The sequence below is a fragment of the Vidua macroura genome, chromosome 2 (assembly GCF_024509145.1).
Source record: "Vidua macroura isolate BioBank_ID:100142 chromosome 2, ASM2450914v1, whole genome shotgun sequence".
NCBI lineage: Eukaryota > Metazoa > Chordata > Aves > Passeriformes > Viduidae > Vidua > Vidua macroura.
In genome coordinates, this window is record NC_071572.1 from 106,932,919 (window position 1) to 107,005,007 (window position 72,089).

At 40.0% G+C, this 72,089-nt stretch overlaps 1 protein-coding gene across 2 annotated transcripts; it reads left to right on the forward strand.

The window, feature by feature from the left end:
• The first annotated feature begins 2,256 nt into the window (after nt 1-2,256).
• On the forward strand, nt 2,257-53,227 carry SAMSN1 (SAM domain, SH3 domain and nuclear localization signals 1). Of its 2 annotated transcripts, none has more exons than XM_053970283.1 (8): nt 2,257-2,311; nt 35,124-35,195; nt 35,787-35,942; nt 37,941-38,061; nt 39,453-39,604; nt 41,627-41,833; nt 43,346-43,496; nt 51,995-53,227. In XM_053970283.1, the coding sequence occupies exons 1-8, from the start codon at nt 2,291-2,293 to the stop codon at nt 52,198-52,200; spliced, it is 1,086 nt and encodes a 361-aa protein (XP_053826258.1). In that variant the 5' UTR covers nt 2,257-2,290; the 3' UTR covers nt 52,201-53,227. The 2 variants fall into 2 exon arrangements, with proteins under 2 accessions (XP_053826258.1, XP_053826257.1); XM_053970282.1 differs by lacking the exon at nt 2,257-2,311 and adding an exon at nt 18,912-19,006.
• Nucleotides 53,228-72,089: the final 18,862 nt, after the last annotated feature.

Below are 72,089 nucleotides of genomic sequence, written 5' to 3' on the forward strand. Positions count from 1 at the left end.
CTGAAAGGTGTATCTAGACACATAATAAAAATAACAACAACATCAATAATAATAACAACAATAATAATATAATAACACAACCAATAATAACATTAATAAATAATAACAATAATAATATTTTACATAACTAAGAGTATATTATCAGAACAGTGCCTGAAAGAATAAAGCAGTTTCAGATTTTTGGGGTGTGGGTATATGTTTATTTCACTAGGTCCTGCTTGTATTCAGTAATGCTCAGGTACTCAAGAAAAGTAATATGCAAACAGCAATATGAACACTGGACTAAGCTTGATGTTTCTTGTGACTTGCCTTTTCCCCTTTTTTTACCTATTAGTCCAAAGCAAGGAAAAGCCTAACTTTCAAAACATTGTATCAATGATCAGTTCTTTGAATCCAACACTTTGTTATTCTGAAGACAAATATCATGTTGCCCTTAGATTTTATTTTTAGGGTTTGAATGATTTTAATGTCTTTCCTGTTTTGTTTTGTTTTTTTGGGTTTTTTTTTTTTTTTTTTTTTTTTTTGGCAGGGTACAGAACCAGACAATAAAGCTGAATCCAGGGGAACATTAAAAAGATTGCAGAAATTGGTCCGAACAAAGAAAACAAGTACACAAAGCTTGGAAGATGTCAAGCACGTTCTGGTTCCCCTCAGTAAGTACAGCATCACATCAGCATTCTTTCCAACATTTGGCAAATGACACTGGATTGAACATAACTGTAAACAATCCTGTCCTGGTCTGTCATTCACCACCCACGATTTTCAACCCCCAACTGAGATGTTACTGTGATACCACTCCAGCGCTGACTTCCTCATAGTGTGAAAACCTGTTTCCTGTCACACTAGCTGGAGTTTTGTAACAGTATATCTCGCAAGTGGGGATTCTAGATAAATAAAATTGTATAACAGCAGGGCCTCCGTGCTGGGGACACTTTGGGTTTCCTAGTTTTGTATCACATTGTCAGAAAGGCAAAATTCACAAATGGGAAGATAATTTCCAGTGCTGATCCGTGGGTCAGTAGCATCTGCGAGTGCAGCAAGGTTTGAGGTATGATAAGCAAGTTGGTCTCTCATGGTAGCTGAGTGCCCAGGGCTGTAAGACACAGGAATTCTGAACTGATTCTGGCCTCAGCTGATTTTCTGGACTCTCCTATAGATCTCTGATCTGACTGTGCAACAGCTCTTCCTCTGAACTTGTTTTGCCAACATTGTTTTAACAGCGTATGCATTGGTTGTACAATGCCCTTGTTTGTACGATTATTTATAATCCATATTAACAAAATGAGTTTAAACTGTCTGTTGAACTACTGCTCCATCTGAATTACTGCTTGGGCAGAAACACATGAAAAAATAGGGATTTTAGCAACTACTTTGTAACTGCAACATACATACAAGGGATGGGAGAGCAATTGTCCAGAAAGCTTCCTGAACTTTTCCAGCTCAACTCATGCTGTCTGAAACTATCAGCAATATGACATTCAGTTTGCAAATTTTCATGGGCAGAACTAATAAAATTTTCCACACCTTTGAGGGAACAAGAGGAATATACCAAATGGAGGATAAATCTCACTTTTGGCTCAGATGCCTGACCCAGTAAAAATTCCTTTCCATCTCCCTAATTATCATAATTATTTGGTTTGGTTTTGTTGGGGTTTTTTTTTGCTTGTTTGTTTGTTTTTGTTTTTGTTTTTGGTTTTGGTTTTGGTTTTTTTGTGTGTGTGTGTGTGTGCATGTGTGGGTTTTGTTTATTATTTGGTTTTTTTGGTTTGGTTTGGTTTGGTTTTTTATGTGAGCTTTTTTGTTTATAATTTTTTTAAATGAAGTCTTTGGCTTTTTCATTTTATAAAGTGAAAGACAGCTATTAAATTTTTAAAAAAAGTGCTACTTTCTCTATGAATTGCAACATACTATAACAAGTGTTTGCATTTTTAAAGATACCTTAGAGGATGCTTATCTCTCTGAAGAGGATGAAGAAGTGCTAACTTCTTGCATGAAGCTGACAAAGCCTCAGGAAAAGAAGACATGGAAAGATAACACAAGAAGAAAAGAAGAGACTGAGACCAGGACAGATTTTATTTCTGCGTCTCTGGGCCGCTCATACACTTCCAGACTTAATAACTTAGGAACTATTTCAATTCATTCTGAAACAGAATTTCACTTGTGGAGTGACTGGAAGCCGTTTCCTGACAACCAGCTCTGTCCTTGTGACTTTTTAATTTCAAAAATAGAAGAATGGGAAAATTGTACTTGCTCTTCTCATCAGCCACATCTTACGTATTCCCTAACAGATATGGATCTACAGTACTCCTGGGTAAGTGGAAGTGGTTTCTTTTGTGCTGATATGCATAAAAATTGGAAACTTTTTTGCTCTGATTCAGCATTAAAGAGATACTGTCATTTTCCGTGTGGTTATGAAATGCTATAAACCAAATTTAGATTTCAGGTAAATGGATGTGAATCCATTGCTCAGGCTAACACCAGGGCTTCGTATAGCCCTAGGTAGTTCATTTTTAACCATGCAGACATCAGCAGCTTAGAGATGGAAGGCTCTAGGCTATTCTGTTTCTCATCAGCACACTCATGTTTTTTGGCTTTTTTCATCTGTACTATGCTCATTCTCTCAGGCTTAGAAAACTTTCTGGAAGTCTGGGCTAAGTCAGTAAGGGACAATGAAGCCAATGGACTTGGAGCAGGCTCCTAGAGATCACTGCAATACTAGTAAAGGACACTTATAAATAATAAATAGAGTTATTTAGGCAAATGTCAGAGGTTGAAGAAGTATCTGTGTTTCTGTCTTGGTCAGCTTAGCTGGGGGAGCCTATTTTTGCAATTACCCATGTGGCAGAAAGAAGATTCTAGGGACAGAAACAAAGAAGCAGAGTTTAATCTTGTTCTGACATTATCTTCCTGGATAGATCTCTGGAGGAGGTTTTCGTGTGTTAATTGCAGGGTTTTTTTTAAAAAGGGATATTCAAAACTAGAATAACAAAACCAAGAGAAACTCTTTTTGGTGAGATATACAAAATATAGGCACTGCAACATGGCAGAGCAGGTCTTCTGGCACTCCACATAGGGGTGAGCACATGGAGGGTGACTGGTAGAGTGAAGTACATCAGGGAAGCAGTAAAAAGTAGCCATTTTTCCCTTTCTGCCTGTTCCCTCTACAGTGCTCCAGGGACAGAGCTGTCTCTCACTGTGGAATAAGACCAGCTCCCAGGAAAGTACACCTAAAGCACACGAGACACCTGCTGAAACCTGAGCCAGCTGAGTGGTCAAATGTAGGCCTGAGCAACCACAGCCTTAGATCAGTGTCCTGCTGAGAGCAGCATGATCTCAGAGTGCCCATATAGCATTAGAAAGGTAATAGATGGGGGTCTGTACAGCAGCCATATTTCTGAATTCATGGAGGAGGTAATTCGGTTCCTTTTCAGACACAGTAGCTGACATACCAGGCAGGACCTGAAATGTGGGATTTATCTAGCTGTAGATTTTCCTGGGGTTTGACATAAAAAACAGAGTCTGAAACTTTGACTGATGGATAATTAGAAAAAGAAAGAAAGGAAACTACCCCTAAAAAAAGCTGAGGGAGGTGCAGCATTGAAACCTTGGACAGCCTCAGCCCTGCACACTACCAGGGAGAGCACCTGCAGACAGATCTGCAGGACAGAGAGTTGGCAGAAATGGGCTGGGAGCCCAAAGGCTGTGGTCTGTCAGGGGAGTCCCCCTGCATGCCAGGAAATAGAAGTCTCTGCAGGAAGTGAATTGTGTCAGGGATGCTGGCCTCCATCATGTGCCTGGCTCCTTTATGCAAGCAGCTGTCAGCATCCAAAGTGAAAGCTGAAGTCCCAGGTAAAAACAGTAATAGAGGTGTTGGTCAGATTTATGACAATATAAGTGTCAATTCAAATAATTTTATTTAATTTTGTCACAAACAGGCTGTTAATGTTCCCTTCCCTGATGAGATTTGTCCTACCCATGTTACTATTTAGTGCCAGCAGGGGGTTTAGTGCTTTTTTTTCCTGAATGGTTTATTTTGCCATCTGCCTCCCTGATGGGCTCTCTGACTTTAATGTATCTCTGTGGGCTTAGTGTCTTTAGATTTAGATTACAGCCAATGGCAAGACATCTCATTCTTTGCATCTGCATTCTACCAACTGGCTCAATTGAAGATTACAAAGTCTGGATTTTCAGTTTTGCTGTTTAAGGATCAAAAAGCGGACACTGGTTGTTTTGCTATGAGAGGATCAGACAGAGGGGTGGTGCAGATGTTCTTTCTGATGTTGATTTACTTATTAGAGTAAAACAAATATATTCCATAATACTCTTCCCTATTCTGTGAGAAAGAAGGTATGGTTTCATTTTCTTGACTTGGTAACTCCTCCATTGCCTGTGCTGCAGCAAGTTGTGGAGGAGATAGCTGAACTATCAAAATGCTTGTTGGTATGTCCCAAATTGAGACTAAAGCGGTAGATGCAAGACAAAAATCCAAGACTCTGCTATTCCAGCAGCAAACTGCTGCTGATCTGGCTTGGGGGACAGACAAATATCTAGATCAGACAAATATTATCCAGACGTATCTCAGCAACGCATGCAAAGCTGATCAGGCCTGGCCTTTATTAAAGCTTCAATGGCAGATAGTGAATTAAGCAGCGCTCTCCTGTAATCACAAGGAAAGACATGGATCTCTCCATGATGGATTGCTGTTTAGAGAGACAAAATATGAGTAATCCTAATTCCCTTCCTCCAATTTCTTCTGTAGACACCTTTCTTCTCTTTACTCCTTCTTCCTTTCTTCTGCCTCAGTACTTTACACAGCCTCCCTTATGGTGCTTCATATTGCCAGTTTTTGTCACCTAAACCAGTAAAAAGGCTGACAGAGGTCATCTAGGCAAGGACTGTGGGAACAGACTCCAAAAACCATATCCATCTTCAGCTCCAACAGGCTCCTCCAACAGCCACTCTTCCTTCAGGCCCCTGCAGTTAAGCCCTCAGTAACCACCTGCATTAGCTGGACAGCCTCTGGCACAGGGATTTTGCAGACCACCCACATTTCACCCATGCTGCCATGGTGCCACCATTAGATTCTTTGTGCAGAGTTAACTTTACTACAGGTGTTATATATATATATATATATATATATATATATATATATGTTTTATCATTCAGCTTTTTAAAATATAATTAGTGGTTGGCCAAAATTTTGCTAGGGGCAACATAAAGCATTGCTTTTTTTGGTGTGTCAAGCTTACCTTGTGGAATTATTGTTACTGGTATTCTTTCCAGAGACATGTAATTTATAAATATTTCTTCCTTAGAAAGTAGAAGAGTATATTTAAAAAAAAAATACAGAGTACTTGGGGGGAGGGGGGGAAGAAAAATATTCTTGCATGCTTGGATAAAGTAACTACTATGCTGCATATTTTTCTATGATCACAAAGTATATTGAGGATATCTGGGCTGATGTTTGTGATGTTATGAATCAGCTGAAAAGCAGACAGAGGATAGAAGAAAAGATTGTCCAGACACCACTTTAACAACCACTTGACCCCAATGGAAAGGTCATTGGGTTTTTATACTTCTTTTTATTCCTCGGGCTTAGCCCTGCAGAAAACAGTTAAGCTGTCTGTGTCAGACTATTTTTTTCTCTTTTTTTTTTTTTTTTTTTTTGTGTTTACTAAATGCTGCCCTTCTGTCATTTGTATGTTAAGATACTCACTACCCTAGCAAAGTAGTATACTTAGAAGTGCCACATCCATATGACTGACAGAAGCTCTTTCAGCCTTCTGTTGCTTTTTATCAATCTCTGCAATTGCATAAGACTTTTGCAACCTCATAAGGCAGGAAAAATCTACAGTCAGAAGGTTGTAAACTACAGGAGCTTGCTAGGCTTGAATGGACCTGAAAGGCACAGTGGAGCACAGTGAGGTCACAGCTGAGGTCCTCTTCACAAAAGGGTTCCCAGACTATCCTGGACAGTCTGAGACAAAGAGAAGACAAGCAGATGAGTCCTTTTCTCTTCTCCCTCAATGCTTTAACATGCTGCATCACTGACTGACCCATCCACTCTCCCAATATCTGTGAAATATGGAAGATGCATTTGTAGAATCACACAGGCCTTCTTTACAGGAAAAGTAGAGGAGACAACATCCTCTGTTGGAGACAAACCAGCAGAGAGTTACTGGAAGTGGGTTTCTCTTCTTCACACATTTTAGTAGCATGGTTAAGTTTTACAGAAGAAGGATTTAGTCATTGATACCATGAGAATATTTATCTGGTGCAACCTGTGTTTGGCATTCAGTGACAATGAAGTAAGAGGGACATTTCCCAAGACTAAAAAGACCTGGGATTTTGATGAGGAGAAAGAAAAAAATCTAAAGGTACTGCAGAGGAAGATACATTTTCTGTCCCATTTTCAGATTAAGAGGAGATTAGAAAGCTTCAAAAGATTGGTTTCTATCTGATATAATGTATTGCATTGTGGTGAATGAACAATAAGTTTGGGGAAACTGCAAAAGACTTTATGCCAGTTCCTGTGTTCATTCTCTCCATATACCTCTCAAGAAAGTGTTGTGGTCTTATCACAATTATGTTTGCCCTGCTGTTACTTGCCATGGTTCTCTGCCATTTCAGTGACCTTGTGGCTTTTTCCTTTCCTCCTGGTCTGGCTGCTTCCTAATCAGACAAGCCATTTCTCAGCATCTCCCTTTGACCCCTGGGAGACATGGCTAGTTTGGCACTCATTTTTTTGCCGAAGAATCACTCTAATTGTCAACCCTGGTTTTGTACATTTCCTTACTCCAACTTTTCCTGACACATTATGCATAATAGGTTTTGACTACTGCTTGCTCTGTCACAGCCTTGCTTCCTCATTGTGGTTGCTCTTACCCTGCTCTCTGCACCTCCTTGCTGCCCCTTTTTGGTTCTCAAAAACCTGCTGGAGGTTTTTTATTGCCTGGAGGTTTATGCAGGTGTGGGGTGTTTGTGATGCGAGGGACAGACCACTGCTCCCTGGACTAGCGGAGTGGGGAGGAAAGGTAAGGACAGCCGGTAATGAACAAACAGGGCAGAGCGTTCTTCTCTAGCAAAATGTGCTCCAAAGCTGAAAGTTGTGTTTGCACTGCCCAGAGAATTGCTGTGGGAAGATTTCTGCTCCATTTCAGCCAGCAGTTTCTGCTACACACCAGAATGCTGTGGGTTTTAATGGACTTTCTGACTGCTCAATTTTCTTAAGCAATTTGACTGTTTTCTGCAGTTTTTCCTTTCTTCAGCTAATGTCTTTTTGTTGAGAGACACCTGAACATGCCTTAGAAGAGCTTTCTCAATTGCATTTTGAATCCTCATTTGGCACAAATATAGCACTAAAAAGAATGCCTGGAAATCCCCAGATTGCTTTTCTAAGACACCAATTTTCAGCTGCTCCGGTCACTCTGGTTGCTTCACTGTCAGTAATAAGTGATCCTTTTAAAAGCTATGGCTCCTGTTCCTATTTCAGTGACAAGGTAGGAAGCCAGATCCTCACCAAGTATAAATCTATTTTATATGGGTGTTAGAGAGTCCTGCTTAGCTGTAGCCAAGCTGAAGCCCGAAGTCTTTGCCCGGGGAAGAGATAAAGAGTAGCTGAAAGGCAGTAAACAAAATCAACCAAAACCATGATATGCATGTTCAGGTGACAAGCTGTGGCTAAGACACGAAAACAGGATTTGTTTCCTAAGATATGAAACTGTCCCCAGCTGCTTCTCTTTCATCTTGTCATATCTTCATTTACAAGGCCCTCAGCAGGTTTCCTTTTGCTTTTTTTAACATTCTAGGTAATTTTTGTGCTCAGCCCATCTCCCTCTGCATTCAGCACCCCTCTTGAAAGGTAAAGAGACAGCTAGAAACACCCTCATGCTCCCCAGACATGAGATATACAAGAACTGATAGACAAAAAGGAACAGTGGTACAAAGGCACTCATCTTACCCCCGTTCAAACCCCGTTCCAGAACCTTGTGAAAACTTATTTGAATTTTAAGATTTGTGCATGGGTAGGGATTGAGATTTATGCAAATCTATTGTAGTAAAGTGCTGGTGACATTTGAATGGCTTTATTTTTTAAACTGATGAAAAGCCAAGAGCCACAACTAAATTTTCAGTGTTTACTTTTCCTGGAAATATGAAGAAAAATACAGACTCAGAAATAAAAGACACAAATACTAGTGAACTTAAGAACACTCATTTTCTTGAGGCTTCCGAGTCTGTAGAGTTTTACTTTTTCTACTGTCACAGGGACCTTTATTCAAGAAACAGTTACAGCAACAAGTTGGTAAACATTATAGGGCCTGCTTCAGTTAAATACAAAAAGTGAAAGAAAATCACCCCTTAAAGTGCAAGGCTTCTCACAGGTTTTGTGCTGGGAAGACAGGAAACAGGGAGGTGTCCAGCCTCTCTAAAGATGCACCATTGCACTGTGCTGATAGCAAATATCTGCCACTACTATTCCACTTCCTACAGTGATTTTTGCTATTTCTTGCATAGTAATGTGAAAAGTTTGGTGTCCTCATCTGTGATGACTTTGACCATGCAGTCTTAAAGCAAGTTTTAAAAAACTGTGAAAAATCTGATGCGGTTATTCTTCACCATGGTAACACTTGTCCTATTTTTTTGTTTTTAATACCTGACTAGAATTTTCATACCTCTATAGGGAATGATATAATACTTTCCATTAATCTTAAAGGCATGTATAACTAACTCTACCAAAAAGCTTCCCAGACTTTTTCTGCCACAAACTTCTGGGCTGTTTTGTGAAGTTGGATTGCTAGTATTTGCTAGTATATCTGAGGCTGAATGATAATGAAGTGAATTTATTTGCACTAAAAGATATTTTAGAATACCACAACATTTTTAATATCATTACAGATAACTGCAGAAGAACATTGCAATTCACCTCAGCAGATTTCATGGGTTTGCTTCTGACATAGCTGCTAGGTCCTGCAGAGCTACAGCTAGAGAGAGAAATTAAAGATTTTGCATGAGTGTCGTGAATGTAGTATGATCATTGAAATTTCAGGGAAAACTCTGCATTTCCTAGACTTATTCTTTGTAAATGGCATGTGACTTCTCAATAGAAAAATAAGAGTGCCACCTCCTTCATGAAACATGATTAAGAGTCAAAATATAATTAAGCTAAGTGAAGTTGTTGGTAACAAACTGTCTAGTGAAAGGATGACTTCCTGCTTGCCTACTTTAGAATTGCCAAAATGATGCACTTTTGCATACTGCAGGAAATAGATTGCATTGCCTGTCTGCTGCTTTATTAACCTACTCTGTGACATACCATCCTTATGTGGATCTGCTATCAGTCCAGTATAAAACACATTCTTCTTGTTGTTTTTTATTTAACAAAAAATGTATTTAAGGCTATAATTTCTTCCCATACACCATACAAAGAAAAAAAAAAAAAAAAAAAAAAAAGCTGAATGAACCAGCTAATACAGGCTGTGTTTTCATGCTGTGTTGTGCTAATGCATTAGCACCTGGCAGGGATATCTTGACCAATGAAACCATCAGGCAACTTTTAAAAATTTTCAGTGCAGTTTATCTCCTCACACAAAGTAATGCAGTTTTACCTCTGTGTAGATTCACTTTTGGAACATAAATATTTTCTAGATCTCGTGCTTGTTGATTGGGTGACAAGCTTCCCATTTGTAGCCAAAATGTTTAATTTTCACTGTGCTTGCAGTAGCTCAGCGCACTCTGTGTGTGTGCTCACCTTCATGCAGGAGAACGAGCAAACAGCTTCAGGTTCCCTCAGAATCCTTGATGAAACTAAGATTAAAGTGCTAATTAGTTAAGGATTTTGAGGCTTTGGTAAGGAAGCCACAGCTGAAGATGACTCAAGGATCCTCACTGACCTTAAGTTACAAGAATAGCTAAGTTGTGGCTAGCAGTGAACACCACAATGCCTGATACTCCCTGTCTTCTCCTCTAGCTGATTCAATGGCTCTTCTTTTGGGGACATCAATTTTCTGGAAGTTCTGAGATGGCTCAGAACCTGGTTATGTTAGCTTGCTTCTTTTGTGAGTGTAGATTAAGCTTGTTATTCTCTTCGGTAAGTCACTTTTGTATACTTTAAAGTGCTCCCTAAAGCCTATTTGTGAAATAAGCCTTTCATAAATCAGAAGAAATTAGTTCTGTTTACATCTCCCTCACACAGAAGTGAAGGGAAAGTCACATGATATCAGTGCTCAGCAATGGCACAAATGGAAGAGTGAGGATTTTCAGTGCCAGAAAGGTACGAAGGTTTCCAGGGCTGCAGCATTATTATAATGAATGTGTTTCAAAGCCCTTTAAAAGAAGCATTTCTGTTGTGACATTCTCCAAAAGCAAGGTATGTCTTACATAATTCCAAACTTGTTTTTGGAAACTGAAAATTTAATGTGAAAACTGTGTGTTCATGCAACTTGGAAAAAATACTTGCAGATGAAATTAACAAGAACAGGGCCTGAAAAATTAGACTGGAAATGAAACAATGAACACAGAATGGACACATCTGTAATTCTGCTATTTAAATACTCTCAGATAAATGGACAGATCATTGGAAGACAAAGACCAAGGCTTTCCAGAAAAAAATGGATGGTGATTTGTATCTGAGTATTTGCTTTTATTTTGAAAGGAATTCACCTATGATAATGAAATTTCTGGACCGTTTTTCTATAGACATTTAATTGATTGAAGAAGTTCGCCTTCCCTAATACATAAGGAAAGCAAATTGGAAACTTGAACTTAACATAATTCTTGCTGGAAGTGCTTACACTCCAATCCATTTGAAAAAATCTGGCTGAATAATTTTTGCAGAAGAACCAAATTAATTAGGTTAAATGACGTGAAACTTCTTGTTCGCTTCTACCTACAACTTACCTTTGGTAGCATAGCACAAGAAATGATGACAAACAGTGTGTGGGAAGTAGGAAAATCAAGAGTTCAGATAGTTTAAGATCATGAGACAGAAACTTTTGCAGATATCTTGAGGGTTTCTATATTTAGTTCTAGATTGTGTAAGTGTTTTAATACCTAGATTTCCTTCTTCACATTTATGCTTCAACATAATTCCCCTAAGAATTATGGCAGTATAGTATTCAGATTTTCCAATCTGAAAGACTGAAATCAAACTCCCCCAACTTTGCTTGCAGCTATATTTGCTCAAATTTTCTGCACACCTAACCACAGGGTCACACCCTGAGAATTACATGCAGTCAATGATCAATTGCAAAGTAAATAACTTTTAACACAATTTCTTAGTGCTCCCCTGAACTAGAAGGCCAAAATAAATCCTTACTCCACTTCCTTATAGCAGCATAGGTTATTTAAACCAATGAATCATGATCCAGTGATTAAGGCTGTAGATAATGCAGATTCAACTCCCTGCACTACTACAGACCTCTTGTGTGAAATTAGACAAATCTCTTCACTTGTCTGCCTCGGGCTTCATTTGCAAAGCGGGGATGGTTGCTGCACGAGCAAGGATACACATTCCAGCCTGTGCCCCAGAAGGGCAGCAGTTCAAACACTTTATTTGCAGGTTCTGACACTGTCATTCAGATTCATAGTTTGCACTAAATTAGACAGACACTCAATAGAGAAAGTGTGGTAAATGTTAAAACTGTCTTATTAAAACTGCCCCATGAAACACACATGTAGGGGTGAGAATCAGGTATCACAGATAGCAATAATTCTGCCCTTCCTTGGCTTCAAAAGTTTGTTTTCTTCCTCTAATGAGTTTGGGTGTGTATTGTACATAAGGGTGCTGATTTTTTAGAGGTTTAGGTATTATTCTTTCCACCTGTAGGGGTGTTTGAACCCAAAGATATTTCAAAGGTTCTTGCGAACTTTCCCCTCACAAACCAGAGGAGCATAATATCAATGTTTCTCTCCACCAGTTTCTACATATATTAAAAAAAACCCAAAAAACTTGTAAACTAGAAGGCCTAAATCTAGCTTTCAGAGTTTCCTCATAGAATAAGGATCCTCTCCAGTTCACTGTCTGTAGCTCAGATCATGGAGCTGTTTGCAGGAAAGGCTTTGTTGCCTTTTCATCAACTTCTGCTTTCTGTAGCAGCAGTAAGGCAAGGAAACAGAAACCACACAAAATACTATATGTGATAGAAGAAAAAAGTATCACATAAATGAGAATAGATGGTAAAAAATGTTCTCCAGAGAAGAGGTATGCAAGGTGTGAGTCAAAACCTCATACACTGTGGGAAATGAGAGGGGAAGGAGTTGGATAGTAGAATGGAAAAAGGTAAAGATTGGTGGAAGGAATATGGAAGGAAAGGGGAATGTTTGTGAAGAGGCAAGGCATTACTGTCCTTCTACAAAGCACAGCTTTGGAGACAGCTTTCCATTTCCATTCCCCTGTCTCCCCAAAGACAAGTTACTGACACATAAGTAATTGCCTTGAACATACTGAGCCCTGTGACTGTCCCTGTGACTGTCTTTAGCCTACAGCCCAAGATAAAGCATGTTATCTAAAAGCCTTAATGAAATAAATTTATGTGACTGTGCTTCACTTCATCTTGTTGATGGGCTAAGAGCAAGTCCCCACCTGTTAGTGATGCTCAGCTAACCTGGGGCAGCTTAGTCAGTTGTGACCATTCAGCCACAGCCTGAGGCATCCCATGAAATCCTGAGTGAGGTAAGAGGTGCACGGCCACGACCAGCACAGGGTGCAGCAACCACCTTGCCAGTCCTTGGTGCCAAAATCCAGCAGGAAAAGCATCTCCTGTCTTTGTCAGGGAGCTCAGCATGGCTATAGCTTGCCCACCCTCCCTCACTCCTGCCCTGGAGCAAGCAGCTGAGGGATCCAGGTGACTTCCTACACCTGCCAGACCAGCACAGAGCATGAGCCAGGCTGCCCTACACTGAGGTTCAGACCTGGAAGAAAGAGAAAAACCAGCCTCTCAAGTCTCATTCCCAGTGTGTGTGATTTGGCAGGTCTGATGATGGAGCTATTTGGACCCACATCCTGACAGATTTTGAAGGAATTGCCATTAATGTTAGCACCTGAATTAAGTTTTGCTACAGTAAGACTGCAGCTCTCGTACAGAGAGTGGAGAGGAGAGGAGGGAAGGGAAGATGAAGGTTGCAAATTATTACCTTTTCTCAATGATGAAGACTCTGTGTTTCTGCTGCCTATCAATCAGGTATCACATCATTTAAATAGGTAGAAATAGATTTTCAAAACCAATTACAAATAAAACTGTCCTGTTCCTCTCTGTTACTTCCAAATTACAATTTTCACCCACTTTAAACCATGTTAAAGGAGAAAGAACAACGTTTTCCTCTAGAATCAGTATGAAATCCAAGCCCTGTAAGTGAATGGATGTGCAGTGTGCTGTGCTATTCCTTTTCCTGTTAGCCTTTGCATAGCAGTCCTAACACCGTGATGGCACAGCAATGTGACACTCTGACACCAGTGAAGAAATTCAGCAGGAGATGTTTACTGGGAAAAGATGGTTCCAACTGCAGAGTGTTCTGACAGCAGGCTGGCATTAGAGTTAATCAGAATTTACTTCTGTTGATCTTGATTCTAATCAGAGACAGGCTGGCAGACATCATGTACATACCTTGAAAAAATCCCCTGCTGCACTGTCAGTGCTCCTGTGTTAAGCTGGACTTCTAAATACCAAATGAAGCATGTCATGTTTTGTGTATGAGATTAAAACAGAGAGCCTAAATTTATTTTTATATCAGTTTCCTTTATTGAAAATCTCATATCTGAGCTTTTTAAATAGATGTACAAGGCAACTGTCACTATTTATGTGTAAATGCATTTCTGGGAGGCTGAGCTTCAGCTGGATGACTATAAAACAAGTCATCCAAACCTGCAAATTCCACAGGCTAAAATGTCCTTGTAGCTGATTAGTAATCACAGCATTCACTAACGGAATCCACTGAGATGTTCTAGGTATGAGCACTGCAGTGTATTTTAACATTGATTTTAACATTCACTATGAGAAACAGTGTGGCTGCTCCCCTGCATGTCTGAACTCACAGCAGCAGCATCCTGCCAGTTGCTTTCTGCTGCTCATCACAAACTGGAAAGTGCACTCTGCTTGCAGAGTACAGGAATTGTACAGGAAAACCACCAGTGATGCACATTTCTGTAGCAAATTTTACACAGACGCTGGATAAGTCTGTGGCTTCTGCTTTACGAGACATCAACCTTGCTGACTTTGAGTTTTCTCAATAGGAACACCTAGAAGATTTAGACACAACTTTGGCTCTTAGTCTTTGAGCTAATAAGAAAGGGATTTGTTCAATAGGTGAAAGCCAATCTCCTTGAGAATCCTTATGTCACAGTAGTATAGATTTTTATTAGTGTTAGGGCTAACCTGACATAGTGTAGGCATGACTGATCTGTTCATCTGCTGCTAATGCAAGAGAATGTGTTGGGATCAAAGCTTGAGATAAGTTCCTGGTACTTCAATTTCCCTTTAGGCCAGGTGGTGTTGGGAACATGCCAAGGACACAGTCTGAGGGCCTGGCAATGAGCCACTTTTTCTTACTCACAGAGCATCAACCACTCTTTTGGACCAGACACCTCTTTCAATTCTGGTAGTGGTGTTCTATAGCCTGTCCCTGCCATAATTCTTCATGACTCCATTGACCTTAAAGGCAAAGGGTTAGCATAAAAGAAGGAAGAATCACAGTATCATTTTTTTCAGGAAGAGAACGAAGCACAATAGTCTGAGAGGCCAAAATCCCATTTCCTGGGACCCAGCATGATGAGGGTATTCCTGCTGCTCTGCACCCTTATAGTTGCTTAAACAAGCTTTGACTCCCACTCTTTGTGGTGTCTTATGCCTTTACACTTTATGTATGTCATTAAAGATCCACCCAATGTAAATGATTGAACAACAATTAAGTTTTTGAAGCACAATTTAGGTGTTAGTTATTCCCTTGGCTGCATAGCCAGGTTTCATAACTATTATACTTTGTATGGGATAGGAGTCTTCTTGATATAGGGTCAACACAGCCACAAATCTAAACTGTAAGCTTAAAATATTCTTTAATCATGTCCTGTCTCTCTAAGACTCTGTGGTTCTTTAGCTTCTCCATTTTCTATTCCTGGTGAGAAAAGCACATGGGAGCCTATTCAATAGGAAATCATGCACCTTGTTGTGTGAAGTCCCAAAATATTTTGGACCAATTTTCAATACTAAGTTCTGGATGAGGAGTTTTCAGAGTGTGTGGGAGTCTTAAAGATGAACTTTAAGCATCCAGTTCCATTCCCCAGCATCCCAGTGGAAAATCACAGCCTTGATCTTTGCCATTAAAATTAAAGTGAATATGTTGTTTAAATAATTACAGCCCAGCCCTCAACCTCTGTCTTCTTTCATGGGTTGTCAGTAGAGAGAGGGCTTGATTTCAATTTTCCACACTTTTTCCTTTTAGTTTCTGAAGAGTCTTTGCTGTGGTAGTTTATGGAGAGAGCTCTGCTGAGGATTAGCAGTGGCTGTAGCTGTGGCTGGCTCAAATCAGACCAGGAGAGGGAAGTATCTAGCTAAATTCTGGCCCATAATTAATACATTTGAGGAAATTGTGTTCTGCTCACAAACATTCCTTGAGGAAATAAAGATTAAATTTGTTGAGTAAATTATTCACTGCAAATTATTCACTCAGCTTCACTTGCTATTCTGAGATTTCTGCAATATCTAAGTGAGTTAGATGGCACAGGGAGACACATGGCCACAAAATCGCAGGCTGAAGGCAGGATTCCTTTCTTGTTCAAGATATGTCTTCTTTTAATTAAAATAAACAGACTAAGACACTCTGGGCTTGTTTAGTATTAGGGAAAGCAATGTAGAGCCCCAAGGTATCTTTGAGTCTCCAGTTAAACTTGGACCAGTTTTGTCTGACAGACAATGAAAAACGAGTTGCTAATACAGAGAAAGTCTCATTTCATTTGCTTTTTGACAGGTGGCCAGTGTGCTAAACACTTCAATCTACTTCACGCCCTACTTTCTAGTTTTATCAGAATAATCAGGTATTGAAAGGATAAGTTTACTCTTGCAGTTTAGTCTGGAAGTGATCTCTCCTCTCAGGGAAGGTAACTGGATGAAGCCCCTGAGGGAATATGATACCATGTGGGAGGGAGGCACATAAAGCACTTGAACATCCAGGACCATTCATCACGGTCCATTCATTAAAAGTGAGTAATGATAATAATAAGCTGTAAGGGATGTTGCCTTTTATAAATATAATGACAGTGAGAATCATTCTCATGGGGTCATCTTAATTATTTTTAAGTGGATAGCCTTTTTGCCTGTAAGACTTTCCAGATAAAAGAGTGACATTGCCTGGTTGTTTCAGGACAGAGGAGTCAGTCCAAGCCCCATAAAAATTACCTGAAAAACTTCTATTGATTTCACTGGGATTTGGATCAGATTCAAAGTCCAGCAAGGAAATGGAATAACTTACATGCAGTCCTGTCTAACAGAATACTAAGTATAAGAATTTTTCTTTAAATTTTACACAGGTACTCATTCCCCTTTGAAAAATTAGCTTCAAATACAGAGGATATAAGCACAAAGCTTATTATTAATTTTTAATTCAAAAGGGCTCCTTTTGAAACTTAATGGTTAACTAATTTAAATGAACTTAATGTTATATATGTTTGATTTTCTTCACTTTGTTACTTTTTAAAACTGGTGGGTCAACCTTCCAAGGGCAAGAACATAATCAGGTCAGCCTTCAAGCTGCTATAATTTTTCTGATATGTGGATGAGGAAAGGAAATAGATATGGGTGGGTACTATATCTCTTGAAATAGCCTCTTTCTTCCTGTTTAACAATAAATATTCTACAGAAAGGAAGCTCATATATTACTCTTCAGCTGAGTTCCCATTTTATTAATCATGAAGATTTTAACAGTGGCCTGAGACAGGAAATCACAGTCTAATGATCAGCAGAGTCTGATTTAATCCTCACATTTGGATCAGATTAAAAAGAAAACCAATATACTGCAATGTAAATCTATGGAGATAATAATCAAGTTTAATTACTATTAAACATACATGCAGCTTTTGTAACAACTTATGGCCCTACTGAATTGCTAAGGCTGATTAAATATCCATGGTAAAACCTCCTTCTGCTTAGAAACTTAAACTGATGTTTCAGGTGGTCTTTTCAAATACAGAGAAAAAATATCCCTGAGTTAACCACTATTATTAATTAATTAATTATTAACAATCTCAATAATTAGGAACACTAATAGATATGTTATTTCAATAATAAAACCCTCACATTCAACTTTGGTTTAAATTAGTGTTGTTCTGATTAAAATGTGAAGTGAAGCTTCATGGGCTGAAGTTCAAAACATAGTCCACTAACCCAGAGAGTTTTGGGCCTGCATTTGACAGAATTTTGGTACCTTAACCCCAGTTCCTCCTCCCCTTCTTACCAACCCCCATCTTTGAAGGCCTGGAAAGGAAAACCTCATAATACAATTAATGCATAACATTTATTCCTTCATCAGTCAGTCACAGTCTATCCAGCTGCCCATCCATTAGAACCCAAAAAACCCTCCAAAATTTATTTTAAACATTAAAAGAGAAGTCCAAATAGCAAGCCAAAATGGGAATTTGTCTGATGAGCTTGTCTTATCCCTCCTTGGGATATTCATATGGTAGAAGAGAAATAAGAGTATTTTAAAAAGAGCTTTTATTTATGCCAAAATTATGAGTTAAGGCTGCTTAGAAAAAAAATAATTTAAAAAATAACAAAATTTTGAAAAAAAAATTACCATTTTTTTTTCTTGACAGTTGATCCTGAACCTTTTTCTTGCAACTTATTAAGATATTTCTTTTACATATGTAGTAATCTTAAATTAAGATTTCATTGAAGCTCTGTGAGGAGTCTGAAAATTTGGGGGTTGAAACTGAGAATTTGCCTCCATTGCTTAGCAGAATGTTGGGAATATTTTATAGTTTCAAGGTTTGTGGCCTGTGATTCACAACAAATAAATTTTACTTAGGATGCTGAAGACTTTTGTTTTGTTTTGTTTTGTTTTGTTTTCTCTAAGATTAAAAAAATCAAGCAAAATGAAGCAGGAATTTAAGCTCTTTTAATGGCTCCACTCTCTTTTACCTTTTGGAATGGTTTTCAAGAGATTGTAGAAGACCTTTGCCATTTCTCTCAGCCTCTTTGTTTAAAGTCTTCTGTAAGATTTGCCTTTTCTACCAGTGACTTTTTCAGCAAATCAAGGAAAATGGAGGGTTGAAAAGTGCTGTTTCAGGGAGTCCCAGTTCTGTGATGAATGGCAAAAAAAATTATTCCACCATGCAAAATAAAAAGATGGCTTTAGATAATTCCCTTCTCTACCAAACAGCAGCCTTTAATCTCAATGTTTTTATTGCATTGCTGGAGAGCCAAGAGAGGATTGGAGGAGTTAGGGGCCAATTACACCCACAGTGCAGCTCACATCTGATATCAATAATATTTCTTGGTCCTCTGAATATCAGCATGCCTTCTTCACACAAAAGTCTCAGCACAGGTGGAAATAAAGGTGCACTTAGCCCCATAAGGCTGAGAGGGAAAAATTGAGAGAGGAAAAGAGAATTATTTTCTTGACGTTGTCCAAAACCTTACTAAGGCCTGATGGTGACACAGCAGCAAATAAGTTTTAAAGTATTTCTATTTCTACTTTGACCCTTGCCCTAATTTTCAACTCATCTCCTTGGTACACCTTTCTCTTTCTTGTCCCCGTCACTTCCTCCCTTCCTTCCTCACCCCCTCCCCAAAGGAAGAATTCAGTTTACTCCCCCATGCCACAAGGCAGCCGTGTGAAGTCACATCCTGATAGAATAAGGAACTGCATAACCCATGCACACATCCAGAGTGCCCTCCCTTGCACTTAGTTTGGTTACAAATTCACAGCAGTTGCACGTCCAGTGGATTAACCTGAGTTAAACATGCTGAAGAGAAAACCATCTAATGTGTCTGATAAGGAGAAAAGTCAAAAGCCAAAGGTAAGAATGTGTCATTTTTGTCGCCAATTAATAATAATAACAACAGGAATTCATAACAATTTTTAATACGAGGGTTTCCTCTTAAATCCTAGCTGCAGGAGTTTCTTATGTGCTTGCAAGTACCTCGGTGCTATAATCTCAGGAGTCTGTTTGCATATACTCACTTTATAATAGTAAAGATCCAATTCAAGGAATCTCATTGTGAAGCTGCTATAGCTGTGCTAAAGAATTCTGGTGCTGGACTTCGTTGTTATATGCTCTGCATCAGTCTTTTAGCAGATGAGCACACAGAATCCCCTTTCTCCATTTCATCTATGATAAACAAATTATGTCCCAGAAAGGAGTGTGAGAATCAGTGAAGAATTAGAAAAGCTATTAAATTTGTTCCTTATTTTAATAAATTTGCTTTTGTATCACCATAACCACAGGAGAAGAGGGTACTTGGCAATCAGTGCTTGTCATTTTAATTTCTCTGGGAATCATTAAAATATCAGCCTGAAAGAAATACTCTAAGCAAATTGACTATGTGCTACACTGGACACTTTCCACAATCTGGAATTGTAAGAAAGGAACTGAGTTTTGTAAGATGCATAAAGATGCGTCCAATGCTCGAAATTTATTTTCAGTCCCTGCACTGAGTGCACAATGACCTCTGTGCATTATATTGTACAAGTATTGTAGAGTACTGCAAGGCTGCAGTGCAACAGCTACTGCTCAGCCTGAGTACTTCAGTGTCCATTTCTGCCTCAGTTTATCAGCACTGAAAATTTAACAAAGAGATTAGAAAAGCCTTTTAGTATTTCTCTGCTCTCAACAACTGGTGTTTCCCAATTTATAGATCCACCTTCTCATTGTTTGGGAATAGAGGTCCCTTAGTGACTTCTGTGTCCTAAGAGATTACTGCAGACACTGTTTCAGCAAGGAGGCCTTCTGATTTACACAGCACTGGCTTTTGTAGATTGTGCTTGCAATTTTAGACCATGACTCATTAACAGTTGAAATTAACGGCTTTTTCCATAGATTTGAAGTGATTTTGATACCATTTTCCCCCACATTTTAATTTTTTTTAAGGATTGCACTGGTTGGTTTGGTATGCATTTTTTTCTGCTCATTTATTATACTGTGTTTTAATGGCAGGGAAGAATTATAATTAATACCTAATTATATTATTGATTAAACAAGAAACGACTATGAAAGACTCTGGGGATAGGCTTTGTTTCCCTGTCTGTAAAATATTTTCAAAAGCCAGTTTTGGCCACTCTCTTCTTCCAAAAAAAGTCATTCCTTAACAATTGTCTGATTTTTATTTTTAAAGGCCCACTTTTGTACAGAACTGTGTAAACTTTCCACAAGGGGAATGCCTTTGCTGAATGTGCTGCTCACAATCAGGGCAGGGAAGCAGACAGCCCCACGTTGCATAGAATAGGAATCTTGGCACGTTTCAAAACTTGTCCCAGGGAAGCAACGCAAATACTCAAGTTGCTTAATGTTGAGTTGGGTAAGATGGGACACAAGTCTTCAACTCTTGGAGAAGTTACAGAATTTCACAACTGACCTCTGTAGGTCATGTCCTGGCTGGCCCTGCTCTGTGCTGGCCACATTTGATACCTCCTCATGCTCACATGGCATGATACCATTATCACTGGACAGGTCTTGGGCTCCCTCACCTTGCCTTTAGGCCACTTAGACATCCCAGTGTCTCCAACACATCCACACAGACCTGTGAGAAAGCCATAAAGTCCTGTTTTTCATTTTAAATGAAAATCAGGTTTGCAGCCTTAGACCCTCAAAGAGGACACCAAAAAGATCTTTTTAGGTAATTGAATCTTACCAAGGAAACGACTTGTCTTTATCAAACTGTACGAATTTCTGTGTGTTTATTAGAGTGTTTCACCAATATTTTCTTTTTAACCCTTTTGGTTTTATTACTTTCTAATGTGAAGAATACTGGCATGAATTGATGCCTTTGGATAAAGACGAATGAATATCACAGAGGGCTGGTGTTAAAGCCTTTCTCAAGGCAACTTGCTGTCCCTGTATAAAACCCCTCATGGAGGTGGGCAATTCAACGACCAATGCAAGAGTAATAGAGGTTCAGTATCTCACTGTTCACTATGTGCAATGCATTTACCTTTGTTATTGTGGTGCTTAAGGGACTTCTGCAGATGTGTTAGATGCTTCATAGACAAAAATCTATTTTAACGCTCTCAGTGTGCACTATGAAAAAGTTAATCTATGCCACAAAAGAATAGTTTTGCAGGGTTTTTTTGTCATGCAGCAAGATTTCAGTAGTGCTACAGCCATGCTAATAACTTCTTTGAATTGTCTGGCAGCTCTTGTGTATTCATGGATATGCATATAACTACTGAATGCATTTATATAAATAAACATTCATTGTTAGGCAAAAAGACATCTAAACCAGGTGTCATTCCAGAGAAAGCTGGGAGAGAAATGAGGTAGAAATGCATTCAAAAGAGATACTGGAAGGATTCTGATCCTTTGAAAATGTTTATTATTGTAGCTGTTCATACTAGTGCATGTTTATACTTTGTATAACAGCTTAGGAAGCTGAATTATAAAGGAAAAGTCTAAAGGGTTAAAAATACCCTGCTTAATGTTGAAGAAATTCAACCAATTGAAGAGCTAAGCTCTCTCTTCCAAGCCTATCTAGTCTAACTGATGTGTCTCTCCAGGACCTTAAATGACTTTCTATCACAACAGAACGTGTGCATCTCCCATCCCTCCCTTTAGGGAGTCCTTACCTGCCCTCCTTTCATTTCTGCCAGATGAGACACGGCTTGGTTTACACAGTGTAGCTGCTCAGAGCTGCAGAATTATTTGTGGGCAGGCGAGGTCAGACAAAGTAGGTCTTGCACAAAGCCCTGAGGTCCATGGTCACACCGATGGCTGGAGTGGCTCACTGCAGGGACAGCGTGTGGCTCCTGCACTCCTGGAGCACGGCAGAGAGGGAAAACAAGTGGGAAAGGAAGTGTGTCCTAAATGTGCTTCAGCTATGGGTCTGTGCAGTCTGTCCCACCATTCCCTCAGAGAGCTGGGGAGAAGGAGAGCAGTTGATTTGGAGGATGAAGGGAAGAGCCCTGAAGTCACCTGGATTTCAGCCTCTCTGAGCCTTATGACGTTACAGATGTCAGTGCATCTGGGGAGTGGAATGAAGCAGATTTAGAATGATAGTAAGAAAAAAACACTCTAACAAATTATACAGGTTCTAGTCTTCTCTTTTGTACACCCTTCAGGCAGCACCATACAGATAAAACCCCATTAAAGCACTTCACAGCTATTCTGCATTCCACTTCACACTGTTTTACACATTTGTCCAGGTGCAAATAATCTGTAAAACATCCCTGCATTGTCTTGCCCACTTGCCAGCACATGTAATGTTCTGGGCAGAACCTACTCCTTTCTGTCTCTCTCTCTTCCCTATTCCTCTGGACACAGCAAACTTGAGAACTGCCTGATGACTCTTGGCTTTACTTCAACATGAAGCAAAGACAACTTTGTGCCATTTTTTCTGGCTTGACTGAAGAAAGTCTTGTGTCATTATTCTACATGACAGTTGATCTATGTTTATGCTAAAGGTTTGAGACGTTTTTGTTTCCTTATTCTGCTTCCAAATGCACTTGGTGCTTTAAACTCAGCTTACTTCTGGTGTGTAAGACAATTCAGGGTCAATGCCTCTGCATTTTTTTTTAGGCAAAAAGACGTCCAAGCTTCTAAATAAATCAATATTCGCTTACTTAGGTGATAAACCATTATTTGTTTTCAGCGTTATGAGAAAAGCATGGCAAATCCAATGGAAGGAAACATTTTAATATGCAAATTTGTTCCCCAGTACAATTTCATACCAGTAATTTTACTTTTTATAAGCTTAAAATGAAACCCTGACATTGCAGAAATCAATGCACATTTTTGCCATATTCTTGAGGCCAGAATTTCACCTTTTTATATTTTCTTCACAGAAAGCCTGATCCTGATTTTGACTTAAATGAATAAATTAGCTGTTATCCCATTGATTTCAGCAGGATTATCTGAGTAAAGTTTATTGCTTGCCTAAGTGTTTGGAGCCTGTAATGCAGACAGATGCTATAAGCAAGTTTTTTGGGGCTGCATTTTTCTCGGATGGTGGCTCGTGCCTCTCCAATAGGGACTACTTATTAAAGAAAAGAAAACAGAAAATAGGTATAGCAAACCTAAACACCAAAAATAATTCAAGCCATAATTAGAACTTCTGTAGGACAAGATCTGCAGCGAAGAGATTGCTTGGTGTTAATGAATATTAACTAGGATTTATCCTTGAGTGGGAAAAGCTGAAGGTTTTAATTTTATTTCAAAGGTAAAGATTGGTAGAGTTATGAAGTTTTACATTCTTTTCTTTCCCCCTGAAATTTTGAGTGCATAATAAATGAGCCACTGCTAATGTCACAGATGCTAATTTTCACAACCATGACTGAAGTGATGTTCGTTTCCATTTGCATTTCATTCTAACAATGATGAGAGGTGATGAGTTGATGATAAGCTGTTTTCACCGTACTGCCCGCTGTGCAAATTTATGCTTATAGGCAAAGATGACACATAGTTCTGTCATTAAAGGGCTTTACTGCATTGCCTCTTGAGCAAAGACTGTTTGTCAAAATCCATTTGAACTCTGGTAAATAAGCAGGAACAGATGACAACATCTGGGAAGTATTTTTAAGAACCTGGTTTATGGTGTAAATACCTGTGGGCCTTTAGTGGGGGGGTTCAGAGAAAAATAATGATACTTGTAAAAATCATGTGTGTGTGGATGGGGAAAGGAGGGATTGCAGGTGACACTTCAGAAGGTGTTTTCTGTCTCCCCTAGGCTTCATAAAATACTGGAACAAGGTCAGAGTGAACCTTGGCTTATTTTTCTTGTGTGAGTGGGTGGTTCTACCATCAAATTACTGTTTCTTTTACTTCCGCTATTTTTTCTTTATTTATATTATCATCATGCTTCTCCATCGTCGGCTAATTATTCTGTATTTTCATGAGCCACTTCAGAAAGTTGTGTCTTAATATATATGTCAACATATTCTTCTAGAAAGCTGTTGAAATTTGAGGAATTTTGCTTTCTCAGCGGGAAGTAAAGGTCCAGAGTGTGGGGAAAGAACAGTCATCTCTCACCTGGCCCTGGGCAGGAGGCTGATTAGGATGACCAGACTCCCCATTTTGATGTTCACATCTAGACATAGTCTCATTGAGGACTTTGGCAACTCTTGGCTAGCTTTTGTTACAAAGGAAAAATTATATCTGTGGCCTGTTCCAGTACTGATGTAATTTGTGTGTTCCCTTGATTAAAGCATCTTTTGACATTTTTGTCAACTTTGCACAATACTCATTTAATTTCTTGTTTCTTCCCTATCTTGGTTTCCTTTACTAGCCAGGCTTAAGTCCTTAAGAGCAGAATATTTTAAAACAAGTGAGAGCAACCTTCTAAAGGGAATATTTACACATTAATATTCATTTTGCTTACAGTAACAAATCCAGGGTTTTGTTTGTTTTCTTAAGCAAGTAGGAACATTTCAAGAAGTCTGCCTGAACCACCTTATCCAGGCATTTTTAGAAACCAGACTATCAGCCACAGCATTTATAACTGTGCTCTCTGATAAATACCATAGCACAACTACCAAGGTGACATAAATCAGCATTAGTTGCGTCCTAATTCTTTAAGAGTTGTTTAAGAGCAGTTACTTACTCACTGAGTTTCTAGGAAAACCAAAATACCTCAAAGTAAATATTGGTCAGGATACCTGTCATTGCTGGGAAAAAAGCAGGTCTGGCAGAGGATGTGGCGTATAGTTTCCTGTACTTCCATATTCATCTAGTAATCTATGTCACAACATAAATTCAGACAAATGCTGTTACAAAGCCATCACTTGGCAGCTGTAAAAGCACCTTCTGGGTGGCCACAAACACTTCAGCCAGAAGAATCAACCCCTTGCTATGTGGGTAGAACCTGCTGGGAATACCCACTCCTGAGAAGGGGAAAAAAAGTCTTCTGGGCTCTGTAATCATAATATCCTTTAAGCTTTCTCTTCCGAAAGGCTGCAACAAAGACAGCAGAGTTACTCCAGTTGTTAGAAACAGTTATACTCTGTTCCACAAATTGGCAGTGTCAGTGGTTTTGCTCAATATTTGCTGCTTGGCACCAGTCTACAGATTATATATGCTCTGAATATTTAGCATATCATATATCCTTTAAACCATCCAAATGGAAAACTATTTCATGAATCAGAGGTGTGTTGTATGCGTGCTGTTATTCCATAGGAAGATGAACGATCAATTATCTTTTTTCTAAGTGAAATCTCTTCTGTGTTCATGCTTACTCTAACCCTTGTAGCTTTTTAAAAAAAAATTTATTCCACTTACAGTGCACCCAAGAGCATGTTCTTACTATTTTTCTTCTTAAACCTGAGAGTGAAATTCTAGCCTGTGGAAAAGTTTGGAGACTTCTTCAGGGAAGCTGCTTCTTTGACTATGCACAATATATACCCTTCTGCCACTTTTCCTCTCCATACTTTCTTTAGTTTATTCCATGGATACGCAGCAATCTGGATAATGACTTCACCTGCACAGAGTCTTCAGGCTGCTTAATTGCCAGTCATAACATCTTCTGGCCCCTTTCTGGAAAGCTGAATGTCAAGAGCAAAGGGTCTTCTATCTCATCACCCAGCACTGAAGCTGACAAATGTTCTCTGGCAAGAAGCTCTAGTGACCTGCTGGTTTGCACCATTATGTCTTCTGGGAGGAGTTTTAGCCCTTTTCCTACCCTTCTATGTCTTCATCTCTTTTATCACCTTCACAAGAACAGCCATGTAATCTAACACTGCTGAACTTGATTTCCATGAGGTGCTGAATGGTCACTTCCTTGAGAACTGTAAGAAGTGAGAGCTCCTCCACTTGTCCATGCTGACCTCATCAGAAGGTGTGGTAGGTTTGCTGCTCTTCCAGGTATATTGAAGGACAAATGTGACATGAGTCCCTGAATACTTGAGTACTTGGCTTTAGGTTTTTCTGCAGTGTTCCTCATGGCTTTTTCAGGGACAGGATAAACACCAAAGGAGCTCTGCTCAACCAGAAAACATGCTGCAGTTTCATTCCTCTACCATTATGTTTGAGACAGAGACGGGGATGTGTCACTGACAGGCTGCAGCCATGAGATAAAGAAATCAGCTTCACTTAGTAACAGCACAGCCCAAAGCAGATGTGTAAAGAGGGGACAACACTGGCCAAGCCAGCCGTGAGCTCTTGTGGCCTCTCTGCTGCCTGCACCTGTGCAAAGGGGATGCTCAGCTCTACCGCTCCTGAACGGTTTCACTGGCCACAGCTGTGCTGTTTTGCTCTTACACTTCTGCCTCCTTCTTTAAGATCAGATGGAATGTTCAGAAACCACTTCAAAAAGCTGGAAAGAGACATGGTTCATTGATGGTTAAGCTCAGAATCTGTGGAGAGGATGCATGAAATGACTGATGATGGTAGAGCAGGCATTCAGCTCTAGCACAAGCATGTGGCAAGGCTCTTCTGATGTTGGCTATTGGCATGTTAACGTTATTTTCTGCCTGTCTCTGTAATGGAGTTTACATTTGCTTGACTAATATATACTGGTAATTGTGGTAAAATGTTTGAAAATGTCTTTGTGTTTGCGATTTTAGCCAGTATCTGAAGGAATGGGCAGAGGCAACATCTTCCTACCCCTTCATGACAGCTTAAAAGGATGTAGTTGGTAGAGTTCCCTTTGCAGTGGTAGGGCTGATTTCAGTAGGATTTGGAGTACGTCCTTAAATCTGTGGCTCAAAGAACACCTCAAAGCCCTCGCTGCTGTCGTTGCCTCAGGAGCAGCACCTCACTGGTGAGCATCTCTCCACTGCATGTGGTGCTTGTGGAGGCTGCAGGAGCAGGGGAGGGGGAAAATGCTCAGTCTCACTCTTCTCATTTGTCAGAATGAAAACACACTTCAGGCACCTGGTACACTTGTTTTTCATGGAATGAAGATGTAGTTTTCCACTGAGCTGTGATGACAACAACCCATGCCACAGAGATATTAAAATGGAGAGAGGGGAATTGATTATTGGGTACCTTACTGGTACCCCCATGCACCATTAATTGTATTCATTCCTTTTCTGGAGTGACCTGAACAGAATCAGAATGATATCTTCAGATTCCTAGATTTTTTTTCCCCCCTAGGATTGCAATTATAGAGCTTACACTACAAAGCAAACAGGAATTTAATACGCTATAACTTGTGCACTAAGAAGGATTCTTACATACTCCCAAATCATATGGAAACCCTGAGGTGGCAACCTTCTTTCAGCTTCCATACAAAACCAAAAACTTGCTGAACTTATGAGTTCAAAATTCCCAGAAGCATATTTAGGATTCCCAGGCACAAATTCTGTGAGCATGTCCAGTTTTTGAAGCCTGAGAAGCGGCAATGAAGTGCCACATGTGCTTTCTTCAACTGGAAAATAAGGAAAACTTTGGCCTGTGGATGACAATAAGCCAATGCTGGAACACAGCCATTTGACAAGGGAGGACACAAGAAAGAGCAAAAATGGTGACCTAGTCTACATTTCAAGGGAGTCAAAAGTTAACGCACTCTAATGAACAGAGTATTTTATTTCTTTCTTGGTATTTTTGCTTTGTTTCCCAATATAAATGTGATTTAAATAAATGGACAGATAGATCTGATGAAGCACTCAAATTCACAGTGACTGATGATAGATACTGCACTGAATTTTGCTTCTCTACTGTAGTGCATCTCCATTAAGGTAATTTCAGTTAATCTCACTATGGATTCATTAATCAAGTGTAGTCAGGATGTCTGAAGGGAGATAATGAGGGGGAACAATGACCTATTGTTTGGATCTTATTCTTCAGCTCGTTATTTTGTTTATCATGTTCCATAACATTTGTACCCCGATAAATAAGTTCCAGTTGCAATTAGTTATCATAACAGATGACTAGGACATCTTTATTTACAAATTAAAAATCATTCCATAAATAGATCAATTCATTTTGTGCTCTCTTTACATCACATGCCTATACAGTATCAGTTCGCAGTGAAATGGAAACAAGGTGGACCTGTATATTTTAAAATTTCCTGCCTTTATCCAAAGATGCAAGCATCCACGGAGATAAAGTCCCTAATCCCAAATCTTTTTCTCTAAGCACTAACATCCTGCAGTATCAGCAGTCCTTAGTGTCTTCCAAAATTTCTCCTCTAAAATGCCCAAGAAAAGATTTGTTCATTTTTTACTTACTTTTTACTCATTTAGGATTACATACTGTATATCTGCCCCACATAAAGCTGTCACTATATTACTTTAAAAAAAAAATAGTTGAGGTTCTAAGAGCCCGGTGGGTTTGGAGACTGCTGAAGATGGGAATGTTTATAAGCTCTGTGATATTAACTGCAGCACTCAACCTCAGGTGACATAAAGCATGCAAAAAAGAACTTTCTGTCAGTTTTATTATTTCTAAAAAGGTTCCCCTTGAAAGAGAAGAGTGACCTTGCTCTGCTGAGCTGACATATGCCACTGAATTAATGGCTAGGCTTTGCTGTAGGGAAGCTTGCAGAAACATTACAACTCCAATGGCTGAGTTTGCTGCGCACATTAATCAGAGGAACCAAGATGATGTATCAAACACTCATTTAAAAGTAATAAAAACTAACTCTCTTTCTGCCCCCCTCCCCCAAGTTTCTTAGAATTAGCTTATTGTTGGAGATTACCTGTTGTCAAGGGTAAGACTGCAGTAGGGCAGTGAAACTCGTGTAGGGCTTTCTGAAGTTTGCTTACTCTTCAGAAAAAGAACAAACGAGCTTTTGGGACGGTCAGACTTGACCGTGGCTTAGAGGTTATTTTTTTAATCTTGTTTTTATCTGGAAAGTCGTTTGAAGGAACACCTTCCACTGAACAGCCAAATTCCCACCTCCTCTGCCAGGGTCATGCTGGTTGCCCCACTTGTGGGTGTGCTGGCCAGGCGTGGGGGTCCCTGTAAAACTGAACCTTTGGGGCTGGATTCTTCTCAGCTCCTCTTCAGGCATATGTATTTTTGTCTTCATTTAAGGCAAACATGTTTGTGAGTAATTTCTCTCACACAGGAAATCCAGCAAAACCCTGCAAGGTCAGGACCTAGGTAACACACAGCATTATTAAAATCATGCTGTTTAAGTAAGCAGGAAAGGACTTTAATTGAAGCTGCTAAGTGCTTTGGTTTTAGAATGTGAGAATTCGTCTGTGAATTCAGCGGGTTTGAAGAGGAGGAAGTTTCAGGAGAGGAAAGATGTTGGTATTTAAGGGATTAAAGATCAAAGCCTGCAATGCTTATGTAGTGTTCAACCAGCCTTTACTCAGGCAGCGCTCCCCTCTGCTGCAGTGATGGTTTTGTGGAGGGTGGATTTCAAGGCTCATCCCTCGGTGTTTCTGCCCGTGTGTAAAATGAAGGGTAGAAAAAGGATGGCAGGGAGGTGGAAGCGCACATCATGCCAAATCCTTAACTGTCATTTTCATAGCTCCTCTGAGTTTGTCACACATCCTTAACCTTCTTTTAAAGTCATTTTCTTTTCATGGTTTTGTGTGCCACTGAAAGTCACTTTTAATTAAATGTCATATAAATAATAAAGTCTTAATTACAGAATTATTGCAAATACCTGTGTGCACACTCCCAGAATTGGACAGACTGCCAGAAGAGCACAAGGAGTGACTTTTCTCACTGGCAACTGAGAGTGCTCTGCAGCAACTGGGCAGGAATGATGGTGCTCAAAATTCAGGGTCAATGTGCATTTAAAGAAAGTGGAGTCAGGTCCCTTCCCCTCCTTGCACATTTTGCAATACTCACTTGCACAAAACTTTCCGAGTGTTAAGACTGGCGTTTCCTGAATTGCTTCCTTACTTAGTCCCTCACAAAGTTGTTTAATCAACACAGCACATTTTTTTTTTTTGCCAGACCAAACTGCCTCTTGGCTCAGATGTCCTACATGGTTGCCCCCTCCAGAGGAAGACTTACAGACCTTGCAAAAAATCCCACCCTCATCTGACTTGAGGAACAGCAGCTGTGACCTTCTCAGTTGCCCCAGCAGGTGGCTGCCCAGGGCAAGGTGCCCCTGGAAAGCACTGGAGACTGGGTTTCTAGTGGTGACTCTAACTGGGTTATTGGGAACTGCGTGCCTCGTGTCAGCGGGGATTTAGGGCTGAGAGACTGAGGCTGGTACCACTTAAAGGCACTGATAAAACAGCTGCTCAGTGTTTACTTTGGAGAGTGCAGTTTGTTCACCTGGAGGAGTGTTAGTTATGATTAACTCATTTTTTAAATTCAGCTTTGCTTTTCCAGTCCTTTTCCACTGTTAAATTTAGGGTGTTTGATCTGAGGCCTCATGGTGGCAGTTCTGTTCAAAGTCCACTTTGCTCCCCTCTCTCCCCCACCTCCATGCAGCTACTGAACACCAGGCCATGATAACAACCAGTCTTTTATAGAGTCATTTTTAAGCCAGTTAAAAATGCCATTTTAGTAGATTGCTCTATTTGAGTTAGCAGGAACAAGCTGTATCTTTTTTATTGCTTTTGACTGGTGAAGTGCAAGGTTTAGGCTGTGTTTCATGTGGGCTATAAAGTTATATTAATGTATTGGTTAGTGGTCAGAAGTTCTGTATGTGTAACTAATGTGTAAATAGGAAAAATTCCCTGTGGTACAGAGGTCATGATGTTTTCTCTTTTGTTGCTTCCCTTACCCTTTGGAGAGTCACTTAATCTTTTATGCAAATTCTCATTTTTTATACAGAAGTGAGGATTTTTTTGGTGGTGTTTGGTTTGTGGGTTTTTTCCCACAGAACATCCAAAAAGCTATAAATTGCTATCTTGCCATCTGGGAAAGTAGGAGACAATTCTTTTGATTATCTATGCAAGAAGATAAGCTAGCAGAGTGGAAATATTCATCCCTACTTGGTAACTCTTTCATTCTCAGAGTGGTCTCCTCCGTCTGAAGGGACTAGAACCATCAGGGAATAGAACAAATGAATCAAATCCTGATCTCCACTTATCTCCATCAATCAGAGCAGCAAGAACAGGCTGTTCTCTTGAGGGCTGCTGTGTCTGCTTTCAAAAAAGAGGGAAGAAGACAAGTGTATGTGGCAGGCAAGGAAATTGAGCAACATGCTGAGCTCCCTTTTTGTTACTTCCAGTGTCCATGTTCGCCCCTATACAGCTTACATGGTTTGGGTAGTCTAAGCATGAATGGAAGGTAAAAATTAAAATGCATGGAGGAATTTGAAGAGATTCACATGTGTGAGAGGGTCAGTACAAAGCCTTTGACACATGCAGGATTTAAAAGATATTTTGAATAGGACTTGAAGCAAAATATAATGGGTCAGAATTTATGACAGCAGGCAAACACATTGCTGAGCAGTGTGAATTGTCCAAAGAAAAATATGGGATGAATATCTCCCATAATGATTATTTATCAGGATAACTGCAGTCAGTTTTGGCTCAAAGGTTGTTTTTTAGACACCAGGGAGGTTCTGACTAGCTTGTCACAGACAAGAACTTCTCCTGTGATATGTCCTACAAGGGAAGGATGTTTCATAAGAGAAAGACATGGATTGCAGAAGCTGTTGTTTTATTATTTGCATACCATACCATATTATTTTCTAGGGAAAATGATAGGCTATTTACAGCCTAAATCAGACAATCAACTGCAGACTGTCCAAATTAAAATAAACAACAATTACATAGCACTTATCCCATTAAAAGGATTTTTTAAAGTTCCTGGATTTCAGGGAATAAATGATATAGGAGAAGGAAGAAGGTTTTCAAATACTTAAAAGTATCTTTGATATTTTCTTTTATGTTAGTTTGGAATACTGAATGGGAAGAGATGAAAGTTAATACGTTGATTTATAGAAATTATTTGATCATCCCTTGTGCAGGAAAACACAGTTGTTTCTCCCTCTGCCCGTGCCTCCATTAGATTTTACTGAGCAAATTCGTATTTGCTTAACATATCCCTGGGTAGCTCTTGCATGAATTGAGCCAGAAAAACCACTTAACTTTATAGGATGCTGAATCCTGGTATCAAAAGTCAATAGCATATTTTCTCTTAGTAGCTTTGCATTTACTTTAAAAGCTTCCCTTCACCTGGAAATAAGGCCTGTCCATATCTTCACAAAGTAGGTGTTCCCTGACACTAATGCAGTGACTGACACTACTGAAAGTAATAGTCCCATTCCCTTTGCAGCCAGGAGCTCCTAAATCTGCTTTTCGTTATCAGTATAATGGGGTTGGATACATTTTTAAAAGGTGGTGCCTATTGATTACTTAATGGAAAAAGTTAGTATAGAGAACTGCTGAAGCAGCCCTATTCAGTGCTCTCCAGTGCAGCAACACCATTATCTAGAACAGTGGAAATCATCCTGTAACCCTTATTAATATTTAATAAGGATGAAGCAACACTGAAGTACACTTCCAAATAGCCCCAGGCTCCTGCACGTGTAGGATATAAGGTTGTTTCGAGGGTCAAAAAAGAATAACTGCTCAAGCTGTTTATAGGTAAGACCAACACTAAACAATGTTTTTCCTCTTGTTCCTTTTAAACTATTTCCAGCACATCTGCACTTTAATATACACTTATTCCTACTAGACATATTGAAGTGTTGGAATGCAACAGAAAGGTCAGTGTATGTTTAGAGATTGCTGAGACAATTTTATACTTTCCCTTCCCGGTATTGCTGTGAATCCCAGGCTCCCTTCTCCCTCCTGCTCTGTGCTGCAGGGCACATTTGGCTGGGCTGACAAGCTAGTCAAAGGTGTTAATCCTGTCTAATAGAACCATAATCCTCAGGGTTGTGTTTTTATATCATACTATTGAGCTAACCCCTTGTCACAGGATGTTCTTCATCTACTTAATAGCAAAGCTTTTTATGGGAATTTTAGATAAAATTAAATGTGCAATACAAATTGTAATTTTCAGTTTCACAATGTAAAAACAAACAAATAAACCACAATGTTTAGACACCAGAGATTTTACAATCAATTAAAAGGAGAGCTGTGTGATTTTTATCTTTTCTTTTTTTTCCCCTCAGTAAATAGTAAATGTCATTATAATTGTCCAAAAATATTCACAAATCTGGGTCAGTTTCTTCAAGTAACCTTTGGCTGGAAATATTTTTCAGGTTAGATGTGCCCAGAAATATTAGGGTGGGGGTGGGAAGGGAAAGAGAATGTTATTCTTTTAAGCTGCACTGCTTAGAATATGGAGCCAAAATGTGTAGACTTTTCCATCTGACTCTGCTCAAGCTCCCACTGCTATGTCCACATTCATTTTTTGGGGGAGGTGGCAGAACTGGTTAATAAATAAGTTTGGGGAAGCAGGGAAACACATCAAGGAGGGATTTCTCCTTAACTTCTCTGGAAGCTGGTCCATGCCAGCATTAATGTGCCTGCAGTGTGAAGGCAGGCAAAGGCACTGGCTCCCAAACCAGTCCTTTGCTCCTCCTCTTTTGTTGCCCAAAGGATGTTCTACCTCTGTTGCTTCTGAGGCTGCTTCATGACAATTCCTTCCTGGTGGAGAAGATTGGAACTCTGTAATAGGAAAGCTGGGAGCTCACAAGTCTTTTAAGGCTTGTGAAGTTCCTGGATTGACAGCAAAAGGAGGGAGCTGGAGATGCCAGGTGAAGAGTGCACAGTGGGTGCTTTAGAAATCTGGGGGAGATGAAAATATGACTCATGTGGGTGGGGGTGGGGGAAGAAAGCAATGGAACAAGGAACTAGTTTGGCTGAAATCACATGGGCAAGGTAAAAGGATGAATAACTACAGGAAAAGCTGTAGCCCAGATACTCTGAAATCACTTATTAAATCAGACAGAATGTATTTATTTTGTGGTTTACTATTTTAGTTCAGTGTTTTTTTCCTCCAGAGGGGATTTTGAATACTCAAAAATAGACTGAGATTTTATTGCCTCATGTATAATAGTGAACCCTGCTCAAGAACTCTCATACTGCATTAAAGATTTTCATTTAGTATGGAAGAGGGAAGTACTTAAAAAACCTGAAGTCATTCTAGAGCTAGCTGTGAGTATTGGTGAAGACATAAAAGCAAGCTTTTAAAAACACTATAAAGTGGATAGATGTCCAAATTCTGGCTGTTTCTAGGGCCACACTTAAAGGGATGCCCTAATCTGTTATTAACTTGGCATCAATGTCGATTTTATGCATTTTGCCCCCATGGGCAGTGAGTGCAGTGTCAGGCAGCTCTGCCTGGGCATGTCTGACAGGTGTTTCTGTATGACCCCACTCCTCAAAATCTGCTGTGCCACTTCCCTCCTTTCCATGTCATTTATCCATGTGCAGAAAGAGTACAAACTAGAAGGAAGTCAGAACAATCTATTCACTGTCTCTTAATGAGCAGTTCAGGTGACGCAGCTTTCTTAAGCCAAGTAAAGCTGTGGCATGGCAAAAAATTGTACCCATTTATGTTTAAAAATCAGAATTTCTAATTGGAAAATTGGGAAGAAAAGCACAAGGCTGCCTGATTATTCTGTTACTTACTCCCTCTGCAATGTGTGCATTTTGGACAAGAGGTATTCATAATCCTCATTCATAATCCTGAGTCCTTGCTTATTCCTGATGGTAAAGAACCATAAATTGTCTTCCCAGCTGAAAACATGCATTGTATAAATTGCTACAATTTACACCACCAAAACCAAGTCTATTGCTTGTATCATATTTATGATGACACCTTTTTTTTTTTTGAAACTCATAAATAAGTCTTTCTTACCTGCAAATAATGCATGTTTATTTACCTACATAAATAATGTGAAATGGATGTAAAGAACTCATAATCATATCCATTACCTAATTAGAATTTGAAGTAGCATTGTTTCTCTTACTTGTTTTTCTACTTCTGCCTGTACAGTCATAATTTTTTCCCCTACAGTCACCTCATATTTTGTTTCTAGCTGGATGTAGCAGTTCATGGTCCACCGAAATGGGAGGGATTTTTAACACCAACAGGTGGCTCGACAGTCTTAATAACAGAACAAAGTAAAACAGCACCAGTGAGTCAAGGTTTGTCTTCTCTTCTTTTACAGCGCACGAGCAGCTTTGGGAGCTTTGACCGTTTCAGGCATCACTCAATATCAAAGACAGATGATTCAGCTGAGGTCTGTAGAACACAAAGTTTGAATTTCTGCAGTTCACTTTCCCGTGACAGTTATGCAAAAACATTGGAAAGCTATTGTGTAAATTTTGCAGTGCTGAGAACTTTACTTGTATACCTGCATCTCTTCACTGATTGAGGCCTTGACAAAAATAACCAAGAGAATCACACCTAAACTAAAGTGCTAAACTTTGGCACTTTGATGTGAAAATAGAAACAATTTAAAAAAAAAAAAAGTGCACTTCACATCCGTGCGTGCCCAAAGTACCCAGCACTTTACAAGTAACCCACAGATGTCTCACTTCTGTTTTCAAGACCTCTGCAAAAATTCCCTCAATTCTTACTGATCTTAGGGACAATAAATAATGGGAAATAACATTACCTACCATAAAATATATTTTCTTTCTGTCATTTATACATAGAGTATTGTGCTGCAAACCTGTTTAGGTACACAGTTTCCAAGGAAAATGCCCATGACTGAATATTGTCATGCTAACTGTGTTAGTGTCCTTAATATTTCCCCGTAATTTCTGCTTCAGCTTGCTGTGTTTTATTTTCGTGGTGAGTTATTGCTTACTTTTTGATTTCAAAACAGATATCTGAGCTGGAGACTATAAGTGACATTGGGGAAGCAGTACAAATCAAAGCAGCAAACAATGGAGGAAGTCTGAGCAAGAAAATGAGAGCCATTTCACTTACCATGAAGAAAAAGATGGGTAAAAAATACATCAAGGCACTCTCTGAGGAGATGGTAAATACAGCCTAAGAGCCTTGTGTTTGCTGGAAATACATGTGAAGTAAAAACATTACATGCATTTTTTCTGTTCATGCTTCAGCTGTCCTCAGTTGTGACAAACCATAAAACCAGGGTAACAACACATACTGAATTAAGCCAGCTTTTGGTATGTACCTGTTCTTTCACGTGCATTTTAGTGCACATGCAAATCACACAGTAAGAGCCCAAGAGAGTCATAAAACTCCTACTTCATTTAATTTTGTTTTTTCATCAAGGAACATTTGTATGAGCATGTGTGTATGAGCACAAAAACCATCCTCATGTGTGGACACAAGGGAGTATTGGTTAAACCCAATCATCAGTCTGATGCTCAATTTGTACAAAAAGATTAATTAGAAGAATTTATCTCCCAATACAAGAATTATTTCTGAAGTCCACTTTGTAAAGGTCAGCCAGCATCCTAGAGAATTCCAACTCATACACCTTATCTCCTTTTACCTTATCTAATCTTAGTGAAACTATCTTTATTAAACATAAAAAATATAATCTTGCACATACTGCAAACCCTGTTTTCTCAGTACTTTGTATCAGTAAGTTCCAAAATTTAAAACCATAAGGAAAAAACTTGTCACACTTAACAATCCTAAAAAATCTAGCTAGTCTGCATCCTATCTCACATGTCAATATCAACTAATATCACTAAGTAAGGAAAATCAATGAGGAACATCACAAGTAGAAAATAATTTTCCACAGGATACCTTTAAATACCTTTTGGAGGACCAAGACAAGGATCTGTATTTCATTCATTTAGGTTTTTTTGTTGTTGTTGTTGTTGTTGTTGTTGTTGTTGTTGTTTTTCTAAACTGCAATCAATGATATTTATATTATATTTTTATATTTCCTTTCTGCACATTTAAAGCAACAATTCCCATGACAGAAGTTCAATGGATTATCTGGTTGGACACACATGTAGCATGATCTTCCTTCCTGCAGGAGATGATGACAATCAATACCAGCATCCTGATTAATCTGTTATGCTGCTGGCTGGTGTAACAAGCACAATTCTTGTTGAAAACCAGTATAGTTCTTCATTTCAGTGCTCTGCCTGACATGTATAGATCTCTACTTCACACATGCACTGTCATCTTTGCTTCATCACCTCACAAGTGAATAACTAATTTTTCCCCAAATACAATGTGCTGAAGGAAGTTTCAGTTGTATCTGGATATCACATGCACTGGCAACATGATGAATTCTACTGAAAAATCCCTCTCTTTGAAAGATCTATTTCATTTATCTGTTACATTGTCTCTAACTTAACTGTGACTGAAATATGGATCTTATTGTTTTGAGCAGGCTGTGATTCCTGAGGTGTGATTTATTGGGATAAACTCAAGGGGCCAATTTCATACACCATTAGACTTTGTGAGAGAAACATGCACTTGTTAATTCTGAAATGCCCTGGATTTCGAGGACAGGGTGAATGCTGGGCAGTGTGGTGAGCACGGTGCTAGAACATACCAGTGCCCTATGTGTGTGCAAGCTGTCCCCAGCCTGCCACCAAGCAACCACCATCTTCAGAAGTTCAGTGTAAAACACAGCTGTGTCAGCCAGCTCTTCACCACCTGCTTTCAGAACTGAGCTTTATATTTCCTTCTCTGAGACAAGCAGACAAAATCTTATCAGGCTGCCCACAAATTTCCCATTCCAAGCTTTCAGCTCTGCCATGGTATGGTGTAGTCTTCCTAGCTTAGCTGTTTGAGCAGGGAAGGGATGAAGTGTGTGGGGCAGAAACAAGAGGGAATTTCTCTAGGATCATAAAATACTAGGGGTGATTGTTGGGCATGGTTAGTACCAGGCATCAACTTCTAAAAATGCCTTCTCTCACAAAGGAGTTCTTCATAAAGTGCAACGATCAGCTGATCTCCATTGTTGCTTTAAAACAAACAAACAAACAAACAAATTCTCTAAAATACATTTCTTGGGGGTTAACATTTGATTTTTGTGTTAAAGAATGAAGAGGGAAAAGATGACAGTGATCCTGGTGGTGGAGCACATACTGAGAAGGTCTCCCTGAAAACCAGTGACTCTTTGGAAAGTCTCTATAGTCTGAACAGTGGCCAGAGCTCATCTAGTAAGTACAAGACACCTATACTTCTTATTTAGTCACTGGATGAATATAGTTATTGCTTATGGCTGTGGAATCAGAGCTGGTGATCAAAAATGTGATGGTAGAGAGCTCTTCATTCTGGCAGACAAAAGTGTAATTTGGTTAAATGTGTAGCAGCTAGGGTAGATATACATCTATCCAGAAATAAGTTGAGTGTTTTTAAGAGTGGAAATAGTAACAGAAGAAAAAAATTAGCATGAATTATAGGACATAGTGCTGGTATATATGCCATACATTTCATTATCACTGCCTTAGTGCTGTGTTTGCAATCACTGGGTGCAGCCACACAAGCGTCCTCTCCTGGCGGACTGGCTGTGAGTTCACCCTTTGCCCTGGAGATGGGAGGCAGACAAAGTCTCTCTGAGTTGATGGGAGATGTGGGTCTGACCTGGCAGCTTTGGGACATGATGCAGAGAGACACAGCACACCTGAAACCCACTGAAAACCCTCCCCCATCACGGTAGTCTTGGCTGGAGGGCAGAGGAGTCTCTGATGAGAAATGTGCCTGCACCTCTCTCTGTGTTGCCCTGCTGTGGATATCTGCTGGGTGGCAAGGCACAGCTATCCCTGGTTACACTGTTGTGCCACCCTGCGGGCACTGCCCGAGGCCTGAGTGCAGACTGGAGCTGCAGTCCAGACCATTTGCACTTAGAGTTAATCTGGCCCTGAGATGGAACTGTGCACTTAAGCAATCAGCTCAAACAAAACCATTTTTATGATCATTTTCTGTGACGTGATTTGTGAAAATCGTATATGGGAGTTTACTTCCAATACACTGCTGCTCTTATCTAAAAACATATTTGGATGGGATATTGCAGAGCTTGCTCAAATTTGCTTGAATTACTCTGCTGATATTTTATTGCTCAACTTGGATAAAATGACAGGCAGAAATGTTGATAAGATTAAAATTTCCCTCTGCAATGCAGGTTCCTTTGATGTTTCGGTTAGCTCTGGAATGAAATAAAATAACTTCTACAGTACTTGTTTTCATTTCTCTGAATAAACAGGAGAAGTTCAGCAGAATTAATTCCCCAAATTGCTCTTTTAGGGTGCATTTTATTAATCTGCAGAGGTAATATTTCAAAAAGTCTGTAAATAAAATGTGTAGTCTATTAGTATCATCACCAGAAAAAGATTACTTTAGGGAAGATATTAATGAAAGATCTCCTACCCATTTTGTTCTGTCTCTTGTAGCATGATTTTTATTGAATGTAGTTATCCTGGAACGTGTCAAACCCACACAGAATACGCTCTGTCTCTGATTCTGTGGTTTTGAACACTTTCCTTTGGGCTGCTGTGCAGAGCTGCTGTATGGGCATCTGGTGCAGGGCTCTCTCAAGCTGCCTCTCTCCTAGGTGGGGTGACCAGCTGCTCCGATGGCACGAGCAACAGGGACAGCCTCCGGTTTGACGACGAGGTCCCCTACAACGGCCCCTTCTGTGGCCGAGCCAAAGTCCACACCGATTTCACACCCAGTCCTTACGACACCGACTCGCTGAAAATCAAGGTGAGACAACCACCAGGATTCCTTCTCTTCCACTAGCAATGCCAGGGGGACCATTTTTTGCATGTAAATAATACATTTAATAATGAATTTTTAATTGCTTAAGCATGTGGAACAGTTTAAAAGCAAGGCTGATCTGGTTTTGCAGTGCTTCTATAAGGACGTAGTTCAGACAAGGCTGCAAAGCCAAGTGTTGCTAAAAGCTTTTTAAGGCACAGATTCCAGGTAGGAACCTCTTCAGGGTATCTCCCTACCCACCCCAGCATTCCTGAGAGTAAAATACGTGTTGCTTCCCACATACATGGTCTGGAGTAAGAAAGAGTTAAGTCTCATGGGATGTGAAGTTGTCTCCCCAAGCTTTTGCAGTCACAACTAGGATATATCCAAAGCTCAATGGCACCCAATGCCTTTAATAAAACCAGTTTGCCTTTACATTGAACCTTTCTTTAAGCCTGTGTTTGAGCTGTGAATATTCTTCAGCCCAGACATGGCAAGGAGTATCCGGGCTGTGTGAGGAAGAGCAACAAAGAGGGCCCAGTTGAACATTACTTAAAAAAACCAGCCCTTCGGACTCTTTTCTTCTTCACATCTTCTTCATTTTGCCAAATCCTGTATCTCACACAGACTCCCTCTCCTCCTCTCTGGCCTACATGAGAGCTGGTGCTCTGCTGGTACTTGCAGTCTTCAGCACTTGCCTTCCACTTCCACCCACATCTAGGGCATTTCTTTGAATACAGTTTAGTAGTTTTAACTATTTAACTGGTCATGAAATGGCAAATATCTGCTGGCTCATATGGGGTTTTTTTTTAGTCATTAGGGTGGTGTATTTTGGAATTATAAGCTAATACTTAGGGTTGGAATCCCCTGTATTTATCACACAAAATTTCAGTACCCTGAATCTGAATTCAAAGTGCATCTGCAGCTTGGCTTGGAGCCACTGCCTAATCCTGACCTGCAACCACATCTGAAGCTCCTGAGCCTGCACGAGTTTGAAGAATAACACGTGCTTATAGAGCTTTAAATAAATGCTTGTTTAGTTTCCATTTCAAATGATTTCCCAGCTCTGAGCCCCATGTTCTAACTAAACCAGGTCACCAGCTCACAGTCAATTCTGTACTTGGGTTTGTACCAAAACTACAAGTGGGTGACCACTTGACTTGCTGTCCATGACCGAACCAGAAAAGATGTACCTCATGGAGCTGTGGACACATCCTAACAAACTGAGTTTGATTTCTAACTTTGTAACAGAATCCCAGACGAAGCAGGTATTTGTTGGATAACTCTTCAAAGGCTTTCAACATTTTTCTGTGATACGTGCCAAAAAGAGAGGGCTCATTTTTGAGGTCCTTGGGAGCAAATTGTGTAGGATGCATGACTTTGTAAGAGTCTTTTTACTATGGGTATTACTCAGAATGACTGTTTTCCTGAGCTCAGACCTTGGTTCCCACAGTGTGGCTGTGAACACCTTTACCAAAAAGCCCTCTTGAAATAGCTGTGTTGTCACCCTTTTAAGCACTCATATTTGTTACGGGAGTTAAATGTTCTTTATTATCTTTGAGAAATGCAGACATTGATTATTCCTATAAAATGGGTAGGAGTCCACCTTTCACACAGATCAGCTGTTTTTGAAGACCCTTGAGACGCTAGATAATAAGATTATTTTGTAAATGCTATGGTACATATTTTGAAAATAACCTTACAGTAATCCCTTGAGTTTTTTTGCCAAAACTATGCCCACTCCCCATGACAAAAGTTAATTGCTGATGCAACCCCATCCCTTTTCAGGGACCAAGTGGAGCACAAAAATAGTGAGAGGGACTGCTTATGCTCACCTCTCCTTCACAAGGTTTGGAGATAAGGACTAGCTCCACTTTCTGTAATTATTTTCCAGGGATTTTATAAAAGGAAGGGCACTAAATCTAGGTAATTAAAAAAAGTTTCTTCACACTGACTAGTGCTGGTTTTGGTCCACAGAGGAAAAGCTACATATAACAAACCAGAGGTGTGCTTTTTTTATTGTTCTAGAAAGGAGACATCATAGATATCATCTGCAAAACTCCCATGGGCATATGGACAGGCATGCTGAACAACAAAGTAGGAAATTTCAAGTTCATTTATGTGGATATTATCTTGGAAGAAGAAGCTGCACCCAGAAAGATAAACCCACACAGAGGAAGCAAAAGGACCAAGCCTAAAACATTGCAAGAGCTCCTGGAATGTGTCCAGCTGCAGGTCAGCCAAGGCATTTCCCATTTCTATTTGAAACGTTCCCTTTCTGTGCGCTCGGGTTTGAATGTCATTTACAGGCAGGAGGAGAAAGGCAGGTTTCAGCAGTTTTGATGTCAGCAAAGCAAAGCAATCTTGTGTCTGTCTTTTATCTGATGTGAGTGATGCCAAGATTATTTTTTTCTTTTTATATACCTTTTATATAACTTCTATGTAACCTCAGTATTCTTAGCATGCATAATTGTAATTCCTTAAGTCTAATAACTTAGCATAGTCCTGGTATTCTGTTAGGCCAGGAGACCAAACATCCTAAAGACCTCGCAGTAGGAGGCCAGAAAACCCTACGCTCTTTTGGGAAACCAAGGTCCCCTCTAGAACATATCCTGTAAATTAGAAATTTGGCCCATTCAGGGGGGAATTCCACAGATAGGGGAATATCACACCATTCATCCAGGCCTCTCACTGGAGCATCCTTGTTAGATATGCTAATTTGTAAGGTCTATAAATTGTTTACACAATCAATGGTGTGTGCGCATTGCGGCACATTCCACCTTGGCAAAGTGGTTCACCAAGAAAGATCCTTATTAAATACCAAGGTAAAAACCCCTTATCCCCTAACCATGTCTGGCTCCCAGTTTTTAAGACCAGGAAAGGCATTATGAGCAGCTTATAGAACTGCATTTTACCTCATCATGTGGCTGGGCTAGGAGACTCCAGTCAGAGAGGGACACTGGTGACTTGTCAGGTCAGCCTGACTGCAGTTGTGTCCCTGAGTATAGGAGATCTGTGGCTGTGGACATTTCAGGGACTGGGCTGCAGTCTGACTCCAGCGCCAAAACTGAGAATTTGTGGTTTTAATTTCTTGTGATCTTTAGGGAGCAATAGTATTTTTGCACTGTGCTCATGTGGCGCCTCTCTCCCTCTCTGCAACCCTAGATCTTGACTGAGTGTCAAAGTGTAATGAGGTCATGATTTACAAGTAACATTTTTAATAAGGGTAATTGCTTTGCTGCTGATGCAAACACTCCTTTCCCTGGAGCATGCACAGAGTTTTGTACTGAGTCAACACACAGCTCAAGAGGGACCTTGTGTGACACAGCAGGGCCAAGGGCTCCCTCTGCTTCTCCCCTTGCTTGTATCGAGGGGTTCCTCCCGTGAAAAGGAAGAGCACTCCTTCCCTCAGAGGCCCTCCTGGGCTCAGCGTGGGAGACACTCATGGGGTGACCCACAAAAGTCCAGACACTCAGCAGATTAAATAATTTCTGACAGAGCTCTGCCCTGGTCCTGTTTGCTGCTGGGCTGTGCTAGGGAGTTCAGGCACAGATGCTGGCATGGCCAGGAGGACTCCCAGGCATCTCTGCCTCTGTTCCCTCTTGCTCCCCACCTCTACCAAAGGTAAGTCAATTGCACTGGAGAACAGAGCCCATTTCAACCTGGCCAAAAAGTGAAACTGTGCCTACTCCTCTACTAAACATAGTGCTTGTTTCCATGAGAGGATTTGCTTGTTTCCTTTCATAGGAATATGCCTCAACCCTCCTGCTGAATGGCTATGAAACTCTAGAGGACTTAAAGGATCTACAGGAAAGCCACCTTATTGAATTAAATATTTCGAACCCAGAAGACAGGGCAAGATTGTTATCAGCAATTGAAAATCTCCAAGACTGTGACAGTAAGTGTTTAAGATTTTTCAAGAGTATGTGCAATAGAATCTTAAGCAAAAGAGAGCTTAGGTCAAACACCTCCAGTAAAGAATTTTCTTTAATTTTTTACAACAACATTCTGCAAATAATTACAATTTTCTTCTTCCTTCACTTCATCCCACACCTTAAATCCTTATACAAATTAGCTTTTTTTTTTGTAGGAAAGTATTGTAAAAAAATCAAAATATACACTAATAGCTAGTTTTCATTCTTCTCTCAAAATTAATCTAACTCGTGTTTCTGGTGAGCTTCCAAGAGTGAACATATGGGGTGTATATATGCACGTGTATTGATCACCATTTTGTTTTCTTCACTTGTTCCTTTTGTGGGGAGTGGAAAAGCTAGGATATGGAACAGCAAAAACTTTTCTCATGCTATTTTAATGATATTTCCAGTCTGACTTCAAATTGTAAATAATTTATGTCAATTTTGTAGAAACTACAGCTAAGCATCTACTTAATTAGGCACTCAGCCAAAACAGGAGGGGTTTTCATCTTCATTGATATTTGTGCATACTCCCCCTATGCTGAGCAGTCATGTCATCAAATGTGCACTTCCAATTGAGAAGTATAGGAAAGAGAGAGAAGGCTAAACAATGTCTTCCTGGGATAGGTTAATATCAATTTTTGTCAGGCATCCACTGACTATCTCCTCAGGCAGATTTCCATTTTTTTTCTAAATGTTTGGGCTTTTTTAAGAACCTATTTGTACATTAAGTTGTTCCTGTTCTTATTCAGCTTCCCATGAAAGGCTCTTGCAAATATCTTGGAGTGCCATTAGAAAGGTTTTCTTTGCCCTCCAGGTTCAGAAGTTCTTTCTGGTCTATAGCTTTGTGAGATGACAGGTTTGAAAAGAACTCTTGAAAGGCTGTCTATGTAGAAGCAATGATTGAAGGAGTGGAGTGAATCCAGAAAAAAAAAAAGGGTTCCATTTTGCACAAGTTTTATTGCAGGGATCTGCTAGGAAGTCACCTGAAAATGTATATACTGCATACAGTGTGTTTGTTGTGGGAACCAGCCTTGCTGTGCTCTCTGCACCTATTACTGTGAATGTTTTTCCACATTTCACACCAGAAAAATAGCAAAGAAAAATGCTAGATTGTTATTTTGCAGTTTGCATCACTATGAAAGCCAAAACGAAACATAATGGTTTCTAGCAGACCACACGAGTGTCAAACTTTTCTGTAGTGGTGAGAGTATGGTTTGCTATTTGTATTTGCTGGGTAACAAAAAGCAGAGCAAGCAGCTTTCGATACTGAATGTGTCTTAATGTTCTACATGCACCTGTGCAAGAACCAAACCTAACAAAGTCCTTACATGTCCCATATTCTGAAAATGAATATATTCACCCTTATTATCCAAATTGAGTTCTTCCTACGTTGGCAGCATAGGATTAAGTCACTTCTCCAGGCAAAACAGTGTCCCTGATGTTATCTACATGGTTTAATAGTTCAAATTCTTGTAACAGCTCTGGGAATAATAACATTAAATCTTATAAAGGGGTCCATGCTTCAGTGATGACACTGTAGTCTTATTTCAAGAGATGAAATGAATATTTGTTTCACATGCACTTTAGATAGGTATAGCAAAATTCAATCAAATAATTTTCTTATAATTTATGAATACTCACAGGGACCAGAACCACAACATCTTTTTGTGTCATACCAGCTATAAGCATTCATTTAAGTCTAGTTAAATTTGGTAACACTTGTGTATATTTTAAGGTAAGCCATGAATAAATACTGTCCTAGTTTGATTCTCGAATCCTTGCCACGTCTGGTTGCAAAGGGATCAGAGCATTTGTCACATGACTGGTGGGGACAGAACTGAACAACCTGTTCCAGAAAGGAGGATACTAAAGACCAAAATGGAGAGAAGCTATCTGTTAAGTTGTTATAATAAAAGACAGGGCGTCAAGATGATCTTGGGGATAAGCTCCACACGAGTCTGACGTTGTGCGAATCATTTGACCTTTTTGTCCTTCTGTCAATCAGATTGGAAAATTGGGTTGAAAGAGCTGGGTGCTACTGTGAAAGTGAATTCTGCATCTGGACTGAACTTTCCTGGGTCAATATTTTTTTTTTCCTAAATGGGCATGGCTCAGTCCAGCATAAATGATTTTTTAATTAAAATTGATTTTGTGCATTGCTTAGAAGTGAGCTGCATAATTACCCACAGCTACAATGTAATCTGTTTACTGGCCAAGAGAATTCTAGATAGAATTTCAGCACTTTCCAGGTAAAATGTTCACTTTTTAAAAATAAGCTTTATGAAAAAGTAAGCTAAGGCCATAGACAGTATTTACTGTTCTAGGCCCATCTTTCTCACAGAGCTTGGAAGACTTCCATGTCTCTGCATTCCATTCATGCTTCCATGAAGCACGTATTTGATTAATGGATGGAGAGGCAGGTATGGCCCAGAGTTGAAATACAAGGGTTTCTGAGTTTTTGTGACACTGCTATTACTCAAAACAACCAAGTGTGCTGGAACATAGCCTCATTTTACTAGACCCTCCTATAAATGCAGTAAAACAAAATTTCATTTTTTTTTTTTAATGTGAAATCTGATCGTGTGAGATGTCCAGAGGTTTTTACAAGGCTTTTAATTTCTTTGTCATTCCTTGGCTTTTTCTTGACATTTATTGTATGTTATGCTAAGTAATTTCTTCATGACACATACTCGTGGTGTATAATTCATCTCACAGAATAAGCATTTATTGAGCTTTCTAACCAAAAGATCTGCAGCAGTAGTTTCCACATTATATGCTACTTAAAGCCATGCAAAATATAGGATTTCTGGCAGTGACATTTTTTAAACTTACATTTGATTTAGAACTGAATGAATTTGAAAGAATAAATTTTACCCATCTTATACCATGAATTTAAAAAAAGTAAGGTTTATTTAGTAATTGCTGCCACACAGTGTTTTTAAAGCAGATTTTTCTTTCTATTACTGCACTATCTTCTTTCTCCCTTTCCTGGGAGTCCAGGCCCAAATTCATCATCTTCAAGTATTTCATGTAGCAAAGCTATCCTAGAACTGCAAGGATTTGTAAGCTCCTTATGACCTTCCCCCCTTCTCAGACATTTTTTTAGATTTTCTATAAGTTGGTCAGACCTATATATTTGGGGCAAAAGTCTTGGTTCCCATGAATTCATGGCTGTGAGGAAAAAAAAAAAAAGGCTTTTTCATAAAGTATTTCTTAATAGCTTTCCATTCTTCTCCCAGATGGCTTCTAGACAGGAGATGGATGTCTGTGCTTTTGTAGGATGCTATTTAAAGTGAAGCAGTTGCTGGATGGTTAATGAATAAAGTAATAAAAGAAGTTTGGAACTTCTTTTCTTGACCGCTTCCCAGGACACACATTTCTGTCTGTGCAATATAGGCTTGATTCTCTTCTCACACAGATTATTTAAATTGAGATGTTCATCCCTGAAATCCACTGGGTTACACTAGTCCAAAGCTATTCTGGGCTAAAGAAAAATTAGACTTTATTGGATATATGTATACAGGTCAATTTATGGAAGAACCCCAAAAAGGTGAATATGTGCAATTTGGGGGATAATATTTTACACTTATCTCCCCAAATCCATTTCCTTAGCTTACTTTTCATATTTAAGTGCAGATCATACTTTAAATTCCACTACTAATACCAAATAAGGTTTACTCTTTATTTATTGTTCTTGGACAGCAAGATAGGGGTAGATAAGGACAGAACTTTCAGTTCTCAGTCACATCCCTTACATGAGAATCAGAGACCAAGAGTTCCATTTTACACTGGGCAGTGCTTTTCAACACATGGGATCATACAGAACCTTGTCAAGGTAAAATAGTGCTCAAAGACAATCTCCCCTTCTGTACTGTGGTACAGCACATTGACCTGAACATAATAGTTCCAGATTTCCCAAGGAAGCTCATCCTTGCATGAGTATTAGTATTTTTCACTTTTTTTTTTTTTCAGGCACATCTGTTTGCTTCCAGATTTTAAAAAAGAAGCTTCTCATTTCTGTTTTCACCACAAGTTCTCAAATCAGTTCAATAACTTTTTAATCCCACAAAAGCTGTGCCACTGATTTCATTGAATGCAATATTTTAAGTTGCGTATCTGTAAATATCCACAAAATATTTAGTCTTTTGAATGCCCAAACTATTGCACAAACCACTTCAGGTTTCTCTGCATCTTTTCCAAAAATTACTGCCCTTTACTGCTTCAAAATGATCTTTTCTGAGTTTGATGCATTATGAGTTCTCCTTTCATTTTCACACTTAGATGGTCTAACTGGTACAGGTGATACATGGCCTGTGTACATACATAGGAGGTCTGGCTTCATCCTCCAAAACTCACTTTGTTCAGTGGGGCCCAGTGACAGGGCAAGGAACAATGGCCATAAACTAAAACACAAGAAGTTTCATCTCAATATGAAGAACTTCTTTACACTGAGGGAGGAAGAGCACTGGAGCAGCTGCCTAGAGAGGGTGCAGAATCTCCCTCTCTGGAAACATTCCAAACCCACCTGGACACGTTCCTGTGTCCCTGCTCCAGGTGACCCTGCCTTGGCAGGGGGGTTGGACCAGATGATCTCCAGAGGTCTGTTCCAAGTATCCTGTCATTCTGTGATTCTGAGCCTTTAGTTATTGCAAGGTGCTGCTCAGTACGGCACTGCTGCACCTCCCAGGAGGGCAGGTGAGTGACAGCCTAAACCAGAGTGCTCCTAGCCCAGCTGACAAAACTCACAAAGGCAAACTCTCAGAGACCATACTCATGAAGTTTGGTTTGCTCTTGGGTGACCTTCTTTTTGCCCAAGACAAAATCCAAGCCCCCTGCCACTCATCTGGTTTAAACTGACATAACTGCACAGGAGTCAGAGTGACCTCTGTGCATTCTTGAGTTGAATTCCTTTAAACCCAAGCTTAAAGTGCTTCCCTAATTAGGACTTTAACCTCATTAGAAAGGGGAAAAGTGCTGGTGAAGGAAAAAAGAAATCTATCCTCGCACGTGTCGTGCACATCTAAGTCATTGAATAACAAAAACTCATTTTAAGGGTCTAAGTAGTGAGGAAGATAAGGGATGCATCACACATCTCTTACCAAGGCTAAAGGCTTCACATTTTTTTCAGAAGTCTGAATATAATCCTACTGTCTAAAAGAGTACTGGAATATATGTGTCAAAATGATGCATATCTTGGGCTCTTCTGGCCATATCATAGACAACAGTGACTGAGAGCCATTTATCTTATGTGAAACTGCTTTACTGTAGAAAAATGATAGGACTTCCATTTGTTGATAAGATAGTTATTTCTGATGATTCTGCAACATCTAACGGCAGTTTAATTTTATCAATTCCTGTTTTCTGTGCAGCATGGCTTTCTTCTGATGTCCAAAAGATTAAGGCAGCAAACCTACCTTTCCTGATGAAGAACTTGAGCATGAACATGTTAGAGAAAGGACTTAAGTAGAATGGAATAGAAGAGCCAAAATTAAAAAAAAAAAAATAAATAAAAGAACAAAAGTTGCTTTGCTCTTCTTATAAAGCAACTTCTAAAACTGCATGCTATGTATTTTTATAATACTCAAGATCCTGTTCAAGTGGTTTAGTAGTTATTGCATAATATTTAAGACTGCTTTAAAGAGAAAAAAAGGCACCAAAGTTTGCTTTCAGTCTTTTCTTCATAAAAATGGAGGGGGTGAGATGTTCTTCCAACTTTTTCTGCTTAGAAAGAAAAATAGAATATATATAAACATTTTTACTGTCTCAAACACCTGAATATTTTTGGTTTTCAGTTTTTCATGTAAGAAAATTCAACTAGTTTTACAGGAAGTTTTACATATATGTATGTCTTCTAAATAGAAATGTCTCATTTTCCTAATTGACCTAAATTCAGATTTAAAAAAAAAAAAAAAGAAAAAAAATCTCAGTTACAGGCTTGTCTGTGACTTTTTCCCTGAAACACACTAGGGAGACATTGATAAAAAAAAAAATTAGGATCTGTTGTTCACATAGGAACTGCTCAGATTATATAGACAACCAGTTACGAGGCACTAAGACAGTGACTGAGACTGCATTTTCCTTTTAATCCACTGGTTACTCGGTCTTCTTTCCATTGTAAAACAAACAAAGTAGATGGAGGCTCCTCTCTGACCTTGAAAACGTAAACAGGATTAGCACTTTTTAGGTCAGTGCTTGCCAGGGCAGCAGAGGATCTGGAGCAGCAGATGAAAGGGCAGCGAGCAGCATTAGGCGGCCGAGGGGATTAGGGGGATGCAGCAGGGCAGGAGGGCTCCCAGTGCTGCACAAGCCTTGGTTCCCTTGGCCCGGTGGGCTGGTGCTGCGGGGAGCTGAGCGCTCCCTCGGGACAAGGCTTTGCTGGGGCATCGCTGTTATTTGTGCCGAACGACTTCTGTCGCTGCCAACGGCGGCGGGAATGCCTTCACCGCTGCGATGCCTTTGTAATTCCTTCCTGACTTCAGTCAGAAATCAATTGGACCCTACATGATCAAATATTTTCCTTGCAAAGAGAGAGATAACATTTGACATGACAAACTGTGTTCTGTAAAGTGAGAAGGAGATCAAACAGTTACAGATATCAATTAAATCTGCTGCGACGTGTGGTCTTTCACGCAACTGCAATTAACAATTAATTTATTTGGGAACAAGGTGGAACTTTTATTCCTTGGAAAATATCTAAAGTAATTTCTTTTATTATTCTTCGAAATACATCTAATTATGCCTATACCCTCAGACTTTATTGAAAAAATAACTAAGCTGAGACTTTGAATTCTTTAAAAAAATCAGCTTAGTTTTACAATTTATTGGCAATTGGAAGTTAGAAGATATTCGGCAGATTTAATCAGGACAAACAAATCTACAAGACTTCCATCAAGACCTCAAAATGCTTCTCAATAAATCAAAATGCTTTGTGAAATAAGCTTGTTGAAATCGCACACAATGAAAAAGGTCTCCAAAGAAATTCTCCTGCTGTTCCATTTCACTGTAAAGGAGTGAAAAATTTCAGACTTTCATTTCTAATTTAATCTGTGTTATTCAATACAAGATAGAAAAAAAAATCAAATTTAAAATCTTTCCCATTTTACCAAATCTTATAATTTCCAACAATTGAAATAAAAGTCAGTATGAATGTTCTCTGTGGAAATTTTAAAATTCTAGGAACTAAAATAGATTTAAATTTTGACACAGCATTAAACCTTTCATATCTTTGGACTTCCATTCTGCCTGAACTTGAATTCAGACAGTTTGAATATGGCTAAAGATCCAGAACTGACTGTTTAACCAAGGAGTAACAAATTAAGTGGAAGAAGAGAACTTTCTTTGCAAAAGCAAAAAGGTACCATTTTCCTGAAGGGCTGAAAATCTGGAGTGGAACCATCTGTTTCTCCTGAGATGTGCTCCCTGTACTTTGTTCAGAAAGCCAAATACAGTTTGAAGTAAAACTACAGCTACAGGTGGTTGGTAACAGCACAAGAAAAAAAGCAGGAAATTGAAAGATTTATATTTTATCGCTTATTTTCTTAAGAAATTTACTGTGAGTAAACATGTACTTCACAGCTAGAGAACAGGAAGAGGAAATTTAAAACCAGTATATATAGGAGTCATTATATACTTGTATGTCCTCTCTTGTTGAACTTTTCTTGAGAGGTCTGTTGATACTGCCCTTGAGTTCCAGATTTTTGAATTTTAACAGATTAGTCATACAGCAGCTAAACAAGGGCAAATTATTTGCAAGATAGTTTGCTTCTACTTAATTTTGGAACAATGTTCAAAAATCACACAGCAGAAATTAGGCATCTTAGCTTCCTCTGAGGTTTCTGTGTTTTGGAAAATAACCTTCTGGATATCAAGCTAAGCTTGATGGAAGTTTCCATGAGCCACCCACTCCTGCTGAAAAGCTCGGTGCTTTAGAAAAGCTGGTTACCGCGTCTTTGTGCCGAGCACTCCTGAAGGGCAGCGCATCCTCTCTCCTGCAGAGAGCACAAGAGGTGGTGGGGGTTGCACTCAAAATCTGGGGTGCAGTGTGTTATAAACAAGGACAGTGGGCTCTGTGGTTAATTCAGTGTCCCACTCTGCGATGCCCGAGCTCAGGAGGGGGAAAGGCTCTGTCTCTGCTGTGGGCACAGTGACCACGCTCAGTGACTGTGGCACTATGCACAGCCTGAAGGACCTCAGCATAAAGGATCAGGCCAAAGCCCCCAGCATTCATCTCTGAGAAACATCCAGAAGGAAAAAGACCAACCTCATTCTCAACTCAGATGTTGTTACACTCGTGTAATCATACTTTTAATTCTCTGATGCTGAGGTTTCTGTTTCTGATGGACAAAATATATTGATGTAGTCATGTGTTGATTACCAGCTCTGTTTCCAAAGTCCTTCAAGATCAGTCATGCTGCTACCTCAGCTCTTTCCCAAGGTACTTGTGTTGACAATTCTTTCTTTCTTTTTCTATTCTTTCTAGTTGAAGAACAGCAGAAAACTGAGGGTGGTCAGGAGACACAGAACTTAAGCCCTCACCAGAGTTTTGACAAATCACAGTTAAATGACTGTCCAAGAGATTCTGGCTGTTACATCTCATCGGAAAATTCAGATAATGGTAAAGAAGAAGCAGACCCAGAAGCCCTGTCTGACATGGTGCAGTCAATAACAATCAGTGAGTCAAACTGATTCAGTCCTGCTGCTTTTCTGCAGATTTTTAGAAGAGACAATCACATTTGTCAGTATGATGGCACAGAAGCAGAACACAAAATATTCTCAACACTGAAAATCTACTTTTTTCTGATTCATGATGCTCTAAGCTGTTTCATATGTGGGCACTTGATAGCTAGATGTTAGTTGATAATAAGGATTTCTCATGTTTTTCTTTTCAATGAATCCACAGGTATTTCCCTGAAAAAGTTTATACAGAAGTATTTATAAATATTTGTACAGCGAATGCATTTTCTATAAAGTAGAGAATTTTTTTAGGTAGTGGTTCATAATCTGGAGATGTTAATTTCTGGAACTGTCCAAAATGTAAATATTGTACATATTTATTTTAAAAATATATGGATTAATCACACTGTCTCTATTTTCAGCTGTGTTTTGCTGATTTGTGTACAGAATGTATTTTCATTGATATATCATCATCATAAAAAGGTGGATACAGTCACACCCTACTTTGAAAAGTACCAAGCCAATTCTCACTACTATAAAGCTCTTTCACACCACTTTTCTCCAAAATGAGCTCTAAAGTAGACTGTCATTTTTCCTGGAGGCATGAGAGCACTGGGGTGAATCTGAATTCAGTTCTCTGTGGTCCTTATCTTGTGGGAGAACAGAGCCATCTGAATGGCTTACGCAGTGGCAATTCTTTTATGGTTCTTTTCACACCTGTTCTCATTTGTCCCAAGCATTATACAGAGAATTCAAACTCAGAGGAAAAAGTCATCAGGATCAATGCTATGCTTTTATGATTACGTTTTGTGAAGATGTTGCCTTTTGTGTGTGGTGTGAAGTTTGTTAATAGAGTATGTGTTTGTATACAGAACTCGGAAGCTAACATGGTTATTGTACATGACTGTCTTTCATATGAGATTTTATTGTCTTTTCCCAGTATATTTCACACTGGAATACACTTTTTAACTGCCTGTCTTCTTTTAGAGTACTTCCTTCAATAATAAACAGAATCATGTGTTTAAGCCCTTTTAAAATACTTGATTTTTAATGTGGTCATTACATTTCAAACACTGCTCTCTTCTAAGACTAACACAGTAAATAGTAATTCCACTGAGCATTTTCAGCATGCATAAGAATCTGTGTATCAAGTCAATAGGGGGACTTTTTGCTCAGTCATTAGTCACAAAATTTTCATAATTTAAGGAATTTTGCATTTATGTTAAAGAGTTTCCACATGTTGCTGACAGCTTGAAAGAAAATGACCTTCAGAAGAGATGAAACACAAAAAGTTCCACCCCAAAAAGAGTATTTCTGAAGAAGCTATAAACAAATGGAAAGCTTTTTCTCCCTTTCCTTTTCTTTTCCCCAATGCAAGCACTTTCTGTACTTTTCATGACTTCTCAAAAAGACTGCTGCTGTCAGACTCCTAACACACAAGCCTGCTTTGAAGGCTGTAGTATAAAATTGCAATTTTAGAAAATTGCATTAACACGATTTCAAAGATTTGGAGTAAATAAGCTCTGTTTAGAAAAAAAAAACACCAAAAAGGGAGCTACTGTGATTTGTTTCTGGTTTTAACATACTTTTCATACCAGCAACAAATGTCATCATTTAGCAGCAATGGCCCCATACTGCCAGGCGTGGTGGGGATGCAGAACTCTTGGTGGGATGAAGAATGTGAGAGCTTGCATCAAGCAGCTATATTTGTTTTTTAATGCTTTTCCAGCCAGTAGTGCATCATGACATGCAGTACTGACATTACTTAGTATGACTTAGCTTCTGAAATAATGGATTTGAATTGGCTTCTGTCATCTCCTCATTCTAGAGAAGGACTAAATTCAGCTTGAATTCCTCTCAGAGGGGCTTATCTTTTGGCTTTTGTGGCAGATGCACTTAGTCTTCAGGTTCTGAAGACATCTGCAAAATTGCTGAACCTATAAAAGTATGCTGAGGTGAGCTTAAATATGATTGTGACTGTCAAGAAACAGTTAGGTTAGCTGGGTCAAGGACTAACAGCCACCAACACCAGAGCTGTGCCCTAATATAAATGTTCTGAGAAATGTTAATTTGCACAGGTTTGCAAATGAAAATAGGCCTCCCTAACCACTTGCAGTGAGACAGGCAAAGCTTTCAACAGAGCAAAATACCCAACAGCTGCTATATTTTACAGGAATTAAACTCTGACTATTGGGCTGATGGCAAGGGGATACAGGTGTAAGGTTAAGTAGCTGGGAACAAAAGGCATGAGCTGTAACTGCTCTGATCTCTAATCAGTAAGGCTTTGTCCAAAGGGCTTCATATTTAGAAAAATACATCAACTGAAAGCTTGTTTGAGACTTTTGTAGCTTCCTGCAAAGGCAGAGCAGATTAGATCTCAAACTGAGACACTTCCGCTCTCTCACACTGTTCTGAGAAAAAGAATGAGGAAATTTTGTGCCACAAAGAAAAAATTGTGTTTCCTACAGGCAGCAGACCCAACTTGCTTTCTTCTCTTGGTGGCCTCATTAATCACCTTGATCATGGATTAAACTGTTTGGAATAGCAGAAACATTTCTCCAACTGGTTTAAGTACTGGGTAATCTGAATAAAAGGTTATTCTAGGAACTCTTGGAAAAAGTCTGCTGGAGATCTGAATGACTTTCAAGTAATCCTTAAAATGTCCCTGAGATAGAGAAGAAAGCAGTAGAGGTTTTGTTCCTCTCTGTCACTTGCTCAAGAGTGTCATGTCCCTTTTCCTCTACATTTAAGGAGGATTAAAACATTTGCAAGTCTCTTATTTGGAGCCTGTTCCCTGCAGTTACAAAGAGATGCAAAACCAGTCAGTAAGAGCAGAGGCAAAGCTAACGAGGGCAGCCCTGCTAGCCTTTAGGCAGTGGGGATTTCCTGGCTGCACAGGGCTGTGGTGCAGGTGCAGCAGGCTCCCCCAGAGCTGACTACTGACACACGTGCTGCTGCTGCCCACAGCCAAAAGCCACAACTCAGAAAGACTTGTGTGACCCCCACAAAAATGCAGGTGGTGGCAGGCCTCCTCCTTCCCAAAGCAAATCCATCTCTGGTCAAAGTTAGCAGTGTTTAACAGTGCTGCCCCATGCTCAGCTCCATGTGACTGCCATCCACAGCTGGCATCACATTAAAGGAGGGCTGCTCTTCCACCAAAGAGAGGAGCTGCGTGCCAGACCACACATGATCCATGTGGACTAGGCTGCACATCCTGGGGGGCAGCATCCTGCTCTCCAGAATTTGTAACAACACCTCTGAAAGTCAGAGCGCATGAATGCAGCAGCGTAGGGGCTACCAGCAAGGAAGGGTTGGCTTTCATTTTGCTGAGATGCCCATAAGCACAGGAAGCACAAAGAAGAATTTGGGCAATTCTGTGGAAATTCTGAAGATTCATCTCTGAGGGACTGAACTAACTACAGGCTGCCAGTTGGACTTCATGGCACTCACACAACCCTGCCAATTGGCCCAGCCAATTTTCCACCCACCTTACCACTCAGTCTTCCATCCCATACCTCACCAATTCTACCCCTGAGTGTCTGGTTTGTGAAGTCCAGAAGCCCACAGCTCAGCAGCTGTGATATAAAGGGTGCCTTTGTACCAGAGCACTTTCTCCCACGTAGTGGCAATTGAAATAATTTCTGGCATTGTCATGGAACTGCATCACACTGGTAGACCAATTTGTAAAGAAGGCTGGTGCACAGATAACAAGGCAATATTGAAAGAATAAATGGGTGCTGTAAAACAGGCCAGTTTGTAGATGTCACAGCGTTCACAGGATGAGTACGACCTGCCCCTTGCCTGGAAATCAGTTTTTCCATCAAGTCAAGCCAAGTTCTTTCTGCCCACACAAACTCTGCACAGATCTGTGGACAACACGTAAGGGAAGTTGTGCCACAGACTGACCCAGTGCCTTGGGTCAGAAAGGCAGTTTGGTATCTGTCCTAAGACAGCTTTGATGGCAGTCGTGCAACTGAGTCACAGTGTCACAGAAGCCTGAGCCTTTTGTCATGTCAGGGAGAAGCAGTCTCAACATGTCTAGTAAGAGCATGGCAAACACTCTGCCTTTTACACAGCTCAAAGATGAGGTTTTGGGCTATGTTAGCTTTTGAATAGATTACTGGAATCATGCTCTGTCTGCCGGCTGCATATGTTGTAGTACTGCTTTGTGCAATGACACTCTTTGTGCAGGTCCAGGAACAGGTGACATAGGATGGGACAAGTATATCCCTTTGGTTTGAGAGTTCCTGCATGACATGTTCATTTGTGTCCCTGATCCTTGGTTCCTGGGAGGCAATGAGCAGATCTTTGCCTACAACTGAGGAGAACGTGGAGGAGGCTATAAATATGGCTGTATGGAGAATTCAGTTTATATGTTCCCAGTATTACCTGATGAACCCACCAGCCTGCAGCTCCTCATCTGCCTGTGATTTCCTGAGGACTGGCCACAGGACTGACACAGGCAGGAATCCTTGCTACAGGCACAGGCTGAAATCTTTGCTGCAGGTTGACAACCCTTAAACTGAACCCAGCTCTGGGCTCCCAGCACAGGAAGGACAGGGAGCTGCTGGAGCCAGGCCAGAGGAGGCACCAAGGTGATCAGAGGGATGGAGCAGCTCTGCTGTGAGGAAAGGCTGAGAGAATTTTCAGCCTGGAGAAGAGAAAGCTTCGGGGTGATCTAATTGTGGCCTTTCAGTACCTGAAGGGAGCCCATAGGAAAGATGGAGAGGGACTATTTACAAGGGCTTGGAGTGACAGGTGAAGGGTGAATTGCTTCAAACTGTCAGAAAGCAAGTTTAGATCAGAGCTTAGGAAAAAAAAATCTTCGCAGTCAGGGTGGTGAGGCACTGGAACAGGTTGCTCAGAGAAATTGAGGATGCCCCATGCCTGGAAGTGTTGAAAGCCAGGTTGGATGGAGCTCTGAGCAACCAGGTCCTCTGAAAGGTGTCCCTTCCCAGGGTAGAGGGTTGGAATGGATGATCTGTAAGGTTCCTTTCAACCCAAAGTATTCTATGGTTCTATAATTCTGTGATTCTACGATTAACTGATCCTAGAGGAAGGGCTGGTCTGTTCACTGCAAAACCAGTAAAAGTGGTTTCAAACCTTCTATTTTCTCCTGGCTAGGAAAGGCCAACAAATGCCACTACAGACACATGGGCAAAAGGGGCTGGAGAACAGTAATAAATTCAGAGAAACACAGCTGTTAAACCTACAGAGTTGCATCATGTATGCATAACCAGCAGTCATTGCAATGAACATTAATTATGTATTCAGGGAAATATGTATTCTCTAGAAGGAAGACACAGGTGAGAGGAGGTCCATGATAGGCTTGGAGGGTCTGAGAGAGTAATTTTATTTTTGTGGCTAGGCAGAATTAGGTCTGACATGCTCAGAAATCTCTGCTAGGCATGAGAACCGTCTGCTGACAGCAAGAGCCCAGAAAATCCGCCAGTGCCAAGGAGTCATACACAAATGAGGGACAAGAGGCCTGGAGGGCACGTGGTGTTCCTTAACAGTTCACATATCCCAAAAGTGCATGTTTCCTGGGCAAAGCACACATGTCCTCAGCTCCTAAGGCCCTTTCCCCATGCCAATCCAGAATATTTCTCTGGAGGACCTCTCATGCTGTGTGCCATACAGAAGTTTTTAGGGTGGAACATCAAAGGTGTAGCCATGTAGTGCAACTCAGCACGGAGACAGGTCAGGACTGTGCAGGTTCATCAGGCAATTTTGACAGAGTGTGGCCAAGCTGGTTGACACCCTCTGGCTACCAGTCATGTCCATATAGCTGAGGGAGTGAGGGAGGGCATGGGAGAGCTTCAACCTGAATCATTCCCAAGCCTCAGCTTTCCTGCAGAAGGAACCAAACTGTGTGAATTGTAGATACCCTGAACACAAACAAACATAAAAGTGTTGAGGGTTCCTCAGTGACTTGGGGTGGAGTTTGCATGCAGTGCATACTCTGCCACCAGGACAGACAGCCTGTGCTGCTTGTATTCCCACCTCCTGAAGCACCTCATCCAGACACTACTGACCTCTTTGCTCTGATGTTCAGTACCCAGTGCAGATCTCAGTGACTGCTCCTGCAGCTAGTTAGCTCAGCCAGAGCTGAAAATCAGGCCCCAGCCTTTTGCCACTTTTCTTTGAGAAGAAACAAGGTCTTTATGCCTGTGATGCACATTATATCACAAATCTCTCTAAAATGTTCAGCATCATATTTGAGAGCAGTCCCTTGCTGCCTATCAAAAAAAAAAAAAAAAAAAAAAATCCTCCAGGGAAGGCACTTCTCAAAATACTGTTGGCAATAACCTTAGACTTTAGAAAGTGCAAATGTAAAAGAAATGGAAATAGAAAGCCACTCATGTGGGGAAAAAACACTTTAGAGAAAAATGAATACAGCAAACCCAAGGAACTTTCACTCTTTTAAAGAAATCTCTCTGTATATTATTACCTAACTACTTTGCCTCCTAAGTTTGCTCTCATCTCCAACATGAGAGGTGAATGACTATCATTATTTACCCGAGCATATTAAAATAAAATGTAACTTACTCAAGAACAGTTATTTCTCTTTAAATGTCTCTTTGGTAAAAATATACAGCAAATACTTCCTTATTGATGTTTTGAGCTACAAGGATATTTAAAGAGGATGCTGAAGTATCAGAAGGAGCTAAAAGATAATAACAGCTAACTAATAGCTGTGCACCACTCAATTGTATGTATGTGCCTGCAGGACATCTACCTGTCTTAGCTCTGCTTTACTTTTCAGTCAAAATGTAATAGCAGTCTTTTTTTATTTTAACTTGGTTAACAAAAGCATGCTTTGTGACCTAGAAAAGGCTTTGGAGGGGCTGCTTTTTCATTTTGCTTGCAGAGTGGAGGGAAAGCCATCATCAGTGGAAGGGGCTGTGTGACCAGTGACTTTGTCAGCTACAGTTTCATTTTGCTAGAGAAAAAAAAAAAAAGGGAAAATTGACTGGTTTGGACTGAATTTGTAGATATATATATAACACTTAGTTGAGGTATGAGAAATTTTGTGTGTTGTGAAAAGCCTGAAGACTGTAGCTAAGTGGGTCAGCCCTACAGCTGTTTAGTGAGGTCTGTGAACGGAAAACAATGGCTGAGTGTCCAGCAGAACAGGAGCTGTGCATGAGCATAGGCAGACCAGTCACCTATAATTCTTGCATAAATTCAGTCTCTCCAACACTCTAATTTTGTTGTTTCCTCTGGCAAAAGACTTAAATCTTGCCCAACTGGCAGAAAAATTAGGCATTATTTGACAAAGAATAAACAAATTTGCATGAGACACGATTCAACAATATAAGATCCTAGATAAGAGGTTCAGGTACATACTGTACAGTACTTCATAGTTTCAAAATTGAATACAGGGGATCATTTAATTAAAACCTATTCAACTGAAAATCCTATTTATCGGAAACAAATGTTTGTCCTATCTATAATATCAACAAACTATTCACATGAGCAACTAGCAATAAACAACAGAAAGATGCACAATGAATGTCAATTAACACAATTTGCTATCAAATAAACTTGCAGTTTATGTATACAGCTTTAGCACTGTCCTGTGTATCCATTATAAAGGTCAATTAACCTCAATTGCAGCTAGTCAGCTTGTTCTAAAACAAAATCAACATAAGATATCTTTCATTTTTTTAAAAATCAGCATCTCAGCAATTCAGTTGCCTGGCACTGAATAACTTCTAAATTGCTACTAGTCTTTGCAAAAAAGTTTTATGTTAGCAAATGTCAAAAAAAAAGAAAAAAGAGAGTGAGATTGGCTGAAATTGTCAAGGTTTCACAGTGTGGCTGCATAAGGCTTTAAAAAAATATTCATTATTCAGCACATAATCATGGATTCAAAACAACAAAGAGCTTTGGTATGTGTGTGCCTCAAAGGATGAAAATCTTCCTAAGTAAAGCTTTCGATGCATACACTAATCCAAGACTACACTAACAAATCTCTTGAAATGGAAATCCTTGCTGAAAATGGCCTGTGTGCTTTAAACACTATCAAAAGGGGTTCCCCCCCCCTCCCCTTTGGCTGCAGAATGTCAGCATTTATGATAAAAGTCAATCAGGTGCTCACTTGTTCTGCTTAATCAGGAAGAAGTGGTACCACGTGAGCACTGGGAGCTCTCACTTGGAATTGCACAAGCATCACTAACTCAAAGGACCATCAATGTTGTAGAAAGCAAAGGCAAGTGGTTAGAAGTCTGACATATTGGTCTGTAAAAGAGGCATTAAATATTTGAAATCACACTTGAAAATACAGATGAATCCCTGGACTTAGAGAAATGCTGGTTTTCTCAAAGTTAATAATTACACTGTTAATTAAAAACAAACAAACAAAAAAACAAAAAAAACACAACACCCAAACAAAACAAAGTAAACAGCAAACAAACCTGAAAAACAGCACAGACAAAAATAAACCCCAAACCAAATCCCAAAAAACTGATATGGATTATTGATCACTTTGCAGGCCATTCTCCAGTAGCTGTTCCAGCCACCAGCAATTGAGTTAGGCTTCTATCCAACCTGTCAGTGTTTCAGAGGCTGTTTAACTCAATTCTTAAAAAATAATGGGCAAGGTGGTGGCTGAATGATGAATCACAATTCTGGCCCCGCCAGATGCTTCTACAGTCTTTTTAAAGCTGATGATAGTTACAAAATGACTACAGGAGTGTCTTCTCTCTTTAGAAGAAATCATAGGAGACTGCACAAAGACCTAAGGCAAAAAAAGATTGCTTTCTCGGCGCATACAAACACACCTTCTTTCTCAGAAGGTTAACAGGGGCTCTGTGCTTTCTATGTCCTTTATGAACTTTGCCTTTGCTGTAGGCAGACAGTGTTCAGTGCTATAGAGCAATTTTTCCATTGCTACTGCTACTGAGGCTCACAGAATATATATAAAAAAAAAAAAAAAAAAAACAAACCTGTAACTTTAGAACATAATTATACTAGACATAAACCTGTGGGAAAAGGCTTTGTTTTCTGGGTAAAATTCACCTGTGTCCCTAAGGCCTATGCAATACTTGCCTACAATTGTAGTCTGAAAACTACAGTCTCTTAACTACTTTAGAGTATCCTGACTCACTGCTCCATTCTACTTCAGTGCTTAATTCTTCCTGGAGGTGATTTTAACTTACCCCTTCATTGCTACAGCAAACATCAAACTGCATTACACTGGTTAGCTCATCAGGATTACAGCAGTAAAAAGAAAAACTAGCATTCATAAAAAAGTAAGAGTCACTTCCCTGGCTGATGGGTGCATGCTTTCAAAGCTCAGCTACAAACATGAACACAGTTCATGACTAAAGAAGCAGCAAGAATTTTTCTTTGCATTTTTTCACATTGCTAAAAGAAGCCCTCCTGAAAACAAGTCAGTTTCTGAATCTTAGCATTATGGTTTCAGCATGAGATAGAGTGAAAACAGATGCTTGGCTTGTCTAGCTAAAGATGAATGGGTGATCTGTACAGACCTGGCAGAAATCTTCAGATACTCCTTAAGTTTCATGTACAAAGAGAAAATGTTCAGTCATTGATATGTGGGGATGTTGCAGTTCCTTCAACTCAAAAAAAATCATACTTACTATGATTTCTCTCTAGCTGATAAACTTTTAAATCAAACTGTTCTGGAACTTGCTAGAGGAAAGCATGCCTCATAAATCATGGGGCTTGGTCTAGTAACTTTATAAGAAAAAGACCATCTGAGTCAGCCAGCTTGGTGTAAGGTAATACCTCCTAAAAGGCATCCTAAACATCATCAGGGTCTTGTGAAACAACATTTTGATTAGCTAAGTGAAAATGAATCACAAGTGTTGGCATACAGCTATGCTATCATTTTATTCAAAGAATCATCAATCGGTGGCAGAGTGATGAAACATTAAACAGACAGATCAATTCAAGACATTATATTCTTACAAGTCTCCTAGATCCTCTACTCAAGATCTGATAGTTTCCACAAGACTTATCAGACAGGGATGATAATTACAAAGATATGGTAATTGAGGGCATTATATCAAGCATGTGAGCTGGATCTGCTGTCACAGCAAGAACTTCTTCACTGAGAACTGGCAGAGAAGGATTTTCTTCCTCTGTGATGGCACAGCGGGATCCTCATCCAGCCACTGGCACAGTAACAGTTTCCACTTTAAATCTATCCTATCTACACCCTGTTGAAGTAATTCAGTTAATTGTGTGCATCAGTCTGGGGAGAAATCTTTCATACTGCTAGTTATGTCCTCGGATGAGTAGGGGAGCAATCAAACGCTGAGGGGGCACTGCTGCCTGCTAGACCTGGAGCCACTGCCTCAGAGCCAAGAGTCCACTTAAGCACCAAGGAACTGAGCAGCCCACAAGATCCACTAAGCTTTTAAATGCTATAAATTACTCAAGAAGGGACGTGGTGTAAGCATAAATGTTCACTGTGGTGCACAGCATGGGGGAAAAGCTAGCCAGAGTATGACTTGGCAATTTAGAGAATTTGATGCTAATGTTAGTTTATTAAATTTCTTTTTTTTTAGCTTTAGGGAAAAAAAAAAAAAAAGTAAAAGGAAAGAAAGTCTGAGTAAAACTAAAAGAATTGCAACAAAGGCCAGACAAAACATTCACCCTGACAGCTGAGACAGAGTTCTTCTCCATACTGTGCCAATATTGACTTCCACATAAAGTCCTATTTTTTTATAGAAGAGGTTAACCTTTCACAATTTACTTACTCATGAAATATAAGGTGAACAGAGACACTAATGCAAATGATCCAGTATATTAAAAAATGCATTGAGCCAGGAAACATTCAAAGTTCTGTTATAAATTATCTTTTAAGGTCTGGAATAGTAGACATAGTGGCTGTGCCAAGCCCTATTAACTGGAATAGATGAATTTAGAAAGAATCTTCTTTTAGGGCCGGTCTCTAAAAGATACGGGAGCTTTCTGTCCCACTCATCCTTCAAAGATTATTTTCAAAAAGGGTTGTAGATAGCCCATCATGTTGTTAGGACCTGAGTAGCAAAGTATATATGGGCAACTAGGAGTATATATTTCAAAGGAGCAAGGTATAATAATAACAGTTTGATCCCTTCCTATCCTATCCCATAAAAGTTATCACTATCATTTATAAGAGTGGGGGAAAAAGAGGCTGCTTTGGCTTGGTCAACTTTTGATATGAGCTGCAAATGATAGGTTGTGCTGTTCTCCTTCCCCTACTGCCCTCAGACTGTAGTCAGAGCAGTAACCAAAGACAAGCAGCTGATCTGAATAACAAAGTTTTTCATCTTCTCTCTCCAGCCTGAGACACCAGAGAGATAAGTTCACACACCACTACTTTACTTTTACTACAATTCCACTGACTCAGAGACTTTTTTGGTAATGCTGGGAGTTTGAAAGAGCAGGAGACTACGAGGAAGTTCCTCTAATTTTCCTGCTATGTGGGAAACTGAAAGGCCTGTAGGTGTTACCTAAATCTTGATCACATGAAATGGCAAATGTGGGGTAGCAATACTGTGCTAGGTCTCTGTGCAGACAATTTTATGTGGCTGTAGCAATTTTTTTTCCTCTTTATGAGGAAACTAGGGTTTTAGGGGAAGTTTTTGTACAGTTCAGTTCCAATTAAATCCCAGTTACAAACCCCTTGCACTTATTTCTTGGTGGAGGCAAATCTTCACTAAGAAAAAATTGCTAAAGCCCAGAATCAGAGAGCTTAGAGATGGGATGAATCCTTTTCCCTATGGATCTGTCCTTTAGTAGTCAGGTTTACAACTTGCCAACATCTGCTGAGATAAATGGAAAGATTTTCATATAGACTGGGATGGGGCAGTCTTTAAAATGAACTGTACTTTTCCTTTAAGCATGACTAATGTGCTAGCTGGTGAGAAGCAAAGGGACAAAAATAGAAAGAATAAAAAAAAAAAAAAAAATCTTTCCTTGGGTATAATATTTGATTGGGAGATTTTTGCTACGGAGTCTGTGCTGAAAACCCTCTAACACTTTGGAGGGACCATTCTGGAGGTAAACTATGGAGGGACCATAGTTTACCTGCTGTGAATGAGACAGAACAGAGTTAGTGTTGAGGCAGCAAGAGAAAAGGATTTCCTCTGGCAGGTGTATTGACCTAGCTAACAAGAAATGCCAAAGAGATGCTGGATGTGATAAGAGATTCAAGGATACCTTGCTCTGGTGTCCCCAGCTTCAGTCAGTTTATGTGAATCCAGCGTTGCATACCTTAGCAAAGCCAAAAGAGACAGCAGACTATGCATTCAGCTGGGGCTGGGTTTCACAGTTCTTTGCTCAATATGTGAAGCTTTTGTGAGGGCCATTCAAGTTCAGCAGTCAAGCATGGAGCAACCCAGACACCATGTCCTCACATGTTCAGGTACTCTTTACAAGCTGCAGTATTGTAGTACTGTATGAAGTGCTACTTGGAGCCAAAACTGGTTCCTCCACCTGCCAGAAGGTAAATTAGCAATAGTGATTTTTCATAACTACAGTTTCTCAGTTGTTTTAAAGTCAGTCAGTAACTCACGTGGTTACATTCTTAGCAAGAAATGTGCTTGTGCAGTATCTGCCCAAGGTGCTTGAACTATCTGGCATTTAATCATTCTTTTTAATTTAACGGAGAAAGATAACTCCTCGTGTCTAGTCTCTTCAGGAGGTGACTTACTTCCTGTGTAATTTCCCTTCGTGCGGCATGAAAAACAGCTATGCTGTTCATCTCTTCCTGTCTCCTCATTTTTAGCTCTAAGGTACAGAGCTGGGTACTGTTGCACATTATGCCAGAGGTCTATTAAGCAGCATACTGGTGCACCGAGGTGGAAAAATGTAGCAGGCAGTGATGCTGGCTGCATTCAGCACGAGCCTCGTAAATCCTGGGCACATTCTCTGCATCGCCTAGGAGGTGCTGAGGTAAAAGAGAAAAGCTGTGCTACCTGCATACATGATAGATTGCCAGCACTGAAATGTCCCCTCACACTGTGCCGCTGCTCCTTTGCCACCTTTGTTCCAAAGCCCATGTCAGCACAGGAGGCAGAGGCAAGAAAGGGAAGGAAGGGCAAGGGGATGTGCCCAGGTTAAACCATCCATAATGCATTGGGATTAAGGCCTTGGACATGCTGTTAGATGCTACACGGGAGCAACTCCACGGCTTCCCCAGCCTGCTGTGGGCTGGCAGCCAGACACAGAGCTAGGAAGTCATAACCAGTTCCTCACTCTGCTTCAACAAACGTGGACTCAGCAAAGCTGAAGCTCTGGCCCAGTGCCCTTGCTGAACACATAGCCTGAGATGTGGGTGTATTTTTACCACTCACATTCTCTCTTGAAGTCTGACTGGAACATTTATGCAGAATTCATTCGCTGAGTTTTTAATTCTTTGCAAGCAAAACAATGTGTCAGCAGGTATCGTCTTGCTCTCTGAAAGAAGTAATCATCTTCAGCAGCACTTCCAGTCAGAGGGTCTCCAGGGTCGACTCCAAGCTCTGCAAAGTCAAAGGAGATGTTTGAAAGAGAGGGCTCTGGATTTAGCTCCAAAGCCCGTCAAACATTTTAAGTGTCACATAGCACTCATTGGAAGTTATCGCTGTCCCTGTGTTTTGGGTGTAAATTGTAACATAAAGTGACACATGTTTTGCTACAGGCTCCTACAAAGTGGTGGTGGCCAATGTTAAGAGTGATATCCCATGTTTGTCCATGTTCTCCTTGGATGATGTACCTCTGAGGGCATCAGCACCTCAGCTCTCACAGGGGTGAGCCAGCACAGAATTGGAAATAATCTCTTAGCTTCCATCTGCAAGGGAGCTTTGAATCAGTGCCTGCCTGTCACCAGCACTGAACCATCCCTGTGAGGCCATGCTGCCCCTGCAGTTCTCATGCTCCTGCAGTTCCCATGGACATCCTCACCCCCTCAAGCCTTAAACACCAAGTGCCCAAACAAATATCAGAAATGACCCTCCAGCAAATTGTTCCTGCTATGGGCATGAAAATGTAATAAAACACCTTGCCTTGATAATTCTTTTTTAAGTTGTCCTCCATTCACAGAATGAGACTGAAAAAATTAACGTGCTCTTCCTCCTCTGACCCTGCTATTTCTGGTGGCAGCCACCCCCCACTCCCCAGACCTCTCCTTCCCACCTACACAAGGCTCCTGTGCAGGCCTCCAGAGCTACAGTGGACTGGGAAAATGCAATGGCTGAGTCACAAGGCTTGGCCAAGAGGTTAACAGTGCACCCACACTAAAAATGATGGGGTGACCCTCAGCCAAAGGTGAGCCCTGGGTCAGCACTGCTCACACACCGCTCTGTGCCCTGCGCCTGCAGCCGCCACCCCAGGCTCGGCACCTGAGTTTATCTGAGAGCCAACACAGAACTGTGGGGAGACAGCAGAGACACTGCCAGCCCCTCCATGCTGTGGGCAGATGAAGGGGGGAGCACCTCCCCTTTGGAACGGGGAATAATTAAGACATCAGTATTTAATTTATGTATTTTTATTCTAAAAACATTGTGCTAGAAAGCTCCTGTTTTCTGCAGGATTGCAGAGGATAACAAATGGGTGGGGAGGCCAAGGGACAGAGCCCTGGCAGCTGAGGCAAGAGCCATGCTGAGGAATACCTCATGTTAAACAAGCAGGATAATTATTCTGCTCTACTTAGCACCAGCTAGGCCTCATTCAGAGAACAACGTTCATTTTGGGGCACTGCATTTTAAAACAGACAGAGACACTGGAGAGAGTTCAGATGAGAGCAACAAAAATGATTTAAGAGTTAGTAAATAAGACCTCTGAGAAAAGGTTATGAGAGCAGGGGCTGCTCAGTCTGGAGGAAAGAGGACTGAGGGGAAGCATTACTGTCTACAGATATGCAAAGGGCTGTTACAGAGATGACATAGACCAATTATTCTCATTAGAGAACAAGAACAGAACAAGAAGCAATGGGTTTAAGATGCAGCAAGGGGGAATTTAGATTAAATAATAGGCAAATGTTATAACTATTGGAAAAGTTAGGTTACGGAACAAGTTTACAGTAAAGTTTGCAGAATCACCTTTACTGGAGAAATATGTGGCTGAGATGGGAGACCTGTCTGTCAGGGCTAGGCTAAGACTAAGAACATACAGAGCTCTTCTCCACTGCACAGCCTTCACAGGCAGACAAGGATGGCTCCTAATAAACAGAAAGGAAAATGAGGGGTTTGTGTATATACGCATGATTGCGTGTGTTTATGAATACTGCTGTAATTAACACTATACAACAAAAGAAATGCTATCAGTAGTCACAGCCCTTATTGTTATTCCATGTTTTGTCCCAAAACACCATCTCTCCACATCAGTCTTTCTCCAACACTAGGGAAGTCATGACTAGGACATTAGTAAAACCGTACATACATATTTGGGTTCCAGTTTTACATTATTTGTCCCACAGGATGTTGAGCTTGGCAGGAAACTCATAGAGCTTGATTTACAACCAAAATAACACAAATTGTGCAAGTGCCATGAATGGCCAACCATGCTACTGCCATGAAGGCTTACTCTGACAGCTCCATCATTTCACCTCTGTGCCTAGTTCAGATACAACTGCACACCACCAGGCCCTTTGTACTCAATGGTTACCTTAACTACAAGCCAGAAATCAACAAAGGCACAGGTGGGGAACCACAGATGGAAATGGAAGCACTGAGTCACTCCCACAGCTACCTGCAGTTTTAGAACAGTGCTAAGCCTGAGAAATGCCACTATGAATATAGAGTGCAAACAGAGAAATAGCTGTGTCTGAAGCTCAGATATTACCTTGAATTCATATTATCACTATCACTTCTGTAAAGTCCTAAAAGCTTTGAAAATTACACTTGCAAGTAAGCACTGTGCTAGCAATTCATTTGGGTTTTTTTTTCCTAAAACATTAATTTCACCTTTTGTCATTAAAAGAATATCCAGCCCAAACTAAAAAGGCTCCCACACTAGGTCCACTCTGAGTCTCCAAAAGCTAATCTGAGAATATTGAAAATATTGGACTAAATAATACAATTCATTTTGACATACTATTTAACCTGGAGTGAGGCTTTATGCTGAAGTTTTCTAAATATATTTGAAACAGGAAAAAAAAAGTGGACATAGGCACAGTGTTAGTTCAAATGTGAACGCTGAGAAGAGTGACAGTGTAGCCAAGTACAAACTACTTATTTGCTACTATACTACAGCTGCTCAGAAACACTCCTATCCTTGCTGTAGGTCACTGCTTTGGAGAGGTTATCACCACGGACCAAGCTCTTTGCAACATTTTTTTGAGGCTATCGTAAAGGCAAGCAAGAAGCATGTGCTGATAAAGAACTGATTTGAAATGTCAGCCTTATGGGAGGAGGTGCCAGTGCAGCTGGCTGGCTTTTTTTTTTTTTTTCTTTTCTTTTTCTCAAGTACAAGAGGATTAAAACCTTCCTGGTCAGGAAGAAAACCCAGAGGAAAAGAAGCCAAAAGTCTGACAGGGCTATGAACCTCATAGCTACAGCAATAATTTTGCAAATGACTAATAATAAGGAGTCGATAATCCAAAGGATGATCTCTGAAGTGAAGAGCACCAAATTACTTTGGGGAGAAAATCAATTATCTCCTTTTGTGGCTGCACAGCCTACAATATGCAAATGCACAGAAGTTACCATAGTCACAGAAACCTGAATATCAACTTAGATGAGAAAAAACACATGGAATTTTACAAGAATTGCTCAAAAATATCCTCTTCATGAATGGATGCGTATCTGCTTTATTGACACAGCTGCAATGTTATTCTGATACTCTTCATCACAAAGGCTGACAGCCGTCTAGAGATGTCAGCATCTATGAAAGAGATGCTGCACTATGGTGAAAGCAGAATGGGGCAACTGGGTCTGGAAGGCAGTAGAGAAATCAAATTATCATCAAATATTGTGGACAGATTTTTAACATCTCCTCTCCTGCTGAGTGGTGTCTTACTCCATAACTGGGTCACTGAAATTAATGGAACTACTTGCAAGTAAAACAGTACTCAGTGTGCCTTAGAGCATCAGAGTCTGACCCACAGCACATATTCAAATGTCACCTCGTATTTCAATGTATCTCAGACTTGAAGGGGTTTAAAAATAATATTAATTTAGAAATAGACTCCTTATTGGGATCAGGCTCTTTTTTTTCACTAGAAACACAAATGTCTTTAGAGGAGATGTCTGAACATTTGGCCACTTGTTACTAAAAATCCCATTTCCATGCCCGTGTAATCCACATTCCCTGAAGGTTTTGAGAGCAAGGAGCTTATTGTTGATGAAAAGGGAGAAGTACAGCCTAAGGGCTGCTTGGGAACTCCAGATGGATGGAGGTCTCCAAGGGGAGGGGTGCATTCTTCGAGCATCTGCTGGTGAGCCAGGAAGACTGTATGGGACAAACCTCATACACGTTGTAGTTAAGCATCGGGTTTAGGGACTTTGGTTAAAACGCATTTAACCTCTGGATTTAGGGATAAAATACTATTATCCCTACTGGGGGATAACTGACAAAAGCACTGTATCAATTGTGCTTGCAACGATGAGTTTCCCTAATTACAAGCACCGCCTTTATGACCACACTAGGGAAGCCTCTGAACAGAGTCAGAAATGAGACAAGGAAAGTTTTATCCAGAACAGCTTATTTAGCAGTAAGGATTTTTCTCAGCCTCAGCGTATCCCTGGTATTTTCTAAAAATGGGAACAGAACGGTATCACTTCTGAGATGTTGAAAAGAGCTGAAAGTACTTGGACTCAAGCCACGGAGAGAGAGCAACCCGACTGAGGGACATGGGTAAGGACCTCCTAGCCTTATTACATTATTTGAGAGAAGGCAGAGACCCTTCTCTCAGTGTTGAAAAAAAGAAAGCAAAGCAGTGGGAGATCTTTGTGCTCCACAGGTGAATTTCTCCAGTTCTGAACAAAAGATTCTTAGACTTAACACAGAATATGGAAAAAGTATTTGTGAATTGCCTCACTATTTATGTCTCTGAGAAACAGACTGGGGTTAAGACCTCACTAGAAGGGGAAAGTCTCACCTAATACCATTTCACTGTTTCTCAAAATTATTCTGTGACCCTTTTTATATCTGCTTTTATAACTGCTCTTCAGAGACACATGGGGTGATTAACACCATCATAGATAACTTCATTTAGTGTCCCAAGCTACTGGGATAAGGCACTAAGCTAGAGCCATTTAAATTTTTTTTTAAGGTAATTCCTAAAGCCTGAATACAGAACTTATTAATACCTGTAGTGTTTCACTGAAAGCATGCTGAGGTCAAGAAGCTGCAAACTTGTCCAGTCCAAGGTCCACCAAAACATTTGTACTCCACAGGCCACCTGTCATGAAACCAAAGATTGTCTCCAAGGATGGTTTAGGTCAGGCCATGAAGTTTCTGGGCTGCCAGCCTCCCTCTCTGCTGGGGTGTTGCTGCTGAGTTAATTTTCAGTCCTGAAGTAAACTGACACTGCACCTGCATAAGAACTAAACTTTCAGTGAGGCAACTCTTTACATTGGGTGAAAACTACAGTTGAGTGGCCCACAAAATCAACATTTATGGCAAAAAAAAAAAAAAAAGGAGTCAGTTATAGCTGAGAAAGATGGGAAAGATCTACTGTGCATGTGGTGCTTCAACTATACTCTTCACTCTTTTGGAGCACTGAATTATGACCTCATGCCAGCTGTAGGATATGATGTATATATGTATAATATGTATTTGGAAATAAATAGTAACAGCAAAATGTACAGGCTGAATACCACCTCCATGCCACTGGGCATTGCTTTGCTTAGGCTCATTCCTTACAGGAATAACCATAGAAATACACTGGTCTGCCTAACACAGCAAGTTACAAGAGCTGTCTCCGAAGAAGGTGCTATGAAATATTGACATACATTAATTCTCTGGAGTCACTTATGGCATGCATAGGCCTTAGAAAAGTTTTGTCCCACCACCATTTTGTACAAGTTGGTCATAACTCTGCAACTTGAAAATCATTATCCTCTCCATCAGCTTCTGTTCTTGCTCTTATTATCAACCTGAAAGTCCAGTCTGAGACACGCACAGTATGTAGCCTTCTATGAGACAGACCTCATCAAGAATTCAGTTCAGCAAATCTTGACAAGACTTTTTCTTTGCAAGTAGCAGACAGACTATGTATATATATTTAAGGATAACATGGGAGTTGGTTGCCTTAGTAACAGGATCTTTCAGCCATTGCATTTAGTATTTACTCAGCACTGGAAATGTACACTGTATTGAGAAAAAATACAGTATTTTTATTAGTCTGCCCCTGTGTATATGCCCATCATCAGCAAATACACACTGTGTAGTCTGACTTTCCGTTTCTGAGTTATGTGAAACCTCTGAGAAGGGAGCATGCAGAAATGAAACCAGGGCACCTGGTGCAATGTATTTTTGTTACAAGTGTTTTGAGAGAGAAAAAAAAAACACAACCCTGTTGTGAGAGTTTAAAGCTCTGCACTAAAGATATTCCTTGTCTCTCAATAATACATCCAGAAGCAGAAAACTATAAAAGCATTTCTATCCCATGGTTTTATATTCTCCTAAAAACAAATATAGAGAAAATAGTTATGAAAGAGGACATTTGTAAAGTGGCCGTTTCCACAACTGCATTAATTTGCAGTACCAGTTAACAAGAAGTGTTAAAAGGCTGTTTTACTTGGTATTTGGGGGGATGGAGAGGAGTGCATTTAAAGTGCTGTTTCAAATTCTGCTTCACTCTGGGTGAAACCAGTTACAGCTGCATCAATTAAAATGCAGGAAAAATTAAACAGAATTGAGCCATTGAATTTTGGGACCAGTCAGGATGCCAAAAAGTTTATAACTCTTCCTGTGCAAACATGGAATGAGATTTTTCATCCTCCCAGCAAGACAAA

What these genes read in the sequence shown, in the direction of transcription:
- SAMSN1 (XM_053970282.1), top strand. Translation starts at nt 18,950, where the DNA reads ATGCTGAAGAGAAAACCATCTAATGTGTCTGATAAGGAGAAAAGTCAA. An exon ending in AGACAGATGATTCAGCTGAG is followed by an intron (nt 35,196 to 35,786) that starts GTCTGTAGAACA and finishes ATTTCAAAACAG; the next exon opens with ATATCTGAGCTGGAGACTAT. An exon ending in AAATCTCCAAGACTGTGACA is followed by an intron (nt 43,497 to 51,994) that starts GTAAGTGTTTAA and finishes TATTCTTTCTAG; the next exon opens with TTGAAGAACAGCAGAAAACT.